Genomic DNA, 70,480 nt, shown 5'->3' on the forward strand with positions numbered 1-70,480 from the left:
AGCACGGCAACGTGACAAGCTCTTTTCCCAGGACTGCAATGGCTGCAAGCACATTAGCCCTCCTTTCCCAGCCCTGGGCAGTGTGAGCCCAACAAGTGTTCGGCACCTTACTTGCAAAGTGGACTAGGATCCAAGGTGCATAAGGCCTTATAACCTAGCAAAAATTTTTCCTCGAAGCCCTCTTTTTGGGGGTTTCCTAACACAATGTACACATTAATCCAAGTAAAATATCCAGGTAGAAAAAAATTGTACCATGGGTCACATGTTCATTATCTTAATGTTTTCTAGGATATCCTATTTTCACTCTAAAGCTGTTGCGATATCAGGTCCGAAGTGCTGTTTTAATCTCAGATTAACTTCAAGAAGGTATACAGGTGGTAAACCACAATTTTTTCTGTATGGCTTGAAAGTTTCAAACTTGCTTTCAGTTACAGAAAGGATAAGGGATACGTGGAGGTCACAGAAGTTTGTCATGATGTAGCACATTCACAAAACCTTGAATTACATCATGAGAAAAATAGCTTTTAGTTTATTATTAACTGTCTTTTCTTTAACTAGCTTTTGATGCTCTCTCCAAGTTATCCAAAGATTAAGATTTTAGAGAAGGCATAAGCAGCAATTAAACCCTAAAAATAAGATCTTAATATAAAATGTTTAGCTATTAGAGATGTCGGAAAACACTCAAAATGAAATAAAAAGTTGAGTAAATATGTACTTTAGGCTTTTTAATTAACATAAAATTAAAGTTTTCAGTTTATGAAGAATCACATGGGAAGACAAGTGTTTAAGAAAAGACAGGCCGGGACATGAACTATAAAGACTGTGTACGTTCAGCAACAAGATTCACCAACAAGGGGCATTGCATTTTATCATAGCTGTATCATAAAGATGATTCAATTTAAAAGACAGTGACTATCACAGCCTCTCTCTTGCAGCCACTTACATTATCTGCTTAGACTGAAAGAACCCTAAAGTGGTAGTAAAATGGATTTATTAATTTTAAACATCATTTTGCTACCTGGGTGGTATAGAAAGGTTTCAGATAAAACCAGTAAGACCATCATATGCAGTATTTATGTTAGGGACATTATAAGACCTGCCATCTCCAGCAGCCTCCAGCACCCGAGGTTTCTCCTGCTCAGCCGCCGGAGCCCAGCCTGGTGTGTCCTCAGTGGGAACACTGGACCCTCGTACCTGCTGTATCACCTCCTACCTGCCAGCTAATCCAGCTTTGTCCTGCACAGCCCCCTTGAATACCCCAAATCCTCAAATTCATCTTCCTTTTCCCTTCTTATCAGTAGCACCGTCCAGGTTAGCTCGCTCCACAGCTCTGCCTGTAGTTTCTTAATGGCCCATCAGTTACGGTTTGGAGCCTTTCGGTATTCATCACCGTCTTAGTTATCCCTTGTCTACCAGGTTTGTGTCTCTGTGTTTTGTTTATCCCTTTCCCTTTTACTTGTTATTGTCTCTGAACTAAAAATGTCCTTGGTCTTACAATTTTAATGAACCAGATGCTCTCACGTTCCACATATCCACAACAGTCTGTATATTAAACTTCTTTAAAAACCACTTGCAGAGCAGAGTCTATGCATGCATTACAACTTGCCTGCACCTCAGACACCTAATAAATTTATCAGTTAGCATTTTTCATGTATGAGTACATCCCAGTGCATACTAACCCCAGTTTTCTCAGTCACTTGCCCTTTCCATTAAACACCATCATGTGAAACATCAGTAAATATGGGTTAAGTGTATTTAATGAGACTGACCTTAAATTCAATAAACATTTTGATCATTAAAGTGAAAATGCAGGCATTACCTCATGTCATTTTACAATTTCCAATGGTGAAATGTGAAGTTTTCTCACTTACTGATTTCATGTTTCCTTCTTGCTAAGAATTTCTTTTGAGCTGGTTATATTTTAGATGAACCTTCAAAGATATGCTTCCAGCTACAGAGATTAACGATGTGGTCAGACAAATTAGCCATTTCTTATCATGCATCCCTTTTTACACCTCAACAGTACTTTTGCTGAAATAAAGGCTTCATCCTGTAGCGATAGAAAGAGGTGGAAAAAGTGAAGTCATTTGTTCCTTTATCCTCATTTATTGATGATTAAGGCTGCTGTAGTATATTTATCAAAAACTGCACATTAAACCAAGGTTCTGTCAGTCTTCAGGACACTGTATCCATACACTTTTTTTCTTAAGTAATACAAGGGTTTCAGCTCATGTTGTCCTTTCCTGTTGCCAAATGATGATAAGCTACGAATAGTTGTGGTTTTATTAGTGTGTTGATCAACTCAAACTCAGCTATGGAAGAGAAGGAATATTGATAAAAATAAGGAAAAACTAAATGCTCATATGCATTGAAAGGAATCTTCTCTAGTCCTGCTTAATACATTTAAAACCACCTTTACATTAGCACATACTTAAGTTAACAATGTGCTTAGAACTATCCTGAGTAGAGATGTTATGCTGCTATAAAGAAGAAAGGGAACCTTGGCGTTTGCCCTGCAAAAATAAATCTGAGGCTTTCATTTCTAGAAACATAGTCAATAAATAAAGATATACATAGGGCTGAGCTGTGTCTGCCGAAGATCCATCTAGCCAATATCCTAGTGACAATGGGTGATAGCAAATGCTTACGAAAAGTGTGTAAGAGCAGAACAAACATAAAGCTACAGAATGAACATGCACAGTAAACCCTCCCAATGCTTGGAAGTCAGTTTGTGCTTTAAGACCTCCCTGAAAGATGACTATATCCTCAGCTTTGTGCTCAGCAGCTCCTAATGGATCTCATCAAGTCTACCCAAGTTTCCTTATTTGCTTTTACAGTCCTGGAATCTTTCCCCACCATCCGTCCTGTCCCTCACAACCTCCCTCATCCTTCGCATCATTCCTAAAATAATCTACTCACCCAGAAAATGCTGCTGTCATCAAAATATTTCATTCTGATACTCCGAGAACAAGGACAAAAAGGCTATATACTAATTAACTGAACAGTGCTAGATCACTAATTAAAAAATACTAGAGCACCAATTAACTAAACAGTGCTAGAGCACCAACTCGGACATTGTCGTGCTTTTGCTGTACAGTTAAATGTTAGCACAGGCTAGCGTAACACCGGTTTGCACCAGCCCATGCTCCCCGTAGCAACTTTTATGCATGGTTTGGAAAGTTAGTACGGACGCGAGACCATGCTCCATAGGCAGCATGGATGAGACCTGTCAGTTTTAGAGGTTAAAAGAGTTTTGCCATAAAGGCACAAACGGGACCACTTGAGTTGGCTTTGTGGTGTGAAGGATGTCCCATTTTGTTTACTGGTAAAGACTCGGAGCACAGAAATTCATTCTTGCCTACACTGTGAGAAACCCTGAGATGGCTCTGGCTTGAGATGGTTCTTCAGAGCAGAAGAGTCCTCGACTCCAATTACCAGGTCTGTTCTGAAACAGATTTCATTGGCCCTGGAGGTTTATGGGCCTCTGAGATTTAGCAGTAGGTGAGATGGTGTGTTTTGGATGGCAGCTGTGGGCTTCGGTGTCTCAAGCCAAGCTTCACAACTGGAGTTCCATGGTAATGCTGTGATACCAAAAACTAATCAGCCTTCTCATTGCCATTAACACCAGTCTCCCTGTTTTTTTCATTTCCTTCCCTTACAATTAAAGTCCTAACTCACAAATTCAAGTTTTTTCACTCTGGCAAGTGCTTGTACATGGAACAGCTTCCCAGTCCCAGCACTCGAACTCCCCTCTCTGTTCAGATATGTACCGTAGGTTCACCTCTTCCACAAACCATGTATGTAGAGCCCAGAGCAAAACACAGACAGTCCCTCAAGAGCTCTATGCTAAAACAATGTCTGAAGTGGAGGAATTCTGCAAACAGCTGTAATTCATCATCCTCAGTGTAATTTATTTCTCCTTTGGGCATTATAACACAGCCCAAGATGAAAGCCACTCGGCTGCAAAATGAGAATGATACCATGCACATTGTTGTAGAGTACAGATTATGGACAAACAATTACTCAAGTTAAACGGCATGATGTCCAAAAGGAGAATAAACAGGCAACACCATTCTTCGACAAAACTATATGTAGGCAACACATAAAGTCTTTGGAAAAATAAATTAGCAACAGAAGATGAGTGAGTTTGCCAGTCTAGCAGGTTCATGGATGTAGTGAAAGTGAGTGAAGAGACTGGCTGGAACGCCACCTTCCGACCCCCTCACCAAAACTAGCTGGAAGTTAAAAATTACTTATGATGTAAGGGGGGAAAAGTGTTCAATGACTTAAAGACACTCTCAGTGCTGAAGTATCACATGGAACTATTTATGGTTTCCAACAAAATAGAAAGGGTTTGTTAGAGAGGACTGTTGGGATGATATGGAAAAGGTCCAGGTCCTACCGTATCTATTCCATGGGCAGTGAATTCCATTAGCATACCTCGCTGGATAAGCCCTGCTTTCTTTTCCAGATCGTTTCCTTAACTCTTCCTTTTTCACTTGACAACTGTTCTCTGGCTGCAGTTAAAGTTTAAGGTGAGCTTTATTGCCCACCCGTTGATGGCCTGTGCATCCCAAGGGGATTTCCTCTGATTGTGGAAACAAGCCTCTGAGTCTCCACCAGCTACAGGCATTTCTTGTTTTCTTCCTCACTAAGTATGTAAATCAGGGCTGTGGTTTACATTTAATTGAAGAACCTGAGGTTCTGCTATGCTCCTAGATAGATGCCTTAAACCATTAATGGGGTATAAATCATCATGCTCCACAAGTATAAAATGGTTAGGGGACTGCAGTTAATGGGATATATATGAAAAAGCAAAACATACTTCCCCCTAGAACAAGGTCATCCATTACGAAAGCTTCTACATTTTCTTCTGAAGTGCTACATGAAGGCCACTGTTGAAAATGGGAGGGAGGTCTAAGTAATATTGCCTGGTGCCTCTCCTACCTAGTCCCTGTCCCAAGCTGCTGGATGGCAGAAGAGGATCTGGGGGTGCTGGTAGACCCCCAAGTTGAAGATGAGCCAGCAGTGTGCCCCTGTGGCAAAGAAGGCAAATGGTACTTTTGGGCTGCGTTAGGCAAAGCATGGCCAGCAGGTCAAGGGCGGTGATCCTTCCTCTCTGCTCAGCACTGGTGAGCCCACACCTGGAGCACTCGGTCCGTTCGGGGCTCCCCAGTACAAGAGAGACATGGACATACTGGAGAGAGCCCAGCAAAGGCCACAAAGGTGAGGAAGGGCCTGGAGCACCTCTCCCATGAGGAAGGGCTGAGAGAGCTGGGACTGTTCGGCCTGGAGAAGAGGAGGCTCAGGGGGGTCTCATCAATGTATATAAATACCTGAAGGGAGGGTGTGAAAGTGAGTCAGGCTCTGATCAGTGGTGCCCAGTGACAGGACCAGAGGCCATGGGCACAAACTGCAACACAGGAGGTTCCCTGGGAACATCGGGGAACGGTCTTCGACTGTGAGGGTGCCTGAGCGCTGGCGCAGGTTGCCCAGGGAGGCTGTGGAGTCTCCCTCCCCAGAGATATTCAAAAGCCATCTGGGCACAGTCCTGGGCAACCAGCTCCAGGTGTCCTGGCTTGAGGAGGGGCATTAGAGTAGATGATCTCCAGAGGTCCCTTCCAACCTCAGCCATTCTGTGATTCTGGTACCTTTTCTGTTCCTCAGACATAGCACGTCTTTGCCAGCTGCACCATTCCCTGTTTTCCCCACTGGCCATAGCCCAGCTCCCTGCCTCCCCTCCCGCCACTGAGAGCCAGCATTTTGGGGCAGGCAGAGGAAAACTCATTCAGCAGGGAAGAGGGAGCAGAAAAGGATCCTAAAGAAAGATCAGTATGTCCAGTCAGAGTTGGTTTAACATGTTCAGCCAAGGCTGAGCTACCCTCAGTGCTTCTCCCTGTTTGCTATTGCTCTTTTTATCCAGTTGGCAAAGATCAGTTCATGTTGCATTGAGTAGCAGACGGCTGGACTGACAGATAAACCTCTAACAAGGGAATACAACATGTGCATCAACAATTACCCACCTGAAGTGTTGGCTTTTTGAGCTTAGGTTTGCATTGTTTTGTTTTTTACTTCATCTGAGAGCTCTCCTAAGTTCTCAGGATTTTTTCTGCTTCGTGGCCCTGTGGGAACTATGCGGTGTGGCGGTGTTTGCGTAACCTTGCGCTCTACCTTGAACAGGTCGCTGCTCCCCCTTTTTTTCCACAGAGAATATTTTTGGTCAGTTTAATGAGTTAGGAGTATAGACAGATTGTATTAATCACAAATTTAGACACAGCTGCTTATCAGATATTTTAGTATAAAAAGAATTTTTCTTGGAAAAATACTACCACTTCATTAAAGATGCTTCAGTATCTGGTTCTTCTTAGTTGCTTGGGTAAGTTGCAACCAAAGTACTTGAGCTGGGAAAGGGTGACCCTCTCAACCTCTAAGTGCTGCAGATTAGCGCATACCCATTTTTTTCTCTGCAGTTACTGTGCAAAGGCAAAACTTTATGTGGCCACAATTATTCTGGCTGGAAGGGTTTTTCTCTATTGCATGAATAAGATCTTCTGGTGGTGCTTTGAGGGAGGGGAGTGAAACCTACACCCTGAAAGAAAGGGTGTTTAGGTTGGTGTACAACCAGCTGGCAGTTATGGTGGAGTTGTAGGGACAGCAGGAAACAGAAGTCAATTTATATAAGAGCTTTGCATCTTGAAGCCTTTTATGGTATTTTTCAACCATGGAGGCTTTAAAGACAGCCTCCAGGATGGAGAACGATCAGTGTCACCATGTGCGAGTCGCAATCACTTCATCTTTCAGACTCGCTTCGCTGGCTGCGGCACAGGTTTGTCGGCGGCAGTAACCCGCGATGACTGATGCTCCTTAGGAATCCACATGACAAACTACACTCCTTTTTTTGTGTGGTTAGGGGCAATCACTGCAAGTCCCCTAAGGGATGCTCTTAAGAAGGATGACCTGACGGGGCGAGTAATTGGAGGCCACGAGGCCCACCCAAACGACTGGAAGTGGCAGGTAATGCTGATGTCTTATACTTGAAAAAAGGCTTATACTTGAAAACACAGTGAGAAAATTACAGCTTCCACTGTCCAAAGCGACACACACCATTTCTGCAGAGGCACCGCATGGCTTGAGTGCAGAATCTGTTGTTGTTTGATCCAGGTGTCTCTTCAGATTGCCTATGCTCATGCCCCGTCGTACTACACTCACATCTGCGGTGGAACCCTTATCAGCAGCAAATGGGTCATGACTGCAGCCCATTGCCTCAGCATGTGAGTGGGATAGAAAACATTAAAACCCCTGTTCTGCTCCTCATTCTTGCTGCAGACAGGAGCCAGACCCTTCTCACCCTCTGAGCTCCCCATCAGTGCTGTTTCTTGCACAGCTGGACATCTCTCTGTGCACTTAATCAAGTGGAACTGGAAAACTCTGTTTGCTTTAGCCTTGATTAATTGCTGACTTGCTGGGAGTGGAAATCAAGCTGATTGCTGATTTGCATAAGAGGAGGTGCATTTGCATGAATGTGAGCATTCTGAATAGGTTTGCATCCTGAGAAACCTGCACAGAGATGGAAAGACTGAATGAAAGGCATGTTTCGTAGCTCACAGGCCATGTTGTACAATTTGCTCTGCAGCATGTCTGACATGCACCGCCTAAACGATACAGCGTGACACCAATAAGCAAACACTCCTCTTTAATTACTCATGCCTTTACTGAATGTACTTACTATAAAACGTAACAAGCTGTTCCTTCACACTCAGTTTCAGATAAACGCGGAGATGCAAAATGAAAGTTCTCGTTCAAGCACTGTATTAGCTGATGCTGTACCTTCACTTGCTTTGCCAGCAAACTGCAGGCAGCATTTGCGTAATTCCTAAGACCATTTAGCTGCAGTCCCTTGAAAATCCTCCGGTGGAAGGTGCTTTAGAAATTACTACATTGGTGGAAGGTCTCAGCGGTGCAGGAATTGCACTGCAAAGCTAGTGGTGGGGAGTAGTTTTTACATTGATTATTCTGTGATTCATTTTCAGGCCACCAGGAGCAACCTATCGAGTGGCTCTGGGTGACCACAGTCTCATGAATGTGGATGGCACCGAGTACTATCTTGACGTGGATGAAGTCTTCATTCATGATGGCTGGAATCCCTATGACATTGCCAATGGGTAATTATTTTGACTATTGCCAGCTGGTGGAATGGGTCTTAGCACCCTGTCCCACTAGCATTGATGTGTATATTCAGTCCAGTTCCCAGTGAGGTTGGATTTGTGGGAAGCACTGGAAGATGATGTAGTAGAGATTTCCCAAATTACCTCCTCTCTTGGAGGTGTTACACGGTGTCTATGTGGATGGCCTCAGTCCTCTTTTGCCCAAGATGGGAGAAAGATGGGGGTCACAGATGGACCCAGGATGTACGGCAGATTCAGGGGCTTGCTGTCATCTTTACATCTGACGAAGGGAAGCCAACAGGGAAATGCCAAAAGACTGCCTTAAATCTCCCCTCAGAGGCATTCCTGTCCGCCTAGGGTCTGCTGAACTTCACTCTGAGGTTGGGTGCCTCCAAAGGAGTAGGAGATTTTAGGGGAGTGTTATCCCTTTATCGGCCTGTACCACGGCCTCTTCTTTCTTAATTACTCATATTTTCCTGTTGCCTGTAATTGCTATAAGGATTAATGATGTTTGCAAGGTGCTTGTCTATCATCATGCCAGAGGCTAGAGACCTGTAGAAGTAATGAAATGTGAGTGCGGTGATTACAAACTGGTTACAAGCTCTTTAGGTTACAAGCTCTTTGGAGGGGGGGGGTGGCATTGTATGTAGCGGAGGAGCTGGATTGCACAGAGCTTGCAGTTGGCGATGGCACAGTTGAGAGCCTTTGGGTAAGGATTAAGGGATAGATGTGGTTGTGGGAGTCTACTATAGGCCACCCGGCTAGGAAGATGACACTGATGAGTTATTCTTTAAGGAACTAAGGGATGCCTCTAAGTCATCTGCCCTTGTCCTTACGGGGGACTTCAACCTGCCAGATGCCAACTGGGAATACCACACGGCTGGGAAAAACAGGTCCAGAAGGTTCCTAAACCATCTGGATGACAACTTCTTGGTACAGGTGCTAAGGGAACCCACCAGGAAGGGCGCCTTCCTCCACTTGTTGCTTATTAACAGCAAGGGTCTCATGGGTGACGTGGAGATCGGGGGCCACCTTGGCCACAGCGACCACGAAGCAGTCAAGTTTAAAATCTATGGTGACAGGAGGAAAACTGCCAGCAAGACCTCAGCTCTGGACATGAGGAGAGCAGACTTCAGGTTGCTCAAGGAGCTGCTTAGTAGGGTCCCCTGCGAAAAAGCTTTTGAAGGTGCTGGGGTCCATCAGTGCTAGTCGCTTTTTAAGTACCACCTCCTAAAAGCACAGGAGCAGGTGATCCTAAAGTCTATGAAGTCAAACACGCGAGGCAAAAGGCTGGCTTGGCTGACCAGGGATATTCTTCTTGAAGTAAGGAGAAAAAAGAAAGTATATGGCCAGTGGCAGCAAGATCTGGTGACATGGGAGGACTGTAGGGATGCTGTTCACCACTGCAGGGAGGAAATACATGTGGCCAAAGCTCAATTAGAGTTGGAGCTGGCCAGTACCATAAAGGACAATAAGAAGGGCTTTTTAAACTACATTAATGGCAAAAGGCAGGCTAGAAATAACACTGACCCCTTGCTTGATGAGAATAGTCACCTCACAAGCAGGGACATAGGTAAGACAGAGACATTTAATGCTTTCTTTGCCTTGGTTTGCAACACTGATGGTGGGGTCAGGGACCCCCAGAGCCCTGGGCTACAGAACTATGACTGTGGGAATGCTAAACTCCTAATAAACCCTGAACTTGTACAGGACTTACTGCTCCAGCCAAATCCCTATAAGTTGGTGGGGCCTGATGGGATTCGCCCAAGGGTATTTAAGGAGCTGGCTGATGTCACAGTGAGACCTCTCAATAATTTTTCAATTCTCTTGGGAATCTGGAGAGGCCCTGGGTTAAAGAGACTCTTTAATTTCTTCATAATTTACTTGGAAACAGGACTTGAAGGATTACTGATTAAATTTGCCGATAATACAAAACTGGGAGGAGCTGTTGACACTCTCAAGGGCAGTGAGGTCCTGCAGAGGGCTCTGGCCAGGCTGGAGAGCTGGGCAATCACCAGCCGTATGGAGTTTAACGAGGGCAAGTGCCGGATTTTACACCTGGGGCAGGGCAGCCCCGGCTGTACGGAGAGGCTGGGGAACGAGGGGCTGGGGAGCAGCTCCGCAGGGACCTGGGGGCTCTGGTCGATGGCAGGCTGAACACGAGCCCCCAGCGTGCCCTGGCAGCCCAGAGGGCCAGCCGTGCCCTGGGGGGCACCGAGCCCTGCATCGCAGCCGGGCGAGGGGGGGATTGTCCCGCTCTGCCCCGCGCTGGGGCGGCCTCACCCCGAGTGCTGGGGGCAGCGTTGGGCGCCACAGGACATTGAGGGTATAAAGGTACGGGAGAGGGTCCAGAGGAGGCCACGGGGCTGGGGAAGGTTTTAGAGGGGAAACCGTACGAGGAGCGGCTGGAGACCCTGGGTTTGTTCAGCTGGAGCAGAGGAGGCCGAGGGCAGCCTCATGGCGCTCTGCAGCTCCCTCCCGAGGGCAGGAGGAGGGGCAGGGCTGGTCTCTGCTCTCTGGTGCCCAACGCCAGGCCCCGAGGGGATGTCAGGGAGATGTGCCAGGGGAGGGTTAGGCTGGGCATTAGGGAAAGGTCCTTCCCCCTGAGGGTGGTGGGGCCCTGGAACAGGCTCCCCAGGGAGGCATCACGGCACCAGCCTGGCGATATTCCAGAAGCACTTGGACAAGGCCCTCAGAGCCACGGTGTGAATTTGGGGTGTCCTGTGCAGGGACAGGAGTTGGGCTCGATGATCCTTGTGGGTCCCTCCCAGCTCAGGGCATTCTATGATTCTGTAGGACATCTGATTTCTGACTGAATCAGGATTTCCAGTAGAGTCTTTTACCTGTATCTCATTTCAGCTACGACATTGCCCTGCTGCGCCTCAGGTCTTCTGCCTATGCCAATGGGTTCGTTGAGTTGGCAGCACTTCCACCCGCAGGACAAATTTTACCCAATGACTATCCCTGCTATATTACCGGATGGGGGGTGGTTAGTGGTAAGTAAGGGGGAAGGAGGAGTGTTGAGGGTCCCTCCTGGTTTCACTGTGCTGGCTTCCTGCCCGAGGCAGGGTGCAGGCTTCCTTCCTCAACCTCTGGAGCTCCTGGACCAAAATCTCACCCTTTCTCTGCTAGTGGATGGCAGCACCACAGACATGCTGCAGGAGGCGATGTTGCCGGTGGTCGACCATGAGATCTGCTCCCAGCAAGACTGGTGGGGGTCTCAAGTAAAAGTCACTATGATCTGTGCAGGTGGAGACGGCGTGAAGTCTGGATGCAGTGTAAGATCTGTTATTATCAGAGGATTTTCAAGCTCCCCTCTTCCTCTTTCCTTCCTATCTGACCTTGCTGTTCCCTCAGTTGGTAACCATTGCTGTTCCTTTGGCTGGGACCTGGTTTTGCCATTTGTCCACCTGCAGTAGCTTTCTGTAAATCCTGGCCCCTTCACTAGATTTTTTCTGAGTATCTTGTAAACCAAACTGTAAACCAGAGCAGCCAGGAGAGAGGAAACCTCCAAGTCCTCAGGGTGCATCACTACCCTCTGATTTTAGAGGGGAGATTTACCCTTCCTTCCAGCAGCATGTCCCATAGACCAGATCCTGGGAAATGGGTTGGGATTTTGGCAGTCCCCTCTGCCCTCATCCAAAGGATGAAGCTTCAGGGAAATCCTACCACTCCTCCCATGTTGCTGGCATGTTGCACCCTGGACCAAGCAGTGCTCCCCCATACTTTCGCCCTGTTCATCACCCTTCTCCTCCCCAGCTGCCCTGCTTACATGGACAGCTGAGGTTGCTGCAAGTTTTGGCCATGTCCAAGTTGTACCATCTGGCTCAGGTTAGGGAGAAAAGGAAGATTCTGTGAGGTGCCCTTTATCCCACAGGCTCCAGGTGACCCCAGAGTCAACACAAGGAGGTTTGGTGTGTGTAGGCAGGGGATAAGTGTTAGGTCTGTCTGTATGCCCTTCACTACAGAGGTGGCTTCTGGTGAAAGCAACCATGCAGAGCCTTTAAAATATAATGAACAAATAGGTTTTGTAAATATATGAATGTAATATAGAAACATAGAGAAATAAAAGAGGTTATACGATTACACATAGTACAGATATGGGTATAGTATAATTATAGATCTATAGCTGTTTAGTGTATTTTTCGGTGTGGTTTAATTATGGCAGAACCTTGTTACAAGCCGGGATCTGAGCCAAGCAAGAGCCTTTATCATCTCATATATTTTAACTCAAGTTGCTTTCTTTTTCACCACCTTAACTTCCGAGGACCCTCTGAATATACTTGTTTGAGAAGAACAAGGGAACCAACGTTTCCCTTCTACCTGTTTCCTTGTAGCTGATTTTTCAACAGAGAGGCTGCACAGGTGGACCTTGCTGGGGAGGAGTGTGTGTCATGCAGTGTGCACTGGACTAGTTGCCTACAGTCACTGTATTTGCAATGGTGGTGGGAAATTAAGGTTTCAGCCCTTCCTGGGGGGTGTGTGTGTGTGTGTATATGTGTGTACGTGCGTGTAGACTGATACAATAAATAGTGGGTCTGATCTTTGCAACATCTTGGGAGGTGCTGGGCAGTTTCTGCTGCCACACTGCAAAGAAAGCAGCACAAACATTTATTTTCATGTTCAGGACAGTGATTAACTAACTGGTGCTCCTTAATCCTATCCAGTCATTCCTAAATTGCTCGGCTAATTTGGCTTAATATTTTCCTCCCCTTCCTCTGACCCAGGGGGACTCTGGGGGCCCTCTCAGCTGCTACAGAGACGGTCGCTGGGAAGTCCACGGGATTGTCAGTTTTGGGCTAGTTCCTTACTGTAACACCTACAAGAAGCCAACAGTCTTCACACGTGTGTCAGCCTACCTGGACTGGATCTACGCTGTAAGTTGCTTAGTGCCTGCGAGGTGACCTGATGCATCTCCCATGACGGCAAGGGAGTGCCAGAGGAATTGGAGTCTTTTTTTTTTGTTAAAACCATTAGGAGTTGAACTGGGAGATCTGCGGAGGTCTATAACCAGGATATTTGGTGCTACTTTTGGTGCAGTCAAACAATTGTAAGGAAGGAGCTGCTGCCTGGGAGCTGAAGTGCTCTGCTGAGGACTACAGACAAAATTCAAGCCAGGGTCTGCGTCCAAAAAATGATCATTGCCATTCACCTAGACAAAACCTTACTGCAGAAAACCTCTGAAGGAATTAGCTGGCTGGTGAATGGGAATTGCAGCAAACATAAAGCACCTCTAAATGCAAGTCCTGCAGTGCCACACTATGCACTCCCAGCTTTACATTTGGGAATGAGCAACGAGCTCTTTGCTCCCACAGATAATGTCTGGCACAAGGAGCAGCTGTTTCCCAAACACAGGGGATGGTTTTGTCAAAATGCTGCTGTAAACCATGTGGCCTCCTGGAAAGAAAGGTGGGAAGAGGTATTTTAAATCACTGCAAGGAAGATGGAGGCTACTGCAGTCCCTAAACCTTTCTGGGTGGGAACAGGTTGTTAGAGCAGTCCCCTGGCCCAGCTGGGAACCAGCCCTTCTTCAGAGCACTTACATGGGATGGAGACATGCATTATTCTGGTTCTTTACTGAATTAACTTCTTTTTTGTTTTCCAGACTGCAAAGAATAATGGGGGTTTCTAGAGAAGGATTGGCTGGTGCATGAATATAAGAAGAGCTAGAATGAATTATCTGTGTTCATTTAACCTCCTCTCATCCCTTTCACACCTCTTTGGGCTATTAATAGCAAGGTTTGGCTAAGAATATAATAAAGTATCAGTGATTTCAACCAGTGACCTGTTGCTGTGCCTGCCTGGCCTGAGGCACCGGCTCAGACCCAGTCAGCAGGGAAGGAGGCTGCCAGCAAATGCCACAGCCTCCAATGACAATATAAACCAATGATGGTGTCCTTAACTGCTGGGATGCGGGCAGTGAGCATGGCTCTTCAGAGCTGTCACTCTGGCACCAAACCCACCCTGCAGACAATGACCATGATGGGTTTTTCTCACTGAGGGTTTCCTTAGGGATGACTCCACCAGATGCGAAGGTGCTTGCAGGTCCGTGGGAGCAGAGCAATGATGTGACATTGCTGGGCACAAGTATAAATTGTGAGAGGAGGGGCTGGAGAGCAGCCCTGCAGAGAGGGACCTGGGGGTGCTGGTCGACAGCAGGCTCGGTGTGAGTCAGCCGCGTGCCCTGGCAGCCAAGAGGGCAAACCACGTGCCGGGGTGCATCAAACACGGGAGAACCAGCCAGTCAAAAGAGGTGGTTATCCCGCTGTATTCAGCGTTGGTGCGGCCTCACCCGGGGTGCTGCGTGCAGTTCTGGGCCCCACAAATTAAGAAGGATGTGAAGGTCCTTGATTGCCTTCAGAGGAGGGCAACAAAGCTGGTGAAAGGGCTGGAAGGCATGTGCTATGAGGAGAGGCTGAGGACTTTGGGCTTGTCTAATGTGGAGGAAAGGAGGCTGAGGGGCGACCTCATCGCTCTCTACAGCTTCCTGAGGAGGGGACGTGGAGAGGGAGGTGCTGAGCTCTTCTCCATGACACCCAGTGATAGGACACGTGGGAATGGTTCAAAGCTGCACCAGGGCAGGTTTAGACTGGGCATTGGGAAGCATTTCTTTCCCGAGAGGGTGGTCAGACACTGGAACAGGCCTCCTGGAGAGGTGGTCGATGCCCCAAGGCTGACAGTGTTTAAGAGGCGTTTGGACAGTGCCCTTAATAACATGCTTTAACTTGGTCAGCCCTGAATTGGTCAGGCAGTTGGGCTAGATGATCGTTGCAGGTCCCTTCCAGCTGAAATTATTCTATTCTATTCTATTCTATTCTATTCTATTCTATTCTATTCTATTCTATTCTATTCTATTCTATTCTATTCTATTCTATTCTATTCTATTCTATTCTATTCAACAGCAGCCAGCAGAGATTTTGGTTGCAGAACTGGGTTCTCTTTCTATGCCTAAACAAACAGCTTCAGTACAGCGCTGCTTATACGGAGGGCATCTGCCTCAAGTATATTGGCAAACTCAGCCCATAGAAAGCATGATCCATCTAACTTATTACTAAATTAATTCTGTGCAGGATGATTATTTTTTAAATTAATTTTCTAAGACTAAGTGCATAGGAAGGGCATTTCTGGAGGGTGCTTTTCTAGTGAGGAAGCAATAAATTAATTGTAAAACAATCCCCTGCACCATTAGGGGGTGCAGGGGCCTATACTCCTGCCAGCTGGGCAAGCCTATCTGCAGTGTATAACATTTCCAAATAAAAGCCATGTTCCTATCAGACACACAGCAGAGTTGGTAAAAGGAGGGAAAGAGGAAGAGAGGGAGATGTATGTGCACAATAAAGCAAGATTTGTCTTTTGATGAACAGCAAAACCATCTTCTAGCAACACCAGGGGAATCCCACAACCTTCCCTCTCCCCCTTTTGCTGTGTATTAAATAAGAATTTATGAATGAAGGCTTTTGATTTAGCTTTTTTTTTCATTTTAAACTGCCTGTGTCCCATCTCTCCTAAAGCCTGGACACACCTAGGGCATAGCAGTATTTTTGCAAAATCCTCTCTTTTTTTGGGGACGCACGTTGCTTTTCTCCGAAAGCCACTAGAGGGCATTGGCACACCGAAGGAATTCCCGACACGGTTATCACCGGCTGCTGAAGAAGTTTTGTGGGCCGGCAGTGATAAACTGGCATGTGCGCAGCCTTGCTTTCTGTCCTTCGCGTTTGCCTGCAGGCACACAGACAAGCAATGACACACAGGAGCTGCTTTTCACGGCCCTTATCCAGAGGTCCGATATGCAAGCAGATAAATCTTCCTTATTACGGAAGCGCAAATGAAAACGAAACCAGTGGCGCTTTCTTTAAGGCTCGTAAAAGGAGTGGAGTTCCAGCTGTATTTTTAGCTCTCTGCTTTATTGGCCTGTGCTTGGCAGAGTCTCCTGGGTGCTCAGTAGTTTGGCAATTTTCCTCTTCTGACAAGTTAAAAAAAAACCCCAAATCTCAGCTTTCCTGTCCTTTAATATTACTGAATGGTTCCTGCTCCTTTTAGGACAGCATGTGTGGTTTGTGCTGCAGTATCAAGTTCAAATATTTAACTTCTCCTGAAGGAGCCTAGATCCGTTAAGCTTAGTGGTAGAGCAATGTCCCTTAAAAGTTCACTCAGGAGCCAAGTGACAAGAGCACACTGGCATCTGAGCTCTTGGCCTGACCATACTCAAACACCTCCCTTTGAGTTTCAAAAGGAATTAAAAAGACACAGATCAAAGGCTTTGGGAAATGTGATTTTTAAAGGGATCCTCTCAAACCACGTCCAAAATTACTCAGAAGCTGAGAAGTGAAATATTACAGTACCTGGTGGTTTTGCAGTGCCTGTTGCCTGGGCCGGGGGCCAAACCCTGTGTGCTCAGTGCATGGGCCACAGGGGGATTTGGGGATGTCACTCAGGGCCCCAAGTTCTCATCAGCCTCCATTCCTGGCTTGGGCTGAGCAGAGCTGGGAACCATCGGGGACTTTGCTGTTCCCTGGGCCAAAAGCACCCCCAGGACCGCGTTAGCAATCTAATGAATATGCATGTGCCTCGGCACAGCCCAAAATGCCAGTCATCCCCAATTCATCCCCTGACGTGACAGCAGTGATGGACTCTCCATGCTCCTGTCTCCACGAGGCAGCCATGGCCACTGGGGGTTTGTCACAAGCTGCTCCAAAAGCCAGGCTGGACATTGCTCCTTTAAATCCTTCCTCCACATGAGCAAGGCCTGGACCCGTTCCTGGAACAGCCAGGAGGAGACACATCAGGCTGCACCCGCAGGAGCAGGAGAACCAGGTGCTGGAGATGTACAGCTCTTATTCAGGGTCATTATCACCTCCCTGGTGCCAAGAGGAGCGTTTCTTTCTGCGTTTCGATGACAGGAACAGCTTGTGCTGCTCAGCCGTGATTTATTGCGTAGGATAAGAGGAAGGCGATAGCCTGGCAGCGTGCAGACAGGGTGCATGTGCTTCTCCTGTGCCTCATTTACCTCACACTATCCAAGAGCCTTGCTAGAGCTACTTGTTCCCCAGAGCTGCCGGGCAAAGCTGCGATCCCAGGAGCACGCCCTGGGAAGCCTATGGAAAATGCCGTGCTTCAGGCAGGTTTTACTGCATGAAGATACTAAGTGTCACAGCGATACAATATCCAATGGTATTGGGAAAACCTGTCTGGGCACAGTACTGTAATGCTCATATGTAATGTCCCCATGCTTTTCTCTGACGGTAGGTAGTGAGGATACAGCTAAACCAGGGAATGAACTACATTTTGGAAAACTGGTGCTCCCCACATCTTTATGGGGAGCAGATAAAGGAGACAACCACAGCAACAGAAGGCTTATCTCCTGGTGCTGGTCCCAGCAGGTGTAGGGTGTGCTGGTGTGGTGTAGGATTGACTATAACACCTTGAGGTGTTTGGGAGAGGTAAGGCTGTAGATGCTGTGAAACACAGCCCGGGGGTGCGGGGATCAAATACAGTGGTCAGTGCCATTAGGGATGCCTAAGGACATCCCACCCCATCCTGCCGCTTCTTCAAACAGGCACAGCTCTCCTGAGGTCCCTCATCATCTCCACCAGCCACATGGGGACATCTTCATACCCTCCAGCATCTCAGCTGGCCCAAAACGCAACAGAGCTGGGGAGCTTTAAAGTCACACGGAGATAAGTTCAGCAATCAGTCATGTCACAGCTGAATAGAGATGTTCTGGTTATGGACACCTCCTCATGCAAATCCTACCCCGGGGCTGCTACCCTTCATGAGATTAACCCCTAAAGTCTCTAGTCAAATTTGTATCACTGCTTCACCCAACCATTCCCTTGGTCTCTCACTTGCAGGCAAAAATGATGGGTATTTGGGAGTGTGACTACAACTGACTCCCTTGTCCCCTGACAGATATTCAGCCTTAATTACCAGAGAGCACTTTGGGACGCTTTGAAAATGAAAAGCACTTAAGGACCATTAAGTTCTCATCTCTATTTACTCCAAAGTAGTATCCAAGTATTTATTTCCAGGGAAGTGTAATAGATAATAATTTCCTATGCAGGGTATCTCAGTGGAGCAGGTTGATGTTGGAGGGAGATATTTTTATGTTATTCTTTGTGGTGGCAGGGTTCTCCTGCAACATTTTACCCTGGTGTGTGGCTTGCGCGGTCCCTGGAGAATCGGGTCCCCAGATCATCCCGAGCCTTTCAGCCTCCTTGGCTGGACTGACCTGACAGGCTTCCCAGCCTCTACTTTCATGACAAAATCTTGCAGCTTCACTGGTCGCAGGTATTCCCCCTTTGGTGGGTTTCATGGACCTATCAATGCAGTCAGTCAGCATCTTACTCCCTCGCCCAGATTCCCTGGCCAAAATAGGGGTGTCCCCATGGGGTTTTTTGAGCATTTACCTTCTGGAGATGGTTTCCTCCAGCTGTGAACATATGTGCCAGGCCAGATGTGGGACTATAGACAAGTCCTGTGGACATCCCTACTCTTCCTCCAGACCTGAGTGGGGCATTTAAGACTTCAGGTTTTTTTAATATATCTCAGTGAGGTACACAGTGTCTCCGGTCCCACAGAGGAGGACAAGCATTGCCCAAGAGCAATTTGGCCAGCTGAGAGGCTGGCAGAAGGAGGCAGCTGCCCGGTAGATGGCAACACTGCCATTCACTCAGCAGCGGGCTTAGAGGTATAAAAGAAGCTGATGGAAAGGTGTGGATTAAGCAGCACTGAAAACTCCTACTGGTCATAGCTGTGAAGGAGGAAACTTAGTTCGGTCTATTAACTGCTTATCTGAAGTCTCACTCTAGCCAGAGCTCTGGCAAACCAGGATTTTTTGCTGGTTTATGCAGGGAAAATGCTGAAGCCAGAATACTTGCATTTATTCACTACCTTTAGCACCGCCCGTTTCCCCAGACGCTGAGGACTCAGAGCTCCTCCAGAGATGATGACCACAGAGGGGCCCTCACATGGTGCAGAAATCAAACTGCTTTTATCTTGGCGTGTAGTTTGGGTTGATTTGGTGAAGGGGACACTTCTTTACAGCGTGACGATTTCTGTGAACACCATCACCCCAAAGAATAAGGAATAACAGCTGAAGTTTTGTTTCCCCACCCCATAGCATTGACAGATTAAAATTCAAACAGGCCACAGTAACGTGCCAGCGACTGCCGATCTTGCAGTGCCTTTTCGTAGGGAAGCCAAGTCGTTCAACAGGTCTGAGTTAAAACCTTAGCGCCTGCAAACGTCTGCTCATTTCCATGGAAAGTGCATGTGCACAGGCAAAGAAAGTGCCTGGTACATTGACAGAGGTCTTGAAGCCAGCGGGGATGCAGAGGCACCACCGAGGATGCTTTTAATTGCCTTTGCAGAAGGCCTGGGGCAACTTCATCCTGTGCAGTGTCACGCTGCTTGGCCATGCGGTACAAACCTGCCTTTTCCTTCTACAAGCCAGACAAGCAATGAATAAAGGTATTTTTTCCCAGTGCCCCTGCTTCCTAAGCAGACACAAGCCCACTTGTGTCCGTTGATCCTCCACTGCCCACATGCAGGATCAATGACCCCGAATACCCTACAGAAAATGCTCCCAGTGCTGCAGAGCCAACACCCCTGCCCTCTCCTTGCCCTGGAGCTCCTGGGTTGTTTTTTTCCCTGCTAGAGATAAAGTCCATCTTACCTGTCATTTTATAGCTGTTCCTGCTGAGAAAAGTCCTCAAGCGTCTCATTCCCGCGCGGCGCCAGGTCTGGAGGAGCCTCGCCTCACGTCACAGCCCGGCCCGGTCACCGCCGGCCGTCGGGCGTCAAATGACTCATCCCTTTTCTAGAGGCTGCTTCGCCACCCGGGGAGAAATGCTTTCTAGTCTGGTGGCTACACGCACGGTTCAACTCTTGTAGGCACCTAAAAATGAAACGAAAGTGAGCGATGAGTAATTCTATGCCTCTGGGTGTTACAAGCAAGGCGTACACGGTGGCTGTATGGAGGAAAAAAAGAAAATAAATGAAGATAAAGAGGGCAATGAAGACCTAAGCAAGGTGAGGAGTGCACAGATGGGCTTCATTGGGGTCACTGAATCACCAGTTCCCAGGGATGGGAAGGAACACCACCACCCACTGTCGAGCAGGGCGTGAGTCCCAGCTCTGTGTCAGCAGGTGGGGCACGTCTGTCCCACTGCGTGCAGAAAAGCAGCTGCCTCTAACCCTGCCACAGCCAGGGAGGGAATCGAGGGTTGCACCTGGTTTCACCCCTTTTAAGATGCAGCCTCATAAAAGTGGAGCGGCCACGGCTTTAACGTCAATGCCTGGCAGAGGGATGATCCTGAACCGGCCAGGGAAGCTCCTCCAGGGCTTCTCCTGCCTCGCTCTTCAAAGCAAACATGAACTCCTCTTGGCACAAAGAGGCTGTTATAAGCTCCGCAGCTTCCCTGTGGCGATGCCGGGACGGCAGATGCTTGTGCCAGAGACTGGTTGATGGGACGCAGAACCTCAGGGCTGTTTCAGCACCGTCCCTTGAGGGGGTGGCGGGTCCCCCGGCCGCGATGCCCTTTGCTGGGGCACGGCACAAAGTTATCACTGCGAGCCAAAACCCCACCTGTGTGGCAGCTGGAGCTGTACACCGGGGGCTCTGCGCCTCCCAGCCAGAAAATACCTAACATAAGAGGGAATTATAGGCATAAAACCCATAAAATAAAATTTTAAAAAGGGCCTCTTTTTAGTATTGTTGCTTTTATGGCCTAGCAAATGATTTGTAACTAATAATTTATTCAATTAACTGAGCTTCTCAGCTCTGGGGGTGGATGGCAACCTTCAGAAATGGATTCCCGCTGGAAAACTAGACAATGGCATTCTTGGGCCAAGTTCCCTTGCTTTCAGGTCAATGCCAGCGGTTATGTTTTATGCCCATACTGCCAGGCACAAGTCCTTGGGATAGGTGTGCATTTCCCCATCCAGGTTTCTGGGCTTTATTCAGCTTTTCCTTTGCACCGCGGGCTGGCTCACATCCTCACCCTCTTCTTATGTCCCTGCTGTTGCCAGGACCAAGCGCATTTTCTCTGCTTTTGCCCTGGGCACAGGATGGTGGTGATGCTTCTTTTGGCTGCATCTTTCCAGGTCCTGGGGGTGCTGTGGGGTGATGAGAAACAGTTTGTCACCTGCAAAGGAAAGGGATTTCTAGGGTTTTCCACGGGTTTCCCAAGATTTCTCCTATATGCTTCTTGGTGATGGGAATGCTGCTACCACCACTGTCTTTTCCGTCATCCCATGGAGCTACCATCCACAAGCCAAGCAAGCTTGGAAAACAACACAGCCAGACCGCCCCCATGCCCTGAATTTTACCTTTTTTAGGGGGAAAAAAAAAGGCACTTTGTCACACAGAGCGACACAGGTGCAGCAGGAAGCAACCTGAACGTGCAACCACAAGATGATGTGCTGGGGATGTTGCAACAGCATGGCTGAGCTGCTGGAGACATCTTGGGAGCCTCAGGAGATGCTCTCCAGGACAGTCTTGCTCTGCCAAACAAGAGGTTGTATCACATTTTTATCTTCAAATAAATTAAGCAAATCACCAAAAAGGTCCCTTCTAGTCCCAGCCCTGGGAGAAATCACTCTTGCCAGCCCAGACACGCTCCTGGCCAAAACATGCTGGTTTAGCTTAAAATTTGAAAGCAGGGGCTGGCACTGGGTGCCCCTCTGGGAGGACACTCATCCCTGGATGAAGTCAGGGAGACTTTGGGGCACCCCTTGTGCCTCTCTGGCTGCCCTGAGAGCGTCTCCTGCGCGACCTCCCAGGGCTTTGGTAGTATTCCTCGCTACGTTTCAGTGTTGAGGTGGCATCGAGGCTGCGATGGACCTGGGGACACCTTGGAGGCTACCTGGGAAGTCCCCTGCTTTGCATACCCAGCTGCCAGGCATGGAGGAGGGCTCGGCAGGGATGCATGAGCTGCCTTGGCTCCATGCCTCCTTCAGGGATGATGTCCCCTTCGCTCCAGGGACCGACCCCACAGCTGGTTTCCCGCTATGGGACTGGCCCCACGCTGGAGCTCAGCCCCCAGGCTCCCCGTTGCCTTTCCTGCACGCAAGGGCACAGGGATGCTCGTCCATGGGCTCCTTCTGCAGGGATGAGAAAAGCAATGGGGGTCCCCAAGCTCAGGAGAAGCCTCTTGGAGGATGCCAGGCTGGGACAAGGACTGCTCCTGCCCTGGTAAGATGCTCCCCTCTCAACACTTAGGGTGGGAATCCCAGGGCACCCATTACCTTCAAAGAAGTGCCAAAAAAGCAAAAAAAAACAAAGAAAAAAGGGGCAACTAGGAGATACAAGGCAGCATACACACCCATCATCCAAACTTTTGAGCCGCAGTAAAGGGTAAACAGGGAGAAGGCACTGACGTATTCAAACAAAGTTCTTTTATTGAAAGTGTAATGGAAATTTCTTCATATTGCTTCGATGAAATGAGAGACAGCAGCTGTAGACAAATACGCTTTTTTATAAACAAATGCAAATGGATAAGGTAAAAATAAAGCATTTTTTTTTTAACTTGTACCTTTAAGCAACATAATCACAATATATACACAAAGAAAGCTAAAATAAAGCTATGTTGAAACCAAAGCGTTTCAATCAATACATTAGATAATTACAGATTGTGTCAATAAATACCCAGTTTTTAAACTGTTTAAACAGGCAACTTTTTACACAGATACCGAGAAGAAAAAAAAATTATATATTTACAATTCAGTGCCCTGGAAAAAAAAAAAAAAGAGAAAAAATCTTTTTTTTTTTTTGGCACAAACACAAATAAAAAGAATAAATTATAGAAAAAAAATCCACAAAGGCAGGAGTCTATCCCCGTCATTCATTTAAAAAAAGGGGTGTGTATATATATAAAATATATATATATATTTTATATATATAAATATATATATATGCAGAGAAACCTAGGAATGTTATAAAATATATTAGTGCCAATAAATACAGAACGGTACCAGACTTTCAACTGTCAGTATTTTTGATGCAGTCTGAAGGATAGAAACTACCACCTAGGAGATAACTGAAGGGGATTTTTCAGCCTAAAGAAACAACAGTGACAACAAAAAATAATAATAATAATAATAATAATATATATATATCCAGGAAATCCTCCATCTGCCAGTAGTATTCCTACAGTCGCCCTCCTGCGCGGCGGGAAGGTCCCCGGGAGCGATGCCTCGCGGGAGGATGCGGCGGCGAGCGCGGGGCGATCACCCGCTCACGGCCGTGGCAGGTCAGCTCCGCTTCCAAGTTGACCGGCTCAATACCAGAGAAGATGTACAATTAAATAGTAATAATAATGACTAAAAAAACCCAAACAACCCAGCCTTTGCCACGTTCGGACACCAGAAGTTTCTTAAATTGCCAGGAGGTTTGCATGGGGCGCTTGTCGAAGAGCAGGTACCCAAGGGCACCATCCCCACCGTGGGGATATAAACAGTTCAGCCAATGGAAAAATCCTCAAATCTGTATTTCGGGGTTTTTTCCCTCCATCTGCGTGGCTCCGCACCCCTCAGGAGCTCCCACCAGCACCCCGATCCCGGGGCCACGGGGCTGGGATGCCAGAGCTGCCGCCTCCCCCCGGCGCCAGCAATGCCAGGAATCACTCTCATCACCAAATCGCTCATTTTCCAGGGGGGAATTTAAAGCCAGTAGGTTTTAAAGCCTTTAAAGCTGGCATAGGCACTTAGTGTATCACTGACGCACAGATTTTATGTCCAGTTACATCTCGTGGCCAAATAGTGTCATGTTCTCAGGCTGATTTAAATAGCAAAAGGCCAAGAGGGCTCCCAACGTCCTTCCTAAACATGAGGATTTCTTCCATTTTAAAAAACAAAAGCCCTCGTTTTTCATCTTTGCTGTCAGGTGTTATTTTTTCTTCCCTCTAAAACTGTACTCAGAGGATAAATAACCCAATAACCTTCATAGCCATCTATTTTACTTGATTTACCTATATAAAAAAATAGCATAAACAGCTGATGGATAAGATTTTGGGCCTGCAATACCCTCAGCGTTGGGGAGTCCTTGCTGAGGAGCGTGAGCAGAGCGTTGCTGTTGTTGGCTTTGCTCTCCCAAAGCCCCCCCCAGGCTGCAAAGGTCCTTCTCATTACACCCCTCTCGCCGCTAGCGGTTCCTCTGCATATTCAGGCACCATAACTGATGGGGAAAGATCTCATGGCCAAATCCTTCGGGAATTAAATAAATTATAATTTATTAAAAGAGTTTGGCTTTTTTTTTTTTCATAATTAGAGCTAGTTGCTTAGTTCATGTTATTTCCTGAATTGTTGAGGGTTTTGCTTGTTTTCCTCTCCCTCGCGATATTATGGAGATCAGACACCGTCACGTCTACTGAAGGGCTCACAGCAACCAAAGGACGTTGCACCACCGTTTCCTCCATCCCTCCCCTCCCACCCGCTTGCATTCAGCTCTCTTAGAAATGTGAAGTGAAGGCCCAACAGCCCTTTCAGAGTCAGAGAAAAACAGGGTCGTCTTTACGATGGGTGCTGCCGAATACCTTACTGCCCTTCCAGGTCACTGACAAACCACAGTGCTATTCATGTACTACAGGTAGAAAATAAATAAATACAGATATATTATGCAAAAAAATATGATTGTACACATAATACATCTGAGGTATTACCAATTTAAATAAGGTTTGATGCTAGTTCAAGCTTCGGTGGCTAGTTAAATTCTGGAATTTGCAATAAATAGATGAAGAATGATTATGTATATAGTGTATGGATCTCTTCTGTAAACCTTGTCCGATTTAAACGTAAGAGTGTGTTGGGCTGGCTCTTACGCAAACCACAAATTTTCACAATAAATACAGCTTCAAAAAGTTGTCTTAAAAAGTTCCTGCAACACTGAAACGTTTCTAGAAGGGGCTGTGTGTACAACTGGCAACATTAGCGAGGAGTATTTCTCAACAGGTCTTTTCATACAAAACACAAGGAAATTCATACGTGAAAGTCTTTTTCCCTCCCGCCCCACCCCAACCCATCATGAAAGTTTAGAAATTTTTGCACAAACAGCGAGAGAACTGATTGTAGCTGCAGTATGTCAAAACGTCCACGTTCTATAAAGATCAAAAATAGTTTGTTTGCTTGGGAAGTCTTTTTTTGTTGTTGTTGTTGTTTTTTCCTCCTTATTTTTGAAGAGCGCATCATCCTTTTGGTGAAAATTTGCCCATCTGACCGTTCTTCGGTTTTCCTTCTGGTGCTGGTCCTTCCCACCCCAGCCACACGGGCGTTTCACACTTTCACCGTCTCCATCAGCGATGACTTGATGGCATCCTCCAAAAGTTGATTGTCTGTGAAAGGGGCCGGGGTTTCGGGGACAGATTCAGACAAACCGATGAGGGACTCCAAGAAACAGGAGCCCTGATCTCCGGCTTGGGGGAAGCCGGGGAAATTAGGCAACTGCAACTGTAACGCTGAGAAGTTATCGAGGTTCTCGTACTCCTTTAAGGAGTTATAAAGGGGTCCCAAGTTATAGTCCGAGAAGGACTGGAAGAAATCCAAGGAGTCAGAGGAAAGGCTGAGGTCGGCGTAGCTCTTGGAGCAGGGCTCGGCCGGGGACGAGGCGCAGCAGGACAGCCCATCGCACCGCGCGTGGGCCGCGTCCTCCAGCAAACCTCCGCCGTCCTGGTTGGCGTTCTCATCCAGGCACTCGGAGAGGTGGGACAAGTGGCCGGGGACAGACTTGCCCTCACTGCTGTGGTCCTCGATGAAGAAGTCGGCGGGGTGGAAGCAGCTCAGGTCATCCTGACCGCGGCCACCCTCTTCCTCGGCATCCGAGTCGTTGAAGTGGAGGATGCGTGCCAAGCCGTCGTCGTCCACGTCCGACTGGGACTTGTCGGAGGGGAGGCTCTCGTAGGGCTCCTCCAGGTCCTCGCTGGGGTGGGAGGAGATGGAGGAGTCCGTCATGTCGCTGCTGCAGCTGTTCTCCCCCAGGGCCTCCAGGTCGGGGCTGAACTGGAAGGCGGGTGCCAGCGGCACAGCGCGCTCCTCCAAGGAGCCCTTCCCCGCTGCACATGCCAAGGGTGGGAGCCGCTCCCGAAAAGGGGGCTCAGCCTCCACCGCCTTCTCGCTGCTCTGCTGCTGCTTCTCCAGCTCCAGCTTCATGATGGTGTGGATGAAGTGGGTCTGCACACGGGCCTGGTTGAACTCGATCCTGCCCTCGGTGTTGCCGCAGCCGTCCTTGGTGCAGCCGCAGGGGAAGGAGGTGTGATCCATCTGGTGTGGGGAGGAGCGGAGGCAGAGGGTTAGAACCGAACCCAGTGGCACCAAATGGAAACTGCCCGCGACTCACCCGCCCTGAGAAACCAAGTAACAGCTGAGGCATTTAAGAGCAGACTAAAAGACAATAGTAATTAAAGACACACCCTGCTCTTTTGAAAGGTTGTCATAAAGCTGGATTTCAGTACAACCGAAGAAAGTGAAGAGGTTACAAAAAAAGCATACTCTCCAAAAGGAGACATAAGGGGGCAGACATGAGGTTTTATTTATTGCATCTTGATATTTAATACCTGATCCATATCGTGAGCTTCTCCCCCTTGCCGAGATAAGGACAAATTGCTCAACAGGCATCTGCAGCACCTTTATGTCCCTGCTATCAGCAGCCGCTAGAGGGGAGCTGTGACATGCACACGGAGCGCCCGTCCTGTGCACACCCGCCCTACACCGCTCCCAGCCTGCAACCGCGGCACCGAGGGAGCGAGCGGCTGCCGGAATAGGGAACGTGGCTCCCCAAACACAGCTGGGCAGGCACCCATAAAAAAAAATTAAAAAATATAATAAGCTAATTGAATATAGAGGTATTATCCCACTTTGCAGGTGGTCTGCAGAGCTAGCTGTGGGCTGACGCTCAGCTGACACTCCCACGTTCGCCTGAGCGTGCTGGGAGTTGTGATACACACCAAGGGGAAAAAAAAAATCAAAAATAAAACCAGGAGGAGGAGGAGAAATTGCAGCCTCATGTGGGGAGGGAGAAGCTTTTGTTTGCCAAGACATTCCCACGTGGCCCATCTCCAACAAGAGAGCGAGCAGGCACGGGTCCCGTGGGGATGGACGTGGTGAGCGCAGTGACGCTGCTGGCTCAGGCATGTCCCCAGGGCTGCAATGGCAGCGTGTGGATGGCTACACGTGTGATTTAGGAAGCAGACACTCTCGAGCAGCATCTGCCTCGCAGCCTGGGAAGCGTCTCCAAGTGCTTTTCTTGCCTGTTTCGCTCCGAGCGCAGGTGGGAACAGATGCATTTTACAGGCTGCCATAACTGTCCTGCTTGCTCAAAACCCCCCTGATTTAACACACGCATCAGCTGGAGCCACCCTGCTTTTCCCCTGTGCCCAGAGGCGAGGGCAGTACCTGACATTTAATGCCTGCCAAGCTGCAGCTGCAGGTCTCTGGGTCGCAGACCTCCTGGCAGTCGCAGCCACAGTCCTCCCGGGACAGACGGATGTTGTGCAGCTCCCGCTTCTCCTCCTTGTCGATCTTCTTCACCCCTACGGCTTTCAGCAGCGCACGTCTCTTCTTGGCGGGGTAGGGCTGGAGGAAGAAGCCGTCCTCCAGGTCCACGTTGCTGACGTCGATGTCGTCGTCGGAGATGTCTTCGATGGTGAGCTGGTTGGCTTCCTCCGACTCCTTTGTGCCGTTCATGGTTAGCTGAGGGCAAAAAATGGGTAAAGCATTAGGGACCTGTTGGGGACACAGAGCCACCAGCACCCCCAGGTCAGGAGAAACAAGAACAGGAAGATCTGCCTGCCATTGTGGCTGACCCCAGGACCAAAACCTTTGTCAGAGCCCCCTAACACCTGATAAACACCTCACACAGGGAGTTCAGTGTCTTTTCCATCACTTTTCAAAGGTGGAGAACTGAGCTGAAAATCCCACATTGGAGCCTGTGTCTTCTGGAGACCCAAACAGGGTTAAGGACTGACGACCCCAGGTCTGAGAGAGGCTCCTACTAAAAAATGGCCATTAACTAACAACATCCACCCACTCCTCACCAACCCAGCCCCATGCTCCTCCTACTCACTTTCCATTTCAACGCTTCCAACTTCTCCTCTTTTAATTTCTCTTCGAGTTTCTCCCGACGAACGTTTTCCTGCTCCTTTGAAAATTCCGCTAGCGTGAACTGCCGGGAGGAGCTGTGCTTGCTCACCATTCCCAGGGTACAGCCCCCACGACTAGGCACGCTTGTGAACCCCTGGCAGCGTGGGAAGTAAAACACAGTGACCCGGTCAAACTCCACATTGTTCTTCTTTAGTCGCTTGGATTTCTTCAGGATAGATGTGGCTAAAAACAGGAAGAAAAAAAAGCACAGAGTCAGTACTGCCACCCTGCAGACAGGAGAGAAATATTACAAACAGGCTGTAAATACTACCAACAGTCAGGACTTGCAATTACTCTCTCAACAGGGACACGATGGGACAAGGTTACAACATCACTTGTTGGCTTCTGGTGTTTTAGGATCTAACGCTTCAAAGGCGAGATGAGGATGGAGAGGAAACTAAGCCAAGTCCTGATGCGTAAGAGTCACTGATGAGATTCACCCTAAGAAACGGCTGCTGCTTCTCCCTCCCGCTTGACTTCCTCCAGGAAATATACATTTGCTTATTCTTCATGTGCAGCAGAGCATAATGAACAAGCAACAAACCATCCTACATGCCTGTCTTGCTCTAAACCTGATCACCCTGCCCCACGTTCAGGGGCTCGCGGTTCGCTCCCAGGCTGCCAAAGCACCACCACTCCAGCGCTGCATGGCTCCAGCTTTTGTGGCAGGGCAGAAAATAGCCAAAACGACTGTTTTTCTGGTACTTCCTTTCACCATCCACTGGGAGGAACTATGAATCTATAGTTTATCCTCAAGAGACTCATCTGAGAGCAGCTGCAGAGATGTTAATCTTTATGCAGGTGATCCCAGGGTAAACATGGCAATACGTGACTCTGGTTTATCTTAAACTGCTGAAACACGCTACACACCATTTAAAGCAGAGCCTCTCCAGAGATAACCTAGTTCTGCACATTTGCACGTGCAAACGCAGCAGATGGAGGTGGACTAATTAACCAGGACAGTTTCAGAGTCAATGAGTTTCCACGAACGTAGCTGGACACAGAAAGCAAAGCAAAACGGAGCGCTACTGGGTTACGGAGCTGCTTTATCTGCTGCACGAGCACGTTGGGAACAAGAGTCAGCTACGCACAAATTTGGTGGGGGGTGTTTTTTGGTCCCATTCTCTGCTGGTGCATGGATCCCACCATGGGGAATATGAGAAAAAAAAAAAAAAACACAGAAAGGATAGGTGACTCCTGCAGAGCTGGGATCCAAGCCCTGCTCTTCGGACGGCAGAGCCGCAGGCAGCCCTACTGCGGGGAGCCAACTGAAAGGACTGCCAAAAACCTGAGGGGCTCGGCTGGTTTGGCTGGCCCCGAAGGCTGGGAAAGTGCAAGACAGGACAGTTAGCTGCACCCACATTTCACAAGTCTCACTTGCCAAAATACAGCATTTCAGTTTCATATGAAAAAATAAAAAAAAAAAAATGTTCACCCAGCTGCGTCAGCAGCTTCTGCTAAATAGCTGAGGGTTTCACACTGGGCTCTGCAGTTGCTTTGATTATATCTTTGCACTGCGCGTTGCATTTTCATAATAACCTTGACTCAATCTTCTAAAACATTAGCTCTTTATCAAAAGGCAAGTTAACCACCGCGATCTTCTATCGGCTGAGCTGCTGCACTTTGGCATTTGCTTCTCTCTCCCCGCACCCCTCCTCCAAAATTGTTTTCCCATTCCTGACCCTTTTCCAATTGAGCCAGAGAATACAGAAAGTTCATTGTTTTGTCACAAAACCTGGGAAGACAAGCAAGAATGAGACTCTTTATTATTACAAGACTTCTAAAGCCTTTTCAGACCACTGTGTGTTTGTGTATGTCTGCTAAGTGGACCTTAACTGCTATATACAGTGGGTGTTCAGTATAATTTACTAGGTTGGACTAGTTCTCCTCCGTGAAGACGTTCCCCTATTGTATTTTTTCATTTCTCTTCGCACGGCAGATAAAGGATTTTACAACCTTGTCTTCTGTGTGTTTTCCTAAAAGTTCTCAACACTGATATTGCTGGGAAAACAAAATAGCGTTTATCTGTGCTAACAGCAGAAGCAGTGTCAAACGTTTCATGTTCTTTGGCAAAGTACCCAACTTATGTAGGAAGCGGGTTCTGAAATGGTAATTACGCTACTGGTTAATCATTTTTAAAAAACAGTGTTATGGGCCTTTGCTGTCTGTGTAGTCGTTGCCTGTGGAACAGCTCGTCAGGGGACTGAGGGATGGTGAGATGGTCCTACAGCATCGGCTTGGAGGCACCTGCGTGTCTCTGCACACCCAGGTCTTCGGGTTTCTATTCCTGGAAATTTGGACTTCACCAAAACCATTACACAGGAATGATAAACGCTGGGAGGAAGGGCTGAGAACGACTACGCTGAAGATGCTGGCCAATTATAAAGACAAGATAAATTGGTATGATGACAGGGGGCTGGTGTTACGGCCACTTCCACCCCTGAAGGTGTGCTCCAAGGGGGTCTCTGGATGGACAGAAGTGACGACCCACCACCACACTACGAAAACCCCATGCGTGGGCATGCCGGACCCAGGAAAGCGTCTGCCGGAGATACTCACGGGTGAAGCTGGGCGTTAAGGCAGAGCTGGGCTTGGGCTCTCCGCGGGAGCTTTCTTCATCCGACTCCCAGCCCGAGGATGCCGAGGAGGAGAGGGGGGAGCAGGAAGAGGAGGAGCAGTAGGTGCTGTCATCCCCCAGCTCTTCGTACTTCCTTTTCAACAGCCCGCTCATGGTGACACCGTAATTTTCATATAACTGGAAAACAAAGGAGAAAAGCAAATTAAAGCAAGGGAAATACCGGCAATTTCTGGTGATAAGCACGATGGCTTTAACCCCCAGCAAGATATCTCCACCAGGTCCACCTGGCCATGCAGGTGTGATTCCCAAAAAGTGCTCTCCCCCAAAAAACCGCACTTTACTACCCTCGCCAGGCACACCTGCTGAATCTCTCTCCTATTTTACGACGCTGCAGAAAACCCGACTATCGTGGACAACAAACTGTCCGGAAACCAATTCAATCAACACAAATGTTATCAAACAATAAGTATTACATTTTGCTTACTAATTCTTCTATGTTAACTCCTTACCCAGATCGCTTTCTATGCACTTACAGCTTTAACGTCTTGCTAATTACAAAAATAAGCCAGTTTGCAGAGAACAATCTGTTGGCGTGATTTACTTGCTACAGCCCCCTGGGGAAACAGACTTATTAAATGAAGCACTGAAATACAAATATATCAACTGTGAAGAACAGCCCTTCTCCTCACGATGCCTTTCATAGTCAGTCCCCCATTCAATAAGCTATTCTTGTTTAGGCTGGGTTATGTATCAAGCATAGTAGCAATTAAAAACAACACAGCTAATTAAAAACAAAGGAGCTCTGTATTTGCCTAGATTCCTAAATTTCCTGCATGCTTTTCCCTGCTCATCTCAAGAAAAAAAAAACCAAACAAAATAACTCTTGTTGCATGTTTTAACCTTTGCTTTCAGAAAGTTTCTGGGGTTTCTGTCTCCCAGAATTGCACAGAAGCTACACGCTTGGCCTACAATAGGCTAATGGGTATCAGAGCCCACCTAACCTGGGATGCTCTGGCGCAGACAATGGGCCCTTCCTCCTTTTAGAAACTGCCAACACCGCACCAGACGCCCCTGCTTCTGCAGAAGTCGCTGTCAGCTTATTTTGAAGCCACTGAGCCATACCCAAAGGTGAGAATCAGGCTGCTGCCGGAGGAGTGACTTGCTTTGACCCCGTCCCACCGGGCTGTAAGGCACAACCACGGTGGGAGAGGGGCATCTCCAGCCCAGAAACTCCTTCCATCAAGGAGGGGAGAGCCCTGGCACTGCGGGATGCTGCCAGCCACCCCGGTGCCTTGACAAAACCAGAGGTAACAAGCAAAACCTAAAGCATCTGAAATTCAGATGACACCAGGATGCTTCAGACGCACACAGCCCCAGGACGGCGACAGCGCAGATACGGGGGTGCCAGACACCCAGCCCCCACCCCCTCCCGCCAGCTGAAACTCCTCCACCAGCCAATTTTGTTCTTTATAACCGTAGCACTTTCTCACCCTCTTTTGCATGTCTGAAGTTAATTTAAGTCTCTGAAAAAGAAAAAAAAAAAAAACAAAAAAAAAAACCCCAAACCACCAAGCCCGCCCTCCTGACAGCCCTGAGCAGGCAGCACAGAAACCACACCGGCTTCAAAGCCTCCCAACGATGGGATTTGCAGTATCTCAACGGTGCCGCGCAGTAACATGTAGCAGGACGGGAGGACACGCGGCGCCTTCAAAGCCTTGCACCAACCCTCCATAATTATGTTTACCAACAGCTTCCCAGGAGACAATAGTCCCCTAAAAGGTCAAAAAAAAAAAAAAAATCCCTAGATGAAGCAGTTCGTGGCCTGCAGAGGTTAATCATTCACTGCAACGCGTGCGCCGATGGGACTAGTGCATCCCCCACGGTCCCCTGAACCTGGGGGCCAGGGAGAGGCCATCCCCTCCATCCCTCCTCCTCCTCCTCCTCGGCAGCCCCAGAGCTGCAGGTGGTTTTGCCACGGAGGGGTTGTTGTTTTTTTGGCCTTAATCCAAAACAGATGGGGAGAAGGTGGATTTGGCCACGCTCCAGCCCCAGCAGCACACATCCTACCTGACACCTGGATTAACCCCCTCCCCGCCTGTGCGAGCCCGCGGGCAGCCGCGACACCCAAACCGGCTACCTGGCTGCATTTACAAATCTTTTATTTTTATTTTAATTTTTTTTTTTATGCCTTCTGCTCTGTCTCACATGTGCTTTAAGGAACAACCAGGAGCAAAGGAGCCCCTCCGAACCCATAGAAGAGGTCCGAACCAAAGCCTGGGCTGAAGCGAGAGGTTTGCTTGTACCAGCTGGCCCCATTGGACACCTCTGATGGTGCCAGTGAAGGATGCGACTGTCTAGCCAAGGGAGGGAGAAACCAGCTCCCCGAAAAGCCCATAGGACACATGTCCAACAGCAAACACCCTCGGAGATACGATGCTGACCACATCCAAGACTCATGGGACACACTGGAGGGTGGTGGAGCAGCCAACACTGCTGAAAAGGGGAGAACTCCCAAGTTCGGACCAGAAAGAAAAAAAAAACCTACACAGCGTCCATTTCTAGTGGAATTTACCTGGCCTGCAGGACTCCCAGAGAAGCGAGAAGGCGGACATCGCGGTGCTGCAGAGCGATGCAGCCCTAACGCTCAGGGCGCCTGCAACCATCGCGAGCCGCGCTGCCTCCCCCAAACCACAGAGCAAGAAAAAACAAAGCGAGCTAACCGAATTAACACAAACACCAAGGCAGAGCCAAGGCAAGCCATGTATATGATGGTGCAATTTTATTTTTTTTTTAAATATTATCATTGCTGATTAGCCACGTCTGGCAGAAGGCTGAAGGGAGGTGTGTGCATCTCCCACCTATGAGAACAAGCCAAATGCATAGAAGAAACCCACCTTTGGCATGCTGTCGTATTCAAAACACCTAATGTTTTGTTAATGCAAAGTAGGTGTCGTGCAAACGTGATTCTCAATTAATGGGAAAAAGCTGGTGAACCTGTTGCCCACCAGCCAAAACACATTCATTTCCCCCTGTAACGCCTCCCCCCGCTCTTTGCTGATTTATAGCTGCGATATTTTCCAGGTCAAGGTTTCAAATCCTCCTCAGGAGCTATATGCAATGTAGTGGGGCTGCACCCATCGGCGCCCACTTGTATCCACCCCTAAAAAGTCCTCCAGACGGGGGTTTCGCTGTCAAGGCAAGGACGATCCTCTCCTCCCCTCCTCGCCCCTGCACTTGGGAGCAGAATTCACGCCAGCGATTTGGATGTTGCCTTGAAAGCCATGTTGCCGAAACCGCTGGCCGCTCAGCCAAAAAAACCCAGAGGCCAATTCAGACACAGTGAGGATATTTTAATTGCAGTAATTCCACAAGTAACCTTAAATCCACACTGATGTCTTACAAAGAAGTCACAAAAAATGTGCACAGCAGCATGAAAAAATATATATATCTATCTGCGCTTGCCATTGCAAATCTCTGCCGGCACCACCGAGCGCAGGATTTTACCACCTTTTTTTTTTTTTTTACATAACCTGAAATAAAATAATCCTATCTTCCTTTTATTTGCCAAAAAAGACATTCTGTTCTTGGCTAAGACTTCTTACTCATCTATTTTACTGAAAACAGCTTTTGGAACAAGTACATAATGCAATGGATCAAACCCGCAGGAATTCCTCTCTGGCACCAGAACTCCCACTATCCTGGGAATACTTTCTAACAAATATTTAGCCCAGATGTGCATTCCTTTCTTTTTCTCGCTCTCTTTTTTAAGAAAAAAGGCATTAAAGTTTGGGTGGGGGAGTGTGGGGGGGTGGCTGTCTGGTTGGGGAATCGAATCCACAAAGTCCCATTTCTGGCGCTCGGCAAGTTGCAGGGTAAAGCCCTAATACACTGGAATGCGAGGAATTAATGTTTTAACTATCCTCCTCTTGGACGACGTCTCAACACTAAATATTTTGAGTAATTTAGATTTAAGAAGGTTTGGCATTTGTTTAGCCAAGCGCAGAGGAAGGTAACTAAAAGCCCTACCAGTGTCCAGTTAGTCCATTTATAAGGGACCGCACAAAGGGGCGTCACGGCTTTTCACAGAAGCATGCGGAGAAGATGTTTTGGCGTTTTAGTTTGGGGCTGTATATGTGCTTTGCAGTGGGCAAGCAAAGCAAAGGAAACTTCTCCCAACAAGTCCAGCAGCGGCGAGTGCTCGTGCCACAGCTCCCCTGGTATTGCAGGAGAGCACCGATGAGAAAGGATATTTTAAATTTGGGGGTTTCCCCCAGCGGAGCATCCTAAAGAACGGAGGGATCCCAAATCCATGCATGCGCCATTGGAAGCAAACTGTCTTCTGCAAAGCAATTTGGGTAAAAACAAACAAAAAAAAACCCAAACCTCAGTGAAATGCACTAAAAGTATTCATTTTCCAGTGACTTTCTGAGCCGGTTTGCCGACTTTACAAGCACAGCCGTCTGCCTGCAGCCTGACGAGCCAAGGTGGACTCTTCCTGGCACACCGGGACGAGGGCTCGGGCGCCGGCAGCGAGTTAACAACTCTGCTGAGCCGTGAGTCAGAGCAGCTCCCGCTCCCTCCCCCAGAGCCGCAGTGGCTGTGCAGGTCTAGCAGGAGTAAATATTAGTTTAAAAAACACCACTGCATATTTTAGCCAGGTACGGCTCCAAATGCAACTCGCGGAGCAAACCTGGGGGAGTTTTTGGGGTCGGTGTTTATTTGCACGCCGCTGTTTATTGCGGGTCAGGCGACTTCGGTGCAAGTATCAGCGAAAACTGGTGCAGAGCTGAGCTTCCCGTTCAGATATCCCAGATATTTGATGTCTAGCAGCAGCAGTGATTCCAGTAATGCCTCTGGGTTACTTAATAATCACTGCGCTATCAACACTGATTCATTGCTTGTTCATTTAACTATTTTAATTCTTTGCATATTTACTTAAGTGGTTTCCCCAGCGCCGCTGTGACAGCCTCCACGATGACGAGAGTTCCCAACTTTGGGGCTGACCGGGGCCAAGGCGAGCGGGATCATCCTGTCGGGACCCTCCGGGGGATGGTCCCACGCGTGTTCCCAGCCACGCAAGCTCTGCTTTCCAGTTCAGACCAGATTATTTTCACCCAGCTGGGTCTAAGGTTTCATAACCTCGCTCCGGTTAAAAATAGCCTCTGCCTACTATGCAACAGCAAAACCCAAAGCACCCCGTGCCACGGAGCAGGAGCATGAATCAGTTTGTAGCACCACGAGTTTATTCTCCTGCCAGAGATGGAACAGGTAAAACACCTTCCCCGGGAAGAACATCAGAAGCATTTACTCCATCTATTAATTTGCAGAAGGCCACAAAGAAAAAGGCTTTTCAAGATTTTTCTATCAAGCCCTTATTTCTCACTGACAGTTTGAAAGGTAAATAGGAAACATTAGCAAATACATTAAAGGTTATCTGACACGGCCCAAATGAAACGAGGTTCAAATGTACTCGGCGCAGATTGTGCCGTAATAAATATGAAAACAACGAAGTGTGCTTTGTCTAGGAAAATCCTCTATTTGATTACACCTCATGAATAATTCACACCAGGTTTCCATATTTGTCCTCCTGTAGGTACACGCTGTGCATTACCTTGCCTGCTATATATACGCACGCATTTCCTGCGCTGAATTATTAAAGGCTTGCCGGGAGCTGCAGAGTCTCTCCACACGGAGAACAAACGCTCCATCCCAAAAATAAACCCCCCCCACCCCTAACCTTGACGGGCCTCATCTGCAAACCGCTCAGCGGGGAGGGGAACCCCAAAACCCCAAACCTAAAATATTGGGGGGGGGGGGGGGGAGAATTGCTGATGAGTTTGCCGTAACAAATGACAAGACTTCGAGGTTTGTAAATGGCCGTGAGGGTTTTCTCTCCATCCCACCGAGGCGTTGTAGTAAGGCAGGGCTGCTTTAGGAAAGGGCTGTCCCTGTGTCAGCCTCTTCCTACGGCGACATTATGTAACTCGGAGGTGACAGACACTTTGGAGGATGCCGGGGGTGGGGGGGGGAGCAAGCAAAAAATAAAATACGCACTGAAAAAACTTAGTAGTTTGGGGGTTTTTGCCCCTTTTTTTCTTTTTCTCAACTGCGTAGTAAAAGCCCCGATATATTATGGTAGGCGGGGGGGGGGCGCGGTGGACACCCGCTCCCCGTCCGTCCGTCGGTCCATCCGTGCGCCGGTCGGTAGGTGTTGCTGTAGCGACGGGAAAGCATCCCCAGGCGGGCAGATTTGGGGAAGAGCGAGCCGACAAGGCTCCCCCCCCCCCCCTTCGCCTTCCCTCCCCCCCTTCGCCTTTCTTTCAACATCAGAAAATTGGAACCGCAGCCCCGAAGATGCAGCGGAGCCTCAACTGACCGAGGGAGAACTCAGCGCTACCCCTAACGTATATATAGGTGTTTGGATGTATGTATGGCGTAGGGTTTTCTGCCGATGGGAAAGTGCGGGAGGGCCGGGGGAGCAGTGAACCCCCCCTACCTCCCCGCCCCGGGAAGGCGGTGCCGGTGCCCCGAGGGGTCCCGGACCCGGTCCCAGCCCCGCCGGGCTCCCCTCGCTCCCGGGCGGAGCTGCCCGGCCAGACGGCGCCGCTGCGGCGCGCCCGCCCGGCTCTGGGCGGCGGGGCACCGGGACGGACCCCGACCCCCCCCAGCCCGACGGCGGGGCACCGGGACGGACCCCGAATCCGCCCCCCAACCCAACGGCGGGGCACCGGGATGGGCCCCGAATCCGCCCCCCAACCCGACGGCGGGGCACCGGGATGGGCCCCGAATCCGCCCCCCAACCCGACGGCGGGGTACCGGGACGGACCCCGATCCCCCCCACCCCAACCCGACGGCGGGGCACCGGGACGGACCCCGACCCTCCCCCCCAACCCGACGGCGGGGCACCGGAACGGACCCCGATCCCCCCCACCCCAACCCGACGGCGGGGCACCGGAACGGACCCCGATCCCCCCCACCCCAACCCGACGGCGGGGCACCAGAACGGACCCCGATCCCCCCCACCCCAACCCGACGGCGGGGCACCGGAACGGACCCCGACCCGCACCCCCGACGGCCGAGCACTGCACCGGACCCTGCAGCGGACCACCCCCAACTCACCGGGCAAGCACCGACCCGGCTCTGCACCGGACCCCTCATCCTCCGACGGCTGAGCACCGCGCCGACACCGCACCGGACCCCCGGACAGCCGCCCGCAGCCCCCGGACGGCGGAGCACCGAGCCTCCCCCCGCCGCGTACCCCACCGCCCCTCCTCCGGCCCGGTCCCCACGCCGGCCGCCCCCCGGCGGGCTCTACCTGCGGCGTAGCGGCGGGTCTCGGCGCGGCGGCTCCGGCTGCAGCGGCGGTGCCTGGCGCGGCGCCTCCCGCTCTGCCGCTGCCGGGGCCGGGGCTGACGCCGCGCCGCGCCGCGCTGCCCTTTTTCGTCAGTGGAAAACTCCGGGCTCTGACGCAGGCGGTGACAGACGCGGGGCCGGCGCGCGCCCGGCCCGCCCGGCTTCCTGCCCTCCCTCCCCTCCCCTCCCCTCCCCTCCCCTCCCTGGGCGGGGCGCTGAGTCAGGGCCAGCGGGAGGCCACGCCCCGCCCCGCCCCGCCCGCCCGGCGCTGAGGCGGGGTGGGGGGGGGCACACGGTGGGGTTTGGGAGCCAGAGCGCGGGCGGGGGGGGACACCCACGGGTACAGCTTGGATCCCACACGGGATCGGGGTCCCACAGGGGGTTTGGGAGCCACAGCTAGGCTTGGCCCCTGAAAGGGATTTGGGCCCCGCAAAGGGTTGGGGTCCCTGCATGGGGTTTGGGATCCACAGGGGCAACTTGGACCCCAGCATGGCCGTGGGTGCCTCAATGGGTTTGCACCCCACAAGGGATCAGGGTCCTACAGGGGGTTTGGGACCCACAAGGAGTGGAGGGCCCATGGGCAAGGATTGGACCCTGAAACAGATTTGGGTCTCACAGGGGGTTGGGGACTCCCAACCAGGCATTGAGCCCATAAGGGGTTTGGGTGCCTCAGGGGGTTCAGAGCCCACAAGTGTTTGGGGAGACACAGGCAAGTATTGGACCTGAAAACATGTTTGGGCGCCATAAGGAGTTTGTCCACTGAAAGGAATTTGGACACCACAAAGGGTTTGGGTCCCTTCCTGGGGTTTGGGACCCACAGGCACAACTTGGACCCCAGATGGACGTGGGTGCCTCAAGGGGTTTGGATCCCACAGGGGCCTGGGCACCCACGGACACAGCTCGGATGCCAAGAGTGGGGCACCGCAGGGGCTTTGAGTCCCACAGACTTGGCCCCTGGAGGGGGTTTGGACCCCACAGGGGTTTTGGGACCAACAGGCACAGCTTGGACCCACAAGCACTTTGGGACCCATGGGCAAGGCTTGGAGCCCAAAACAAATTTGGGTCCCACAGGAGGGGTTGGCCCCACAGGAATTTGGGACCCATGGGGGATATCGGACCCACAAGCAAGGTTTGGCCCATACAAGGGATTTAGGCCCTATAAGGGATTTGGGTCCCACAGGAGAGGCTTGGCCTCCAAAGGGGGTTGACATCCAAAACAAGGGTTTGGCCCACAAGTAAGAGTTTTGGCCCCCCAAGGTGGTTGGGATTCAGAAGCAAGTTTGGTCCTCAAAAGGCTTTCTGGACACCAAGGGGGTTTGTCACCTACACAAAAGGCTTGGCCCCCGAAAAGGATTAGGGCCCCATAGGGGTTTTGGGCCCCACAAGTAAGGCTTGGACCACACAAGAGGTTTTGGCCCCGTGTGGGATTTGGGATGCACAAGAAAGGTTTGGCCTCTTGCAGGGTTTTGGGCCCACCTGAAGGTGCTTGGGGCAGAGCCATGAGGCTTGGCTCCTGAAGGGAATTTTGGACCCAGGGGGATTTGATCCCCCAAACGTGTTTGGGCCCTACAGGCAAAGGTTGACCCTGAAAGGCATTTGGGCCCCCCAAAGGAACTTGGGCCCTATGAGCAAGGTTTGACCACCAAATGGGTTTGAGACCCACAAGCAAGAGTTGGCCCCCAAAGGGGGGTCTCTGAAAGGGAGTTTGGCCCTATAAGTGACGCTTGGCCCCCAGAGGGATTTAAAGCCCTACAGGCAAGAGACACGATGTTTTGGGGAGTTCGTTTCCCAGGATGGCTGGAATGGGAGGGATGTCTGGGACCCTGCACCAGGTCACCCCCCAGCTCTGGTCGCTGCAGCTTTCAGCTGAGGGTCTCCACACGCTTAGACCACCAGGAGCTTTCAGAGAGCTGCACTGCTGCAATTAAACCCCTTGAAGTGGTAGGTGAGGTGCAGAATGACCTGGTGTTTCCCAATTTTGATGCTTGGCTGGGTTTTCGCCCCAAAAGTTGGAGCTGGGCCAATGGCCGGTGGCATTGCCAGAGTCCCCAAGCTATGAAGCTGCCTGTTCTCAGGGTAGGTCTTTAAAATAGAGCCCATCTGTACCCCGCAGGGTGTGGGGTACAGCCAAGCTGCAGGAGTCCCCGTGTAGGACGAAGTCCACGGAGGTGGAAGGACGTGTGTTCTTTGGCTCCATGGAGGAGCCTGAAGACAGCCGTAGCAGGGTCTCCTCAACTCCATTTCTGCATCCAGCCTCTAAGGGCCTGCCTCACCCCCTTCCTATGCAAGGTTCTGCTTTGATCCTTTGCTTGCCATAGCTTCAACTCAAAATCAGATGGAGTCAGGTTGGATTTGCCTTGGCCAAGAAGTGGATGAGGATGGATTGGGGTGTGGGGGGATTTCCCCAAGGACACATACCCCCGTGCTCTGTTGTAAGCCTCTTAGCTCCAAGACGCTTCCCACACAGAGCCGGGGTGCTGGCACCTCTTTCCAGGAATGTTATTTTACTTGTAAACCTCTTTCTTTTTGTAACACAGGTGTCTCATTTGGAAGGTGCCCAGTCTGACCATGAAGAGAGGAGATGAGGTGAGAGCTTCAGTGTGGTACATCTCTTTTAGAGTAGACTGCTGTGAAAGTCTCACCCTTAGTCCTTTTACCAGCGAAAGCTTTCAAACTCTGGGGCTAAAATGTTGGAAAAAAAAAAGGATCTGAAAGGGTCTTCTCGAGTGGCAAAGCCACAGCCAGTTTCATACCACCACACGAGACAGTGCCACCAGGATTTTTTGCTTCTGGTCTTACCCCAGCGTGTGCCAGTGATTCCCATGGACAGGGCAGCCCCACCGGTCACCATAATGGCACCACCACAAGGGCAGCAGACCGTAGCGGTGTGCGAGGGCAAGCAACCGGGGTGGACCAAGAACATCTTCTAGCTGATTTTGCTGCTGTACTTGACGTCACTCCGTAACCCCGTGGTTGCCCCACGCTTCTCATCTCCGGGTGCTTCACCCCAGTACCTGGCTCACCTCCCTGTGTCTCCATCCTCAGCCTGTGAAAAAACGGTGACAGGTCCCAGCGATACAGAAGCACAGGAGGGATGAGTTGAGAGGTTACTTCAAAGATGCAGATATCGTGGAGGCAATACATAATTATAGGTGGTGCCCTGATGGCGGGTGGGTCCTGTCTTTGAGGCACAAGGGCCTTCCTGAATATGCTGGTGTACCGCACTCGATCGCCAAAGGATCGGTTTCTCTGAGGTTTTGTTTACCATGTTTGGACATGGCCGTGATTAATATTTCCTAACAGGAAGACGTCATGTGTGCAGGCTTTCCTCTTCAGGGTTTGGGTCGAGGGTGACCAAGTTCAGGTTGTACACTGGCTCCTCACTTCCTCCGCCTCGGAGGTTACACCCCGGCGGCCGCTGCCTCCCCGCCAGCCCGGCAGCCGCCAGCCGCCCTCCCAGCAGCTGCAGTTGCCCATCGCTGAGCTTGAAACGGGTCCTGGTGCTGGTGAGGTCTCACCGCAGAACCCCAGAGTCCTGGAGAGTTTTGATATGATGAAACCAGGACATAATATCACCTTATCTATATATCAAGTCTGTGAGGTGAAGGGAGTGGGTCATTTCTCACCATCCTCCAGCTGAGTTTGGCATGAAACCCAGGGTATGAGGGAAGGGGATATCCTGGAAAACGCTTGGTAAAGTTGCCAGTGACCTCCAGGTTGCAACATTTTCTCACTTGCTTTTATTAGTTTTAATCAAAGTAAAGCCACTGTGAGATGGAGTCTCGTGAAGGGCAGAAATTATTTAGTGATTCAGTCAGGGGATGAACAGTTCTGACCCTGAACTGCCCATACTTGTGTGTGTATGAAAGAGAAGGGGGGTTTGGAACAAAACTTTCTGGCTCTTCTTTTTGAAGCAGCATTTTTTTTTAATTTTAAAATCCTCCTAAAAGCCCTACTACATAAGTAAGTGGAAGCTTACACAGAAGGATTAATAGCCCTCAACCAGTATCACTTTTCCTGTGTAGGTTGAAAGAAATATCTCAGTTTGACTCAACATGTATCTTGTTGTTCCATCTCCGAGCCTCCTTCCTCCAACAAATGAATTCAAGAGAGAGAGAAAGAAAAATAAATAAAAATCTGTTTAACCTGTGCCAGGTTGGTTTAGTTTTTAACACAGCTTTTTCACCTCTCCAGGAACATCCTCCTCTCCCCACGCAGCCGGAGCGGCACACAGTCCCTGCGCCCAGGAAAGCCCTCACTCCTTTGGCAAAGGCAGCTGGCAGCACTGGGCCGGAGCTGGTTTCCCTGGCTGGGCGCCATGTGAGTGCTGCTCCGGCAGGAGGAAATTCCCTGCTGACCAGCCATGGTGGTGATAAGTGGTCTGGCAGAGAGCAGCAGCCGCAGACCAAGCACAGGGAGCGGGGAACCCAGCGGGAAAGGACTGGAGGAGGATGCTGCGTGATACCCAGGGCAGCGAGATAAGAGGGTGAGCCAGCCAAGCTCTGGGTGTCAAGCTCCTTGCTGCCTGTTTTGTGCTTGCCCTGCAGCAGGAGAAGCGCTTTCCCTGGGGTTGAAAGCTTCCTGGTGCTTAGGGATGGATAAATCATGAGTATCTGGGCTTGGTGATAGGAATTTTTTTTCCGAGTTTTGCATGCACATCCCCAGCGTGGTTCTGAAAGGGCTCATCAGCTGTATCTGGCTGTGGATGCGTTGCTGGGTACTGTGGCAGCCCGTCTGGGAATAAAGGTACGGGGACATGGGAAAAGAAACCACCACTGAACCAACCCCGCTTGAGCAATTGCATGTCCAGCATCACCCTGCACCGGCCCCATGGCCCCGACTTGTCCCGTTTTGCGTTCAGGTAAAATGAACGCTTAGCTTTTATAACGCCTTGTGCAGTCGCAGTGAACTGCCACGGCTGCTCACAGGCTGCCTCTCTTGGTGCCAGGGCTCCTTCCCACCCCATGCATCTGAAACACAAGTTGAACAAGGAACTTGACTTGATCTCAAGTTGAGTTGTTTGGGTTGTTTTCCCTTGAAAGATGGCCATAAAAGTGGCAAATCAAAGACTTTGCTTCAGCCGCGCTCTGGTCTGTTCACCTACACTGGGAGCTGTGGGAGGGATGCGGCCATGCTTTATTTCATTTAAGGCCAATGCCTTGAATGCTATGGATCTGACTGTCTTCCAGCCTTGGGTGAGAGAGTCTGGCCATGAAGATGTGAGAGAAGGTGTCCTGTGGTTTCCTCATTGATGTGATACCAGCACAACTCCATCAGCTTCTGCGAAGCTGCTCCTGATTTAAGCTGATGCTGGAAGACAGTCAGCTCTACAGCATTTAAGGCCCTATATGCTGTACTGTTAGATACCCGCTGGGCAGTTATTTATGCATTTACTGAAACTTGCTTTCTTCATGCATTTCATTATGCTGTCAGTCCTTGACAGAGATAGGGACATCAACATCATAATACAGTGCTCTCCTAAATGTACAGGCACCCTGTACTTTTGAGAGACATGGAGAATATACCCTGTTTGCTGAGGAGCGCTGATACAAGTGTTAGATTCCCAACAAACAAGTGAAAATCATCAACCTGAGCAAGTAAGTGTTAAAATGCAGGCATGAAATGAGAATTGTGTAAGTGCCGTGTAGTTTCCCCCACTTACTAGCAGTGGTTAGCAGCAAGGAAAATATATATGACAAAAAACCCATGTTATCCAGGCAGCCGAATTCAAGTGAGGCATCTGCGTCCTCAATTAAACCAGCTAATAGTTAACTTCGGTGCCAGCAGAAACCCTCGCACCAGGCTTTGGAGGTGGGAGATACACGGGTGCTGTGTTTTTTGCTCCTTGACATTTCATAAGTCTTCTGTCTTAGCGCTGAAACATCTTAAGTGATGGGACTGTTGCAATTTCTCTTTCAAGGGTATCGTTCTCGCACAATAATTAAATCCCTGGCTTTCAAGCATAATTGCCGATGATAGTGCCTCCTAAGTTGCTCTTTATGCTTGACCATTCTGTCTCCTGGCAGAAAGGGCTTCCGGGAAAATAAAGAAGCCAGGGAAGAGCTGCAAGTGGCAGCAAAGGCAAGAAGCAGCAATACAAACTCCATCCCTCCCCCCGAGTAGGGACAACAACCGTCCCTAAACACCGAGGGGGCCCAAAATACATCGCAGTCCTGGATACCTAACAGGCCCTGAAGGAAATGGTAACTTACAGCACAGCTCCATCATTACCAGGCTCATTGGAAAATGGTCATTTTTCAGCGCTAGGACCTGTCTCCTGCTCCAGGTTGGTAATTGGTGGTGTTGGCGGTGAGCCAGGCAGCGCTCGCAGCTCTGTCTTGAGAGGACAAAAACCTCCATTACTTTATGCTCTCTAATTCTCCCAAGGTGTGCTGCTGTCTATCAATAGAGTCGCCATGAGGTAATAGAAATTACAAACCTCCCCAGACTTATTTGTCTGAAAGCGTTTCTTGTAAAAATAATTATGTGAGTCTCCGGAACCGTGCTACATGAGAATGGCAGAAGAGAAAGTTTGCAAATTAAAATGCAACAAAAGGCTCTTTATCGTAAACTACAAGGGAGACTGGGTGAGAGGGTTATTTCCCTTCCGTTGGGTTGGCTGGTGGCAGCTTTTAGAGGGAAAAAGCAATTTTTGTTGTCTGTTTGTCACTGTGCAGTGAAGCTGCTCTAGACCCAGATGTGGGTAGGGCGATGGGTTTGGCCAGGCCCTGCGCGGGGTTAGTTCCCTACCCTTGCCACGGTCTCTCCCTGTGACCTCTGGGAAGCCACTGCCCTGTCACTTTGGCGGCTCACGGTGGGGACGTCACACCTCCAGTCTTGCTTTGCCTGTCCGCGGGCTGGGGAAGGGGCTTTGCCTGCAGGCCCCCGCCAGCCCCTGCCCTCCTCACAAGAAGCGTCCTAAAGCCTTCGTCGCACCCTGTTCTTAACCAACAAAACACCATCCAGAGCAAACATATTTGCAGGGACGTGACAGATGAGCTCTGGAGGAAATACCTGAGCTGTCTGAAAAAGTTACTGCCCCCCTGCCTCTAGCAAAGGCCGATGAGTTCAGACTCCCGGCATCTCAGCACGAATCTATTTTGATGCAAAGTTTGAGCAAATGGGCTGGACTGTGTGAATGGGAACATCTGGGGCACCTCAGAGCTGCCCCCACCACTGCCTCCGGTGCAGGAGGGGGCTGGAGGCTCCTGGAGGGCTGCGGTGGCTCCTTAAGCCTCTGCAAGTGCTCATTTCAGAGCAGAGAAGCCAGGATCAAAAGCTATTGAAAATAACAATATGGCTAAAGCTTAATTTTTGCCTCTTAGGAAGGTTTTTGCAAGCCCACAATGCGGAGCAAGGGCATAGGTTCCCTCGGGCATCTTTTATGATACTGGAGCTAGATTGAAACAGCAGTAAAATACATGCAGAAATTATACATATACACGAATAGATGCATGTGCACCTCTATATATTTAACTCAATAGAATGAAAAAATGCTGCTCGCATGTCACCAAGAGCTGAAGCAGCCTTTGGTTGCTGCAGCGGCCATGGGTGACACTTCAGTGCTTTCTTCTCGGTGCCAGAGCTCCAGTTCATGGCACTTGTTTAAAAATGGAAGCTACCTAAAGGGCATCGGGTCTCCATTTGTGTGCTGGTTTTATCTGTGAGCTGTCGCTATCCTTCTGATACTTGTATGTTGCCCAGAGCCACTGGGTTTTAGCGTCAGATCCTGGCGGTGTGGAAGATTTGCTCTGAAAATGTGCGTGGAATTAGGTACAGAGAGTTAATTATTATTTGTCTTTGCTGGTGCTTTATGGGCTTGGTGACAGGTCACGGTCCTGAAGTGCTTGTGATCAATGTTGGGGCTTTCGAGCCAAATTCACATCTGCTGTAAAGCTGTTTAACTCCCAGCAAGGCCACTGACATAGCTGCCACGTCTGAGGGGCTCGGTGCTCCCCCAGTGTGACTGTGCCACCCTCATTGCTCTCTGGGGAGCAGGACCTGGCTCTTACCCCCAGTTCTATGAGTGGAAAGCTGAGGCCCCATGCTGGGGCCATCCTTTTGGAGAAGGATGAGCACAGGCACAATTTTTTGAGACTGAACCCAATGCCACCTGTCGCCAGGCTCCTCTGACATCAGTGCAGTGGGTGAGCTCCAAAAACAGGGACTCTGAATTACCCCATGCAGGAGCTTAGGTATTTCTACAGGAATCCTAAACCCTCACTGCAGGCACCTATTCAACACATGTAGTTAGGCAGGGCAAGCGCTGCCCCACAAGGTAGAAGCTGCATGGAAATAATACCACGTCATAGTTTATGGCAAAATACTGATCCTTTGGTAATTTCACTTCCAGCCAAAGCAGGTGACCTTTAAAACCAGTAGGCCTGACCCCAGAGGACCCAGGAGCATCCACCTCTCCTACCATTTGCAATGAGTGACCCACCTGGACTTTTCCTCTTTGCCTTCCTTGCAGATGCTGGCACCCCAATGCACTGCGCTTATCTCAAAATGCTTTTGAGCTCTGGCTCCTGTTCACGGAGCAGCCGGCTGCCGTGCTTTGAACGGTTACAGAGCCCTCAGCGACCTGCTGTGCAGGTCTGTGGGAGGTGATTCCTGCTGCAGAGGCAGCACGGGCTGCGGCTGTGCCCCCACTGTCTCAGCACCCTTCCGACCTCATGTGAGGTGCAAAGGGCAGATTGGGGTGCAGGCAGATCTCCTGCCTTGCTGGGGGCTGCTCTGTCAGCGCCATTACACTCCTCGCTATAAATAAATTTTAAAAAGGGATATTTTAATGAACCTCTATCATTGAGGGGTGGCAAACAGCATGGCGGTGGTGGCAGTGTGAATCAGGTCTGGTCCAGGGTGCAATGGTGTGCTGATCTGGCCTCATGTCCCTGCATGCCCTGCGTCAACCTGCTGCCCAGCCAAAAGCAAAAGCCCCACGAGGTGTCCTGCACCACTGGCAGCTGTGCCATGAGATGCAGCTGTGTCCCAAAACCACATTACCCCACATGTGTTAGCCCAGTAGGTGGCTTGCAGCACTGGCCAATTGCAAGAGAAATCTTTCTTTTCTGGGACGCTCGCCATCAGAAGTGCACGTCTCCTAAAGGGTCCGGTACTAACGGTCCTGGACGACAAAACCTGACTCTCACGGCACCCCATTAACTGTGCAAAGGTGTTAGGGACCCAGTCAGCCCCACAAAGTAACCCGTCCCCAACGTGGCAGGGAGGGTGATTTGGGCTTTGATGTATTGCGCCCCATCTGACGGTTATTTTCCCCCACCATCCCGTAGGATGGGGGTAAAACTGAGGAGCTGTATTTATGCTTCTGCCCCTTTACTCACAAATTTCCCCAAAGGCTAAAAATGAAAATGTAAGAGATAACTTACAGGTACACTTAATATAATGTACACACGGTGGTGACGTCTGTGGGTGGTGGAAAGCTCTGTAAGGCAACAGGATAAATGATTGACACCCCATTTAACAAGAGACAGAGAGAGAGAAAGGGAGATGAACAGTCCTGCTGGGGCCAAAATGTCCACAAACTCATAGGAAATAAGAGCATCTTGGCCAGGCCCAGCTTAAACACAACCATGCTGCAATTCAGAGAGGATTCAGGAAAGGCAATAAACCTGGGCGCTTTTGGTTTCCATTCTGGTTTTTGAGCTCCTAAACATTTGCACGTGCAAGCTTTTCTCCTCAATTGTGGCAGCTGCAGAAATGAGTTCTCTCCTCCAAACGAAAGCCAAGATTACCATGTAATGACTTGACCCCAGGAGACAGGCTTCTAAGAAAAGTACCAAAAATGTGGCAGTTCCCCTGCATCGGCCATACGCACATGCGTGTCCAGACATGGGATTTAGAGGAAGGCTTTGGTAAGCCGGCATTTGTTACACTCAGTCTGGAGGGCAATGAAAAGAGGAGGCTTTTTGTTTCAAAAAGCACCATTTCTTTTCATTTCAAAGTTAATCTACTCGAAACAACAGAAAGAAAAAGATGACAAGAATAGTATAAAAAAGGAGGTTGAGTTTAATTCAAAGTGTCAATGTTGCAGGAGGCCTGAAACAGCTATTTAGGACTCAGCTTCTCCCCACACGAGTGATTTTCTGTTTCATCCATTGACCTGAGGAATCTCTTCCCTGCCCAGCTCTGCCCACAGTGCAGTCGAGGTTGTATCATGCACACTGGAGAGCATCATAGCTCTAACTCCACAGAAAAACACTGCAGCGGAGAAACAGTTCCTGAAGTCAAGCATTATAATTTACTAACAGGTTTATTAAAATCTTATTAGAAGATTATTTTTAAAAGTCTGTTTTACACAGCCGTTGCCCTTCTGCTGCCGTCTAATCCTGGAAAATCTTGGTGAATGAGTCATTTGCACTTACTATCTATTACACCCTCTTATTATAAGCCCCAGTGTGTTTACGTTTGCTTCAAATAGTATCAATAGAGCCATAATAGTGCCATAAAATCTCATACACCTCCCCTTTTGGAGGCTCTTTTGCTGTTGGAAGAGAGGCGTCTCAGTGAGGTTTCATGGGGTGACTCTGGTGCGTAGGGGGACTCAGGGACCGTTTTGCCTGAAAATAGCCTGTAACTTCATTTCCCCCAGTGCTGATTCTTTTGAAGAGGCTCTTAATGCATGTCATTTGGGTTTGGTAGGTCAGAGACACGTCCCTGAGGGTACTTGCAAAGGACATTCCTGCTTCCTAAAGGCAAACTCAAGCACCAACTACTGTCATCCATGTGCTTGCATGTCATGACAAGGAGGACATCTGGCAACAGTGCATCAGGGCCACCTTGTTTGTTTACTTGGTTTTGATAGCTGAAGGCTGTTGAGTATTGAATGTGACTCCAAGGCCTAGGACCCTTGTACCTCTGCCTTGTTTGGCTTCAGGACACGATGTTCCTACTTCCATGCAACCATTAAAAAGAGGGTGAAGGAGAACCTGATACAAGGACATCAGTTGCTGGAGCAGTGTTGGGTAGCAGGAGGTGCAAACACTGTGATATAATAGAAAAAAGCATATTGGTAGGTGCAGAGTGTGGTTTGGTCACAGCTTTCATTCCCAGCAGAACCCTCTCCCTTTATGAGTTGATTAGTTTCACTACTGCTTTGGTGATGCAGCCACTGCACCACGTTCAAAGCCCCAGGCACACAGCAAACATTTCCCTTAGCCCATCATCCTCCTCCTCTTACCCACTGGGGGGACTGGTAGGGGACAGGGACATGCGAGGAAGCTGCCCTGTGTCCACATGGGCTCTCCCTGGTTGTGCAAGCCATGTTCTCTTGGCATCCTGGAGTGACCCTTTCCTCTGGGACAGTTTGCCAGGATCCAAAGGAAGAGATTTGCTCTAAATGTAACTACAGGAGGGGGGAAAAAAATGCATATTCAAGGTTTAAAATTGCACTTGCTGCAGGGGATGTTTGCATTGGCAGAATTGCCAGAACTGGCACAAATGATTCAAAACATTTTGTTAAACGAAATTGTCAGATGATGTCAGAGCTCAGGCTGCTTTAGCAAAACCAAAGAAAAAGGAAGGTTGAAACGAAAAAGAAGAAAAAAAAATTACACCATTTGACGGGAGGGATTAGGAGCTTAAAATTATATTTATAGGCTATCCAAATATTTGAAAGCTTGGAAATTCATGGTTTCAGTGCTTTAGCTTAGCTCTAGGGTCCTGCCAGCCTCTTAGTGTAAGTCACGCAACGCAGCCAGCTGGGCTGGACTCACTAAACTCGCAAAGCCTATTTTCTGTTATCCAGCCCTGACTCCCATTTCCCGCAGGCTGACAAACAAATCCCACTGCCTGTGTGTGCCTCAGTTTCCCCCATCTGTCAAATAAAGGCAATTCTGTCCCCTACCATGAAGTGCTTTGAGATTTGTCACCAAGAGCCAGGGAGCATTTTGGTCTCCTCTCTCCTGCGGTTCAGCATGATCCTGACAAAACAGCAGACTGATCATTCAAGGATCGACAGCAGCTCCTTGCATAACCTGTTTGTACACCACCCGTTTCCATTGGATGCGGAAAACCCATGGTTGAGGACAAGGCTGTTGAGATGCTGTTTTCTTTCATCCCTGTTGCACCTGCCTGTTTCTCCAGGGCTGTGCAATATAACCACGTCTGTGTCACGGCTCTACTAACCCACTTCATCTTTATTGATTAGTAGGTCATAATCCTCTTCTAGTGAAAACATAACCATGCCCATGGCTAGAGGATTCAGATATCACCGATGGGAAGATTACAACCTCTTAGTCTGAACGTGGAGAGTGAGACAGACTGTCAGAACAAGAGCACTTGTTAAGAGGAAAATCAATGGTAAACTATTTGGGGAGGAAAAAAAAATCCCAACTACCACAAACGCATTAAACACAGGCTTCAGTGCTCCAACTCTGTATAAGCCCAAATTAAATGCGACCATAATAAACTGTTTACTTTCCTTGGGTTTACCCAGTAGAAAGGAGATTCCAATTTGCTGTAACGCCTGTGACAGGACAAGTGTTGGGTCTAGTTTGTGGTAATATGGCTGCTGTTATTAAGTTTTGCTAGAAAATACTTCAATACTTTCCCCTCCTTTCTTTGGGAAAGTACAACAGCTAATTGTAAAACGCTAGTCAGTGCTGTAGCCTCGATTAGTTACATCCATGCTGAGGAGTCGTGGGGGCTCATAAGGGTTTGTGAGATGGGGAGTTGGTGGGTCCTGCCCTTTCTCTTCCCTTCCTTACCCCTGTTTTACCTTGCTAAAATGCTATGCTGGGACTGAAGCAACTTTCATGCAAATCTTAGTCACATCCTTCAGCCTAATGCCTTCTTGATGCCCCGGGCAGTGCTTTCCTTCTGTCCCTCACTATTCGCAAGCTTCCCCCCTGCAACAGGGACTGCTTGTTATTGCATAAACATCCAGCCTTGAGCATCAGGGAGGGATTGAAATCCTGTGCTCTGCAGGCAGCCCATGATGTACAGAGTACTCGTTTCACCCCTGTTTTTAAGGCAATGATGCTGCTGTGAGTTTCTGAGCAAGGGTGCATTTAAGCACGGGTGACCCTGCAGCTCTGCTCCCTCTCTGGAGCCAGGCTCGCTGTAACCAGCCACTTTTACCAGTCACCAGAGAGACACAGAGTTAACAATAAATAATGAAAAAGAACTAGATTTCCTTTGTTATGCAGCTCATTGAATGAGGTTTCCCACATCTGTAGAACTCACCACATCTTTTATGAGATTTGACTGTCAGCAAGATGTTATGAATCCCAGATGTTAAAATACGGATTTATTTATAACTCAGAGCTTATAATAGAGCACTCAGAAAGATTATATCCAGCCCCCCTCCTCAAAAGATCTTCCTGAAATAAAAGTCTTAGCTTTTATTATTTTTTAATTATTCTTGCTACGTGATTTATATTTGTTATTACCCCTTTAAATGCCCTTTAACTACCGTGGCTTTAGGACTGGTGTGCTTTGGGCTTTAAGGAGCACTGGACAAGGAGAGCTGAGCACTGACTGTCCCATCCCGACAGAGATTGCTGCTGTTCGGAGGCTGGAGGGCAAAGGGGGGGAGAGGGGGAAATTCATCCTCAAGAGTTCCTTGGCAAAGCTGTCAGCCGAAGGCACAGCCAGCTCCAGGCACCTGCGAAACTTGGAGCTGGAGGTGTTCGGTATCTATTGCAGCCCTGAGGAAATGCTCTGGTCAATAAAAAAGTGGTTCCTCACAGCTGGTGACCATTACGCTGAACACAGCGTTGGACATGCCGCAGCTGCTATTCTGCCGGAAGATGGAAATGTTTTTGGAACTGTGTTTGGAGCATTTGTTCCATTAATGCTTTCTCCCTCCCTCCTCCTGCCCCTTATTTTTCAAACTGCTGCAAGAAAAAACCTGCAAGTGAAAGAGGAGGGGGCCCTTCATGGGCAAAGGCTACCTTGAGGGTTGGGGTGCAAATATGCCTCTAAATTAATACTCCAGCAACACCTCCGGGTCCCAAAAGAAGCTTGCAGCGCTTGGAGCTGTGCACTTGCACGCAACAAGAGACACGCTCCGTCACAACTGTCCCACACTGTAAACAAAGAGGACAGGTCTGAAGGGAAGTATAAAGAGTCTCATTTTGCAGATGAGGAACAGAAAGTCAGTGATTTTACTCCAGTTCACACAAGAACCTGGCAGCAGCCTCAAGCATCGTGAGACAAGTGCTTGAGGCAGTGGTGGCTGAGAGCAGCCCTCCTTCCTGTCCCTCTGCAATGGCTCTCCCTGCTCCCTGCCACAGCAGCCTATGCTGTGGACCTCGTCCAGACTTGGGAAACCCTGCCTCTCTTCCCCTCCCTTTCTTTTTTCAAGCTAGATCATCTCTCGGGTCCGTGTAGGAGAATGGCTTCCGTGCAGATCGCAGAGACCATCTGGCCAAGTGTGACCATGCCACTAACCCCTTGGATGCCATCACCACAGCTCTTAAAGATGAACCCCCCCGCCCATACTGCAAAGCTGCAAGCCTGCAAATGTTCTCCGGCTCCTAGACCATGTCAAGCCCCTTCCAGCTCTCATGCGATGGTCTCGAGCCAGGTTAGTGCATTGGATCCCAAGCTCCTGTCGCCAGGGCCAGCAGGACACATGGGAAGTGCGCAGCCCACCAGCCCTGATGAGCTTAACTTTGCTCTTGTGCTTCACCAGGTCCATGTTGCACTAGAGAGGTGGTGGCTTTCTGCAGCCTTCCCTCTGGGACTGAGCAGTTTGGTATTTTAAAGGCAAAGCAGAAATGAGGATGCCCTGAGATCATACTTCAAGGTGGGCCTCCCACACCCTGAGATTTGCAGAGCTGGAAACCTGAACCTTATCTCCATCACACCAGCGACGAAGTGACGGAAAGCCAGGAAATTGGCTGTCTGTGCTGACACTACACAAATCTCACGGCGCTGCGAGGAGGAACAGCCAGTGGGTAACAGGGAAAGACTACCTGGGCTTGGCATTTCCTGGCTGCTGGGAGATGGTGTGGAGAGGACCAGAGCTCTGATGTAAATCAGCAGAGCTCCTCTGGTGCCTGAAGAGAAAAATCTTTGGAGGCGGTTTATGGGACACTCACCAGCTTGTAAATATTTTTTGGCGTATCAATTTGTGTGTCATGAGATTTAAAACCTTCATCACCCTAACGTTTTCCATCCCACAGAGAACTCTGATCTGAATATGATATGCGCTTGAGAAAGTTTGCCAGTAGTGTGGTGTTACAAAACTTGTGAAATGCCTCGCTTAACCACAATATTATGCGTTTTCCAAGCCACATACCTATCTATTACAAGGTCTTTCAGATAAAGTTATAGAGAGCCTGTGGGTCATGAGATCCTGACCTTGGTGTGTTTTTACTCCTTTCTTCTCATGAATTAACTCCTGAACTATTGACTCTCCATTGAATGGATAGCAGAGTTCAGCCACATTTTACAGGCAAGCCTTTCCATCCTGTATCTCAACAACTGCAAACCCCAAGGACGAGTAAATACTTCAGCCTCAGCCATAAAATTGATGTGTTGCAAAATGAACAAAATGGGTTTAGTAACTTACAAGGGAGATACCGTCAAGTCCACAATGAGCCAGAACTGAGAGTTATCCTGTCCCTCTCCTCAGCAGTGTGGCTGGGAGACCTGGGAGTAGATCACCCCTTTGAAGGTACTCAGTTTATGCCTTATATCTTCTTCACTGCAAGCAAAATCCACTTGTGGCTGTGTCAGTTCTCAGCCTCATGAGCCCCCCTGCAAGGAAAAGACTGACTTAAGAATCACGAGGCTTGCAAGAAGAATAATCAACTTTTAACTTCTCTTCTTGCCTTCTGTTTTTTGAGTCTGCTGATCACTCCCTGATAGGTTAGTGAGCTTTCCTTCACAACCAGAAAGGCAAAAAAATAACCAAGAAAACATAAAGTTTCCAAAGTCTTGGGAAGTGCAAAAAAAAAAAGCAATAAAAACACAGAAATCATCCAAATTGCCAATATCATGTTAACAGATCAGCAGCCACACTCTGCTGCTCTAACAGGGTGCAAATCAGTGTCATAAATGTGACTACAGCTGCAGACTGAACCCCTATTTTGTCATTAAATAAAAGAAGGCCCCTAAAACACAGCATATAACACTGGCATATTAGAAGCTGTGCAAACTATTTCTACACTGCAGGTCCTGCTGAGCAGAGTCCTTAAGAAGCTGAAATTTAAAAACTCAAAATAAAAGGTGCAGTTTTCTTTAGAGTTAGAGGTCAGATGGAAAACATAGTTTAAGATCTGGTAAAGAAATCGTCTTTAATATCTGAAAGTTGCTTGGCTGAGGAGTGAAATAGCTTCATATATTCCCAAGGCTCTCTAGCCAGCCTGGCTCTGAAAAACAGCCCTCTGTGCTTCTCTGACATCAAAGATGAAAAGTCTGAAGCTTTTTATGCTGATTCTTCATGTCTAACTGAAAATTAAAATACAACATCCGTCTCTCCGCTCCAAAATACAATAGAGGTGGTGGTGGCATATTAATAAATATTCGCACTAGAAAAGGTTATGAAGAAATAGTAGGCTGAGCCTCAATGCAGAATATTTCCATCATCTTGGCAGGGAAAAGTCACTGATATGTAATCCCAGATTAAAGTGAAGGGGAACAGAATGGGACTAAACCCACCTGGTTCAACACAAGGGCAGTAGGAAGCTGGAGAGACGTGTAGGGTGGCGTTGCCCACCTTCCTGTGTGATCTCCATCAGGTATAAACAGGGTAATAACACTTCGCTACCCCAGACACGGCTTATCAGGAGAGGTTGGCGGTAGATGAACTCAGGTCACATTCAGGCTGCCTACACATATCGTCACTGGGGTACCTTTGCTGCAGAGATCAAAGCGGCTGCCTGCTACCCCAGGCTGGCAGACTGGTTCCTGCTTCCTCATAGACCCTGTGGAGGGAGGTGATGGCAACACTTGAATTAGGCTTGGTGGTAGGTGGTCTGAATGCTGTAGTAAGTAGTCAGAACCTGGGCACAGGATCAAACACTCTCCCATGATCACCAAGAAGTTAGCTCATTCCCTGACGTGATTTCTGGCCCATGCAAATGATCAGGCTCCCATGTGGGCATGGTTCAGGGCACTGCATGGGCTAGAGTATGTAGCCTTTTAGGCGAGACCACTATGTGGGATTTGTGGAAGGGAACAGGAAGGATGTAACTGTAGGGATATGAGCTGTGCTGTGGGTAACCCTATGGATATGAGCCGTGTCCTGGCACTCATCCTTAGGGCCAGAAAAAAGGCTGGGGCAAGCTGGCCTGGCTTGGTTTGCTGCTTAGCATGGGCTGCCAAGCCCTCTAGCTGGAGTCAAAGGTGACCCCTAAATATTAAAAAGCCAGATCAAAAGGAAAAACGGCAGCTAAATGGTAATCATCATGTTTAGCCAAGCATCAGTTAGATACGGCTCCTAATGCCTAGATCCTTCCTTGAGCTATGGCCAGTCACATCAAACTCCCTTCCCCACCTAAAAGCCTTTTTTCAAAACTGATGTCTTGATTCCCTATAAAACCTCAAGGTAAGAAAAAAAAAGAAAGAGAAGTGGGGGAGGTTAATATTTCCTCAGGTTTCCTCAGCCAGCCCTTGTGTCTGTGAGTGAAGACCATGGCTAGGTGAGTTTGGGACGTCAGACGTTTGCATGGGATTTCAGCCTGCCCCAGGCACATCTGTTCTGTGTGCTCAGCCCATCCATATAGCACATTTGCAGCAGTCTGACAAGCCCAGGGTATTCATGTGCTGCATATTTTTGTTTCCCAGGAAATCCTGTGAGAATCCTACAAAGCGGGAATAATAAAATATGTATGATACATCAGCGTTCACTGAACACATTAGCCTTTGCTGCACTTCATCTCACTTCTCACTCTGTCTCTGTGCTGGCTAGAAACTCATTAGGACATCGTGTGTGCCCCATAGTCCTTAACATCTGAAGGATGGTCTGGAAGGCCCAGCTTATGGTTAAGTCTTGATCCTCATATGGGTCCACTGAAGCTGGCTGGCCTCTCTGAAGGGGGATGGGCTATTTAATTTCTGCAAGATGGCAAGACGTAGCTCCTGTACTGCAAGGTTTGATTCTGTGCTTCAGTTTCCATAAGGGGAAAGGATGCTAGGGAAAAGGGAGAATAAACATTAATGGAAGCATGTCAGGGAGGACATGCTACGTGATGAGCATCTGGATTCATCTGGTAAGCACAGGTTCTTTTGAAGGTTATCTCTCACTGTATAAGGAGCATTTGCATTGGAAATGTCCTCTCAGAAGGGCAATAGAAGGTTTTAAGACACATATACAAGGCAAAGCTTACTGAGATTGCAAAGCAAATCAGAGTCCTCCCCAGTAGAAGAAGAACCTAAAACTAAGAATGGTGAAGTGTAAGTCTCTTACAAGGTGTTTCCAGACTTTGGTTTTACATTTTCACATAAGTTGCTTCCATCATTTGCCCACAGTCGGTCACCCATTTGATCGAGTTTGTCTTACCAGTAAATCTAAATTTCCTTCTGTTCAGCTGAAATCCACTACAAAAACATCTGGGTTCTCATTACAAGAGGTTTCCCCCTCCTTCTTTGCATCCTGTGATGGTCTAGTGACATGAAGAATTTCCCTTTTCTTCCAAAGCAAAGCAGCTATGTTGGAATCAGTGCTGTGAAAGATAAAATAAGATGTTTTACATGGATATCACATGCAACGCGCCCAGACCCTGCTTACCTAATCAAAAACGTAGCAGCTTATATTCAAAGCTTGCTTGGGCCTGACTGAAGAGTCTGGAAAGGCCCCTCTCAATGTCCAGCATCCTTGCTGTGAGCCCAGCTGGCTGGAAAACTCCAGGGCTCTTCAGAAAGCACTGTCAACCGGACATGTGTGCCACAATAGAGAAATAGGTCAAAGTCATCAGGCTGTGCTCTGATTTTCAGCATGCAGCCAAAGGCATTTTTGTGCCTGAGTCTTCAAATACATGAAAAAAGCAGGGATGAACCTTAGAGATGCAGTTACCACTGGCTGGCCTGTGTCTTTTTGGCAGCACAGGAGTCCTTCAGTCACGGTGCCTCCTGGAAACAGAGCAAAATGTCCCAGGACTGGCAGTGGGTAAGTGCCTGCAGCATGTTAGCCAAGTCGAAGCTCTTGGACATGATGAAGAGCTCTTCAAAGGCACAAAGGGAAACCTAACTCCTCTTGAATTTCATGCTTCGGAAAATCGATCTAGCCATAGTATTTTTTGCTTGACGGGCAAACTTAGGCTCAAGTTTCTCCTTCTAAAACTAAGCTTGACAAACCAATTAATTAACAAAATCTAGCTATCGTGTTCTACTCTTGCTTGTGACACAGTAACCATTAACACATTAGTAGATAAATTTATCTGAGCTCAGTGGGAAGTTTGCGTATGCCTGATTTACATTAGATAGTAAGTCAACTTAGTAAAGTATAAAGTTAAGCACACAAGCAAGTCTGATCAGGACTAGCAAAAACATTACTGTGATTAAGTATGTCATTAATTGATGATTCAGAAGAGCCAGACTAGAGGACACCACAGACTTACTCCAGATTTATTTTCTCCATTCTTTTTAACTACCCTGTTTGGATGAGCCTGTCTGGGGAGTCAGGCACAGCAGAGAATCTGGCTAATTCCAGCAGGATCTGAAAGGCAAAATGACAAAATGCTGCGGGGACAATTGCCATGAGCCAGCAGATAAAGGCTGACCTGCAGAAAAACTGATTTAGCTGTGAATTTTCAAGCAGCTGATTGCTTTGGTCCTGGACTTCTGTCCCAAGTCTAGGAGGCAGAGTAGGTTGCTTCATGGTCCTTTAGGTATCTCCAGGATCCTGGGCAAACATAGAACTAATAGATTTACATTTTGTTTAGATTTATTAATTGTAAGGCCTGGAGGAAATTATTCTTGGCTGTATCATTCAAATATATATATTTTAGAAAAAAAGGTAGCTGATTGATTGTTTCTTTAAAAGAAACAAATCTATATATGGACAATCAAATACAAACATTAGAAAATGGTTCCTGTAGGTGATAGTTCTCATTGCCGAAAAATATGTGTCTTGTTTATAATAGGAATTTGGCCAGCTTAAATTTTTTGATGTCTGATTTTATTATGCCCATATCAAGTGAGCAGAATATCCTTCTGTCATCTTCTCATGACTTACCAGAGCCAAGTCACCCCTTAGCTCTTTTCGTGCTTTTCTAGACATCTTGAGGGTCCTTTAAGCCTTTCAATGTAGGCCATATATTTTCAAATCCTTTTATCAGCCCTGTGACTCTCTCCCACTTACCAATATTTCTTCAACTGCAGAAGTACAACTGAGTCAAATCTTGCATCTATCAGATCTGTGACAGATGCAGACCACTGTGCTTCTGCACAATGGTGTGGTTTTTACCCTCAGGATCCCTCTAAACCCCTGGAAGATATTCTCCAAAATCTCTGCTTCCTGGTGCGCTCTCCTATACAGTAAATGTGCACAGAAACTCTTCATTCCTCAAAGGATAAATGTACAATATATACTGAATATAGTTTGCCTGCAATGAATGTAGCAAGCAATCAAGGGTACCCCCAACCTTCACCTCTTCTTTCTTTGACAGATTTCCTCATCGTTTGCAAACACTAGTAATGACTTTCTTTCCAGAATATTAGTAAAAAAGGTTGAAGTGCAAGGCCAAAAACGGAGCTCTGCAAAGTACCGCTAGAAGCACAGGACCTCAATGAACTGTCTCCTGTTGCAGTTAGGGTTTGAGATCTATCAAATGTCCAGTTCTTCACAGATTTTACGTATGCCAAGTGGATTTAATCAGCTTAAAATACCCTGTGCTACTGATACCTTTATAAAGTGCCAACTCTATTAACACTGTTGTCTCTATCAACAGTGAAAAGGTAAGTTTACTTTGACAAGATCTCCTTTCCATGAACCAGTGCTGATTGGTATTGACAACATTAGTGTCTTTATTAATCTAGTATATTTGAACTGCTGTAGTTATCAGCGGTATATTATTGTGCTAGGATTGATACAGTCTCCAATTCTAACTCACAGACACCCTGGAAATAATGAAATTCAATACTAATAGCCCTTGGGCAGCTTGGTGAAAATCCTGGGGTTCAAGTTATCTATTTAGCTTTAGTCACTTGCTGCTTAATGACCGCAACAAGTACTAGCAGAGCGGAGGTATTTAATTTTCAACACATCATAAGACTGTGTCAATGGGCTTTTTCACCAACACAGAAGAGAGATATTTACTGAACAATTTTCCCTTCTGACCTTTGGCTTCCCTTATCAATATCCTACAATTTCTGACCTCTCATTTGTACTTATTACAATCAGCTTTCCTTCTTCCTCTGAACGTGTTGGGTTTGACTTTGTGCGTGGACACCCAGACATTACCCTCCACCTGGGTCAGTGTCTCAGCTGTGGGGTTTTGGAACAAAAGCAAAATATGCTCCACTGAATTTGTAATTTTCAGTCACACTTTTACTTAAATTCTTTCTCTTTTTTTGTCTCATAAATGATATCAGCTTTAGCAAACTGGACATTTTAAGCAGCTCACCATGCATGTAATACGCATACGTGTGTTTGTGTACATACATATGGATTTTCTTCTCAGTCAGCTGATTTTTGTGTGCATGTTATAAAATATTCATATTCCCAGTTCAATCCCTGCTTCTGTTTAATTCGGTCACTAAAATTGTAGCTAGAGATATCTTTGGAAGATAAGGGAACAGGGCTCCGGGAGCTGTAAAAGCCAAGCATCTGTTGGAAAGCAGGACTCTCCCCGCACAGCAGAAGCTGATGCTGGATACCCGCCAGCATCTCCTTCTCTCCCACACCAGGATTTTTTCAGCTGTGCCTGCAGCAATAGTAGTAACGACTTTAATTCTGTGAAGAGGAGAAGGGCTCAGAGGTATCTCAGAGGGGTATTTCCTCCACTCCCATGTGCTGGTGGGAACTACAAGGAAGTTTCTATGTTAGAAGTGAAATTCCTATAAATACTCTTTTTCTTACCTGACAAATTAAACACTTGTCCTTTAACTCAGAGAGCATTGCACCTCCATGGAGGAGAAACTTCAGAAGAAGACCAGTTTAATTACAGGTATGATCTAAAGGTTCAGGGTTCATGGGCAGGGTTTCTCACACCAAAATCGACATTTAGTATAAAGGAGCATCCATCCTTTGGAAGAACCAGGGCTGGGGTGGTCAGTGTAGGGCTCCAGTTGCTCGCATGGGCATCTATCTCCTCTGGTCCCTATGGTACCTGAGATGTGTCTTGTGGTTCTTGGTCCTAGGCAGATTTTGGTGCACAGATTATGAAGCCAGCTGTACTAGCCAAAAACCAGAAACTGTATGAGGTCGTCTCTGAGGAGGATGGGTGAGCCAAGGTGATGAAAAGCCCTGCTCTGAACCATAACCTTCAGCTGCTGTTAAAACCACTCGAAAGGCTCTTACTTCTAGGCTTAGGCCCCCCACACATATTTCCTCTTGATTACAGCAAGAGGAAGGGATCTTCTGGTGAAAGCATCAGCCTGGTGCTATTCAACCCAGCCTTGTCTGTTCAGCATACCTAAAGGTAACCGGCCATGTTCAGCCACTGTGATCCCTCTTAAGGTGGCAATGGGAGCTCAGACTTGTAGCTGACCTCCACGTAGTGTAGAGAATAAATTTAAATTAAATGGCTAAATTTAGATTTTTTTTTGGCTGTGAGCTGAATGTTATCCCACCATGCCTTGTTCCAAGCCACAGTTTACTCTTGGACTCTCATGTCCACAGGCCATGGCCAAGATACCCCATTATTCTCAGTACATCCCTTCAAAGACCTCTGGTAACTGAAGGGGTGTCACCACGACCTTGGTGTCCTCTCCTCTTCTCATGCTTTCCATGTGTTCATGACTTCTGTTTACTTTGGAAAAATCCACATTTCTCAGGAGTCCCAGACCTGCTCCAAACCCCTCTGATTTCATCCAGACTTGGATCCCAGCCCATCTTTATAGGACACCTAAGCTGACACTGCTTGAGTTTTACCAAATACCTAGGCCCTAGCAGATGCCAAGCATCAATATTTGACGCAATACGGGGAGGACAACCTCAATTCATGATAACACTCAATGAGCATACAAGAGCTCTCCTGAGCCATTAAGTGTCATCAGTAACGTCAACAAAAAGGTCAGTAAACTTTGTGGGCTAAGCTCAGACCTCCTGGATAGCTCACGATTTCCCAATCCTCTTGTACTGCGACAAGAGTGATATATTAACTTGATGTACTTACGCAGGTTTGGCCTCAGGAACCTCTACAGCTATTTATCTTCTGCCATTCCTGTTCTTATTAGGCTTAGGAAGAAACTGAGTTTTCAGAGATTTCTATTGTTGTTGTAAAACTTAATTTGCTCTGATGCAAAGCGAGCCAGGCAGAGTGAGCTGTGACTCTTTTCCTTCCTTGCCGTCTGCCTGTCTGGCATCACTTTCTCTTGTAAGCTGCGCTCTTAAGTGGAGACAGTGCATCCAAGGTAAGGATATTACCTCAAACCTCCTCTCTATAAATAGGCCTGGCTGCCGCCCCGAGGTTGCTCGTTCTGCTGTCAGAATATGGCTAAATGGCCACTTATGAATTCCAACATGTGCTTGATGTGGAGATTACAGCTGCTATCCAAAACAGAGGAGCTTTCTCTTCTCACAGCGCGTTGCTCCCTTTATGAGGCAGTTTGGAAAACTCCTGTCTCTCGAGAGGGTTTCATCTATGCCCTGGTGCTTCTTTTGTGTGAGGACAACACAGCTTCCTCCAGACCTAAATGAAACCAGGACCCTTGAGAGTCTGCCAGAATGTGTTTGGTGTCCTGAAAATCACAGGAGAGGAAAGGTCTGACCCCTTAGGGTTGACCTATGGAGCAAAATGCAAAGATGCAGACTTATAGCAACACAGCATAGGATGGCAGAGCGCAGGGATGCCAACCTTCACCCCAAAACCTCCACGGTACAGGCATGTGGCATTACCCTTGTACACACCAGAGCCGTCACCCAGCGGAAGGACACTTGGTTTGGGCTCAGGACCATGCTAATATGCCAGTGGCGGTAGCAAGGGTGTCTGTGAGTTCCAATTAGTGGAGGGTGGCAAATGAATATGGTACAAAAGGGTGAGATTTTGCAAAGAAAAGAACTTATTGAATGGTCCTGCACAGCTGCCTTCTCTCACAGTAGTTTTAACAGGGCCAAAGAAAACTCTGGTTTTCTCATACTTTGCTCTTACATTATTTTTTCCTGCTTGAGGCATTTTTGCAAAGGAAACGGGAACTGCTGCACTCGTTTGATGGATGTGGGAACAGGGAGATCAGGTGAAGGGATGTTTCCTCCTGTCCCCCAGCAAGTCCAGGCAGAGTTTGGAGCAGGCTGCCCCACCGTGCATCCTCTGACAGAGGGGAGCTTCCCTCACACCGAGGGACCACGGCAAACCATAAGCACGACACAGCAGTAGCTCCCAAACACTTGGAAAGCCTTGTCTTTGCTGGTGTGGTGGGGGAAGCATGGCTAACCCAGAAACAACTTCTTTTTGAGTTCTGGCAATGGAATTTGGGCCTAATTTATTTGCGTATGCTTGGCTGGCATCTCCAGCTGCCATTGTGTCTCTAAAAAAAATATAATTAACTTTCTCTTAGGCAGCCACAAGGCAGATGGCCATCATGGGCTTGGCAACAGCAAGCCAGATGGCACGGTGAAGGTAGTGGCGGAGGGGTGGCCGTGTTTCTCCACCTACCAGCTTTGCTACGGGAGTTGGGTATATTCCGTGGGTGGCCAGTATTTATATTTGTTTGTAAATTACGGCCCGCAAAATGCTAAATGAGCCTGACTGGAACCTCAGATCACAGCCTGGTTCCTATGACCACAGGTTTGCGTCTCGCAAGCAGAGCCATGCTCACCTCCCAGCTACAAAAGAGCCCTTTGTGCATTTTCTCCTGCTCCTCCCAAGCTGTGCACTATTCAGCTACTCCATTGTCCCGGTCCATGCCTCAGCCTCGTTGCTTTTAGCCATGCTGCTGCTTGTGACTCAGCTGCACTCTCTTTCAACTACCTAGAGCTCTTAGCCATCAATCAAGACGCCTACCACACTTCTCCTGCCATCTGCTCTCCTCCTTTCCTGACATCTCCAGAGCTTCGCTGCTCACCCACCTGATATTTGGTCGCATGTCTCATGGAAAGCATCATGCGGGCAATGCTTCTCCACTCTCACCACAGAAGCTCCTTGCTCTGGTAGAAGGAAGACATGGCTCTCAGTGATGGGAACACTGATGGTCTGCCCGTGTTTCAGCCTTCACTGGCAAGTCATGGCCAGCGGCACCTGACACCTCTCTCCACCCATAGCATCCGTAGCCTGAGTCACTGAACAAGGACTGTCATCATTTTAGGAAGGCAGGACTCATCGTTCAGGCTCTGCTGATGTAGTCTTCAATACTCAGCCTGGCATGATCTCATGTCCTCATTTCCCCCACCTGCTGTGGCTGTATCAGTCCCTCAACCTTGTTGCATTACATGAGAGGGAAACCTCAGCTCATCTCTGCGACTGTGAGCTCCGTTTCCTTCCCGCTGCACTAATTCCCCTGCAATGGTGACAAGCAGCTTTGATTTACTGGCTCCAAGGGAATTTTATTTTGAATGTTTTATGCAAGCCAGAGTGTGGCTGCAGCCGGGGGCAGGACTTTGGTCCCAGGAGCCACGGCATCTCCTCCCTCCCCAGCATGGCTGTAGCTGCGGGAAGGCTGCGCAGGTCATTGGTGTGAATAAACATCCAAAAGGATGTACTTTGGCTCTTGTCTCACACTAATGCAGCTCTTGTTAGCTGATGATTTTTGATGGAGATGTGTGTGCGGTAATGGGAGACTGCCGGGCTAGAAGTAATTAAAAAAGTTAACTTCAGCATGTTATAATCATTCTGAATTATTAAACAGGAGAGAATTTTAAAAGTCTATTTCACTTTTCCATTATTTATGCTGTTTGCTTCAGTTTTATCCCATCTTTTGAGAAGTATGAATTCACCAGAAAGTTTCACTTCCAGGTTACGACACTGTCGGTGTTGGAGGCTGCCAAGCCTGCAACACTGCTCACTTAAAAAGCCTGGGTGGGGGCTGCATCTCTGCATCTTTTCCCCTTTCCATACACAACGTTTAAATTTCAGGCCACTTTTAACATTGCACCTCCAAGCCGAGGAATTTTTCCAGTTGCAGCAAAAGACCACTAAGGATCAGAGAAAAAAGTCAGCAGATCAAAGGTGTGGGGTAGGGAGCAGCACATGGGCAGATCTGTCCTGCAGTAGGTATGTGATCAAACAGATAAACGTCCATGTCTGCAACCCAGTGCCGTCTTCCAGCCCTTGCTAATACATCCCAGCACTAGCAGCAATCCTCGCTTCTTAAACGCTCTGAAACAAAAGGGTTTTAAACCATAATTTACTGTTTCTTTTTCTGACATATTTCTAAATCGGTTCAATATGGTCTCGAACCACTAAACTAAAGTTTTTGACTTGCTTCCAAATCAAAGTGTTCGCAAAAAAAAAAAAAAAAAAAGGAAAGGGCGGGGGGAAAGAAGAAAATGCAAGAAAAAGGAAAGTGCTCCGGTAGTTTAAATCAGTCAGCCCTGCACAGTGATTTAAAACCTGTGGAGCACTTCAAGTTTTCATAAGCACTTAGCTTTGGAAGCAGTCCGAGTCCTGGACACGTGCATTTGTGGAATCATTTACCATTATTAGAGAGTTTGAATGGTGCTTGAGCTCTCCCTCCGCCCCGATAAGCCCTTAGATTGCCTATGATTAGTAGGGTGGTTTCAGGCTTGTGCACAGTAGAGAGTGATTATTTTAAAGCATGCCATCACCTGTCCCTATCTCCAAAGATCTGAGATCTTCCAAATTCATTAATTCCTTCAGCTCATCTGAATGGAAATTACTAACTAGACGTAGTTACCTCAGTACAATTTTATAGCGTGTGTCACAGAGAATAATAAATGTTTGCAGCCAGGGCAGATGGAGCAATATTGTGCATGCCATAGAGCACTCCTGTGCTGGGTAAGACCTGTTATTAAGATACGTGATTGTAGAGCCTCTGTGCTCCAGCCACGGACTGGGAAATTCTGGTTTTAGATGCCCCGATGCTTTCTTGACCTGGAAAGGGCAGAAGGACAGCGCTTGATATTCCTATATGTTTTGCTGCATTGTATTTTGTTGCATTGATGGACAATACTTGGTTAACCCAAGCCCGGATTCTTGCACCAGCATGTAGGAAGTCAACAAGGTTGTCAGATAAAGCTGTGCAAAGAGCTGATCTTTCAGGTTTGATGGCTGAACTGAGGAAGTTAAAAAAATTGTAAGAATTCAGGTTGACTAAAGATGGAAATGTTTTGCTTTCTAAGCTAAGCAAAAACCTGAAAAAAACAAGCCTGTTTTTTTGTTTTTCAGTTGTAAGCTTTTTGGTTGTTAACTGCATACAATTTTTGAAATAAAATTCTGTTGCAATAAGAAAAATGGAAATGCTTTGACTTGAAATAATCTCAGCAATTTCCCCCAGGTCTTTTGCTGAGATGGTAAAACCAGCAGAAAATCAAACCCAAATTCCTAGTTTTCCATGGAAATTTTTAACTAGCAAAAAACCCCACGTGGTCCAGTATAAAAGTAACACGAAATGTCCAAATTTGTGCACGAAGCAAGCTGGGTTTGGGACGGCTGCTTTGCAGTCCAGCTCCCTGTGAGACAGGGCTTTGCAGAAGCCCACAGCTCTGCTGCAGCCGGTAGGGAAGATGACAGCAGTTTGAACTTTCGAGAGGGTCCCTAGATTCCTCCATGTGGAAAATCAGAACAATCTGCTGGCAAAGAGGTCAAATTAGAGGCATACGAAAGATAATCCCACCCCTGCCTCCTCCCAGCCAATGGTCTCCAGCACCCTGGCCTGCTCCCGAGCTCCCCCAGCCTATCTCAAGACATCACGAGCTGGCTTGTCTCTAAAGAGAAAAAAAGAGAAGTTTTCCCCTCCCTGTCTCTGGGACCGCTGAGCACCCATTCCCTCCCCCCCCTCGCAGGGGGCTAATCTCTGTGCTACCTAATCAGGTTATTAAGTACTATAAGGGTCCTACAGCCAGGACCCCAGCCTGCCCCGGGTCTTGGTTGGGTGTATCTTCATGATGGCTCCACTCCTTCTTGCTAATTAGTTTGCAAAGGAAGGGTCTGGGAAGGACCGGGTGCCTGGGCGTCCCCCGCTCCATAGGAGGCTGCATCCCCGGGTAGGTGAGGTTGGATGGTCCTCCTTTCCCAAGCCTTGGGCTTGTGCGTCTGGTCCTTTGCTTCAGAGAAAGAGGAACCTGCAGAGGATGGTTCACCTGACCCTTGTTTTCAGAAGAGATTACTGTCTCCTTTGCCTGTAAAGGCTGATTGACTCAGATGGAGACATCTGTGCTACAGAAACCTCAGATCAGCGCAGATGACTCCTTCCCAACCTACCAACCCTTACCAGGGTACGCCACAACCCCACCATCTTATGCACAGTTACTCTCTGGGCAGCTCTGTTTTATGGGAACTGAGGGACCATTTGTCTTTGTTCAGGTCGTGCAGGTTTTCTGTAACAGCCAAAACCAAAACTGGGTCTTCCAAGGCATGGGCCAACATATTAAACATGTTCATCCTCTCTCCAGCATAGAGCGTGTGTGCTGTCCTGTGCTGTCTGTAGTCTTTGCCTGCAGACTCACAGAGCATTTCATGCACAGCACCAATGTCCATAGTACTGTCAACTCCTCCCTGGTATCTAAGAAAGCAGATATCTACTGATTTCCTTCCATAAGTAATTTAATTGTCTTTAAAATTGTGCTTTAAAGAGTTTGCAGGCTGTGTGCAGATAGCCCAAGATGATGGGGGTATAGGACTAAACAGGGCAGAGATATGGAGCTTGATTTTAACTGCAAGTTCTGTGTACTCCTTTAATGCCCCACCAAAATTCAGCTACCTGAATTACAATCTTTCATTTAAATACTTGTGTGAACAAAGTATTTGTTCACGCGAACAAGAACAAATTCAGAGAATGTTTTTGAGAGGAATGCCTAAGAAAAACCTCAAAACCATTGATTTTACATACCCAAGGTTCCAGTGTCCTGAAGAAATGTATAGCAGAAGGCCCTCCTCCATCCATATCTTTGTGAAAAAGAAAACAAACAGTTTTGGACCAGATCTAGCAGCTCCTTCTTGGAAGGGGAAAATCTTATATTTACACACTGCCCTGCTACCCTATAAAACATGAAGAAATTGGGTCTGAAACAGTTGTTGCTTTCTGGAAATACAAAAAGAGCTTGAAAGACCAAGTCATAGCCTAATATAGGCGTGATGAAGGGGGACAACTCTTGGGTAGCTATGCTGGTATCTTTAATTACAGCAGTGCAGAGTGGAGTGAGAGGCGTAGCTGAGGGTGCAGTTCCTGCTCTGACCGCCGTCTGTCTGTCTGATGCTGTTCAAGCTATTTCACAGCGCAGTGCCTCAGTTTCCCCTTCTTCAAAATGGAGGCTGGGATTCAGCCCTGCTCTGCAAACAGCTTTGAGCCGTGCCCATGCACTGCTGTAAAACAGAGACCTGAGATGTTTGTGGGGTTGTTTTTTTTTTCTTCCTAGATGCCTTGATCTCTTTTGTCTCATTTTACAATCCTAATGGAGGGGGGAAATACACCTGAATTTGCCATGGTCTGGAAGGAGAAAGTCATTCTCATTATTAAGCTGTTATTTTTATGAAGCCATAACTTACAGGCTCTCAATACTTATGTTATAGTAGTCAAAAAACAGGATGAGATCCCATAAACTATTCTTTATAGTAACCAGATGGTCATCAAGGCTGCAAAGGTACCTGACAGTGCCTGTTACAGGGAAACACCTGTGTGAGCCTTATCCACCTCTGTGCCAGCCCTGCCAGTGGGGTGACCTCTCCTGCAAAAGCTGGGTAGTTATTTTGGGGTCACTCTCACACACCCACTCCCCAGACCCGTTAAGCGATGCTGTCCTGTCACAGGGATGTGTTTCCAGCCCTGACTCCTTCCCTTTTATTTTTAACTCCCTCATTGGACATAATGTGAGTGGGTGAAATATTTGCCTCAGCCTCTCTCCACCCATTAGAAAATTGGGCTGATTTTTTCTTGGCTTCCTGCTTTACTCCTGCCTTCCCTTGGGAGATGCCACTGGAAGGGCTCTTCTGCAAGTCCCCAGCTCACAGTGGACAGGGCTGCAGGCTCAAGTCCCCTCCAAGACCCTCTATTCTGGGCGGAGATGCCAGGTCCCACCAGCCTTCCCTATGACACCCAGTGCAACCCCTCATGGAGGCCACTTTCCTCCCCACCCTGCGGCTGTTGGCTCACCTCTTGCACCGCTGATAGCCAAAAGGAGCTTGTGTAAGTATTAGGTCGGTGCTAACTCATGTCACCTTGACCTGGAGAGGTTAGCAAGCAGCCTCTGGAGCGTGTTGGCTGGCTGATGGCAGGAGGATGCTCAGAGAGGGTGAGGAGCAGAGGATTTCCAAAGAAAAGAACAACCCATCAAGGCACGTGTGTCAGTGCTGTTGGCAAAGCATCTACATGGCTAATAATTCCTAATAGCAACAGGTTCACAGCACCTGATGTGGCAGGGAGGTGCTGATACTGAAAAGCTTATTTCATCTCTCCTAAAAATCAGAGATGGACTGCTTTTGCTGTCTGAACCAGTAATTAAGCATAACTGGTGAAAAAAAAAATAAAGAAAATTAAAACCCCATGGGGAAAGACACACCATGGATTTTGCAAAGGGAAATCTGCTGTTTCCAACTTGTTTTGATCTGCGCGTATCCCAGCCTCCAACAGTCAAACATTCAATCAAAATAATATTATTTAAAACCACCGTTTCAGGGAAGGTAACAACTTCTGAGAAATAAGTGCTGTCACTGAGCCGCAGTTGTCAGGAAAGGCATTTTATTTGATATTATTTCTCTTTGCCCAAAAAGGGCTTTTGTAACCTGTGAAAGCAATATCCCCTAACCACACCATTACGCTCTGTGGCTTCTGAACATGGGGAAGCACTAGGACTCCTGCAGTGCCTCTCTTCCCTGACAACCTGATATGGCCTTCATTTATGTCCCACTGTCCTGCATGGCCTGATTCCCTTGAAAAAGAAAAAAGGAGAAAAAAAAAGCCCTTACTCATGGGTTCTTTCCTCAGAAAGCTGCACCACGCTCGGTTTCCCAGAGGGTGAGTCACACGCTGGCCTTGCCAGCATCCTGCCTCTCACCGCCGAGCCCGTGGCAAGACGGAGGAAGGGCAAGAGGGTGTTCAGCAGAGGATTTCCAAAGAAAAGGTGAATGCGTCTTGGCACTGAAGTCATCGATGCCACCACCACATCGTCATGCTTTGTAACCTTATATCATTGTGCCGGCGATGGCTGTGAGTGCAGAGGTGCCGTGGTGAGCAGCGTGGAGGAGAAAACGCAGCCCGTCCTCCCACCAACACCTCTGTGATGGGATCACCCCTCTAAATAATGAACATGAGCAAGTAGGTTTTTTGCTCTAAAGCAACAGGTGTCCTATTGTCTTAAAAGAGGGCTTGGGAGATTCCTGTGACAAATAGATGTCTCTGCTTTCTGCATAGTTGTTAAATTGTTTAGCTGTTTATTTTCGTTATTTGGTTACAGGTATACACTACTGATTTCTTTGGTCTAAATGCCAAAGAGTGACTTTCTAGCCTCAATTTTTTGATGCCCGGCTAGTATCTGTCCTCTAAAGATCATGGGTTACCTTTGAAAAGCACAGTCAAAAGTGATTGAGGCAGGTGTGATTATTCAGGTTTGGGGAAATTTGAAGGTCCTTTGGTTGCTGTAAGTTGAAATAGCTTCAAGGCTGCCTCTCCATGCCCCATCTCTCCCTCCCTTTCCTCTGCATCCTCTGCCTCTCCATCCCCTGCCTCTCCATCCTCAACCCCACAACAGGACTGCCTTTACCCACATAATTTCCAACAGCGAGACGTCCAGCCCATCGGTTGCCTTTCAGAAGAGCTCTCTAATATCTCTAATCCACCAGCGAAGGATGAGTTTGCATCTGTCCTCCAGCATCTCCACTTCTATTTTAAACTGAGCTTCCAGGCGCTTCCTGAAAATAGTTGACGGCTCATGTCCTGTCCTGAGCAATGAAGTGCTGCGAGCTATCGGGATTGGAAAGGGCAGATATCCAGAAACAAGGAGCAGTGGAAAGTGTTGATTTCCCAGCTATGCCAGTGTGATATCAAAGCATGATGGAAAAATAGAGGA

General features: G+C 48.3%; 2 protein-coding genes and 1 long non-coding RNA gene across 7 annotated transcripts; 2 read left to right on the forward strand and 1 right to left on the reverse strand.

Moving 5' to 3' along the window:
- The first annotated feature begins 6,705 nt into the window (after positions 1-6,705).
- LOC104039511 (elastase-1) lies at positions 6,706-13,797 on the forward strand. The gene is made up of 8 exons (XM_064441832.1): positions 6,706-6,826; positions 6,911-7,014; positions 7,162-7,271; positions 8,031-8,162; positions 11,025-11,161; positions 11,298-11,443; positions 12,893-13,042; positions 13,771-13,797. Exons 1-8 carry the CDS (start codon positions 6,706-6,708, stop codon positions 13,795-13,797), a joined length of 927 nt encoding a protein of 308 aa, XP_064297902.1.
- An 8,748-nt stretch (positions 13,798-22,545) lies between these two features.
- Positions 22,546-38,391, reverse strand: CSRNP1 (cysteine and serine rich nuclear protein 1). The gene is made up of 5 exons (XM_064445104.1): positions 38,189-38,391; positions 30,855-31,050; positions 28,219-28,478; positions 27,549-27,845; positions 22,546-26,417 (listed from the first exon to the last, which is right to left on the reverse strand). Exons 2-5 carry the CDS (start codon positions 31,024-31,026, stop codon positions 25,434-25,436), a joined length of 1,713 nt encoding a protein of 570 aa, XP_064301174.1. The 5' UTR covers positions 31,027-31,050; positions 38,189-38,391; the 3' UTR covers positions 22,546-25,433.
- On the forward strand, positions 37,193-53,503 carry LOC135312131 (uncharacterized). 5 transcript variants are annotated; one of them, XR_010371796.1, is made up of 5 exons: positions 37,193-37,297; positions 40,764-40,812; positions 42,421-42,712; positions 52,556-52,777; positions 52,886-53,503. It is a non-coding gene; the product is annotated as an uncharacterized LOC135312131 (long non-coding RNA). The 5 variants fall into 5 exon arrangements; XR_010371797.1 differs by having other exon boundaries at positions 52,560-52,777; XR_010371798.1 differs by lacking the exons at positions 52,556-52,777; positions 52,886-53,503 and adding an exon at positions 43,416-45,417.
- Positions 53,504-70,480: the final 16,977 nt, after the last annotated feature.

Source organism: Phalacrocorax carbo, chromosome 2 (genome assembly GCF_963921805.1).
Source record: "Phalacrocorax carbo chromosome 2, bPhaCar2.1, whole genome shotgun sequence".
In the NCBI taxonomy this organism is placed as follows: Eukaryota; Metazoa; Chordata; class Aves; order Suliformes; family Phalacrocoracidae; genus Phalacrocorax; species Phalacrocorax carbo.

Excerpts from the sequence above, each read along its gene's own strand:
- CSRNP1 (XM_064445104.1), bottom strand. The coding sequence starts at position 31,026 with ATGAGCGGGCTGTTGAAAAGGAAGTACGAAGAGCTGGGGGATGACAGC. Across the intron at positions 27,846-28,218 it reads TGGAAGCGTTGAAATGGAAA|CTAACCATGAACGGCACAAA; the intron begins GTGAGTAGGAGG and ends TTTTGCCCTCAG. Across the intron at positions 26,418-27,548 it reads TGGCAGGCATTAAATGTCAG|ATGGATCACACCTCCTTCCC; the intron begins GTACTGCCCTCG and ends TCCCCACACCAG.
- LOC104039511 (XM_064441832.1), top strand. The coding sequence starts at position 6,706 with ATGGTATTTTTCAACCATGGAGGCTTTAAAGACAGCCTCCAGGATGGA. Across the intron at positions 6,827-6,910 it reads CTTCGCTGGCTGCGGCACAG|GGGCAATCACTGCAAGTCCC; the intron begins GTTTGTCGGCGG and ends TTGTGTGGTTAG. Across the intron at positions 7,272-8,030 it reads GCAGCCCATTGCCTCAGCAT|GCCACCAGGAGCAACCTATC; the intron begins GTGAGTGGGATA and ends ATTCATTTTCAG.